Raw genomic sequence first — 71,174 nt, forward strand, 5'->3', positions numbered from 1 at the left:
GAAAATCTTCTTCAGATATTTGCTGCAGAAACTTAGAATATTCTTTTAAGTTTTAAAAGCCCATGAGAATGAATATACAAATATGAACTTACCAGACATAATGTCTTAAGTGATGGACAATTAGATAATAGATGTAGAAGAGCTTCTTTAGAGATCGTTACGTGTGTCAGTGACAAGTTTGTAAGGCTACCAAATCCATTGAATATTGGTTTATGGTTGATATCACAATTTTCAAGACATAAGTCCGTTAAATGATGCAACGAGAAGAAAGATAAGGGCAAACCATAGAAACTGCCCTCGTAAAAGTCAAGTGTTAATTTCTTGACGGTGTGGTTCCTCAACAAATGAAGTATTATTTGATCAATTTCGAAACATGTATGAGGTGCATCCATTGTAAGGGCGAACTCATGTATTGGACCATGACGTAGTAACAGAACTTGATGTATATCGTAGAAAAGTTTACACCTCAAGTCCATGTTTCTCCTTGCAATACATAAGTCATCAAATGTTTCGCTGGAATCAAACACTTGCTTGTCTTCAGATTGAACAAACTCGAGTTTAGGAATGGTGGTCCACTTGTACCTCCAGTCCCGTGAGAGGATACTTGTCCTTGCTGCTTCTTCTACTGGTAAAAGACATAGTATGAATTCTATTATTGCTTGAGGAAGTGCGGAGATTATATCCAATCCTTGAGCTTTAGATAAACGTTTAGCTTTCATCTCAGGCTGTTTTAGTTGGAATATACTGCAAACTGTGAAAATGGATCTTTGATGAACTTCGTTTACTATTTACAAATAGAAAACTTACCAAATACAACATAATAAGTCCTAATTACATCTACACATGATTAGCCATTTGAACTTGTTTCTTTTTGCCTGTTCTTTATTTTATATCCTAGACCGGCTTGAAGGTGAGGTATTATGAACTCCCCGCCTTTGTCGTCTAAATATTCTACCATGCAATCACCTTTAGTAATGTAATGGCTAATGCAAGTTGTTTAACCATTCAAGATGCTACTTGAAATACTTTATTTGCTGCTATTGCTTTTGGACATGCAGGGCCAAAGTGCATGTTTTGAGTCTTGTTTTAGTTGGAGATCCAAAAAATATGTTTATTACATATCAGTGGCGAAGGATAATGGTGGCCCGGGGTATCCCCCGTTTATGACAATTTCTTTACGTATTGAGTCTGCGCGCACGTTTTCGTCCAAGCTTCGCCATCGATTACATTTACATTAACTTTCCCAAAAAGGTTATTGGAGCAAGTTGAGTTTTAAATCATTTAAACATATATATAGTAGGACTAGCAAAGCAAACAGGTCGGGTCGGGTCAGAATGGGTCAAATAAAAAAAAGGTTGATTTGGTTCGGGTCAAAACGGGTACGGGTCAAGACGGGTTGGATTTAAAAATATATATTTTTTAAATTGTATATCCACAATTTAATCAGGCAAATGGCCTGTTAACAAGTTATACAACTTAGCAAGCACTTTTATGAATTTTGAAAATGAAAACAACAGTAATCAACAATTCAAATAATTAAAATTCAAATTAACCTGAAGGAAGAATATGAAAGACTGAACGTTGTAAGTAAGCCCTAAATTCCCCAAATAAGCAGCGTAATCGTCGAACACGTAATTGGCAGCGGCGAATTTAGGTTGGAAAACAGGGGAAGAAATGCACACTGAAACCAGGGTAATTGGGTAATTTTCTTAAGAATTATATATATTAGGTTTATTTTATCTAAATTTCTTAAAAATACCCCTATTTTTTTTTCAAACTGTAAAATACCCCTATTAAACTTAGGAAAAGGTTAAAATAAAAGGAGATAAAAACGAGAAAGGTGAAAGGATTCGTGAGTTGTGACCACAAAGAAAATCCCTTAGAAAAATAATTTTAAAAAATCATAACTCAAAATATAAATAAAAAACAAAAAAAATAAAATGTTTTATTCGTCATTCCCGTTCCAAAAAAAACGTCAAAAAGACACAATGCCAAGAAAAAGACATTGTGACGGAAACAAACAAAAAACACAATGATAAATAAAAAAAGACACAATAGATCGTAAAATATAACAAATACTGAACAAAATATAATACGATATTGAGTAATAAAACACAATATTAAGGAAAAAAAGACACGGTATATAGGAAAAATATATAATCAATAACGAAAATAAACAAACACAATGATTAATAAACAAACACAATGATCTTTTTTCTTCAACATTGTGTGTGTTTTTTAGAACAACGAAGACGGTGAAAACATTTTTGTGTTTTTACATTTTTCGTTTTTTTATTAAATTTTTAGTTATAATTTTATTATTATTGTTATTATTATTATTAATATTATTATAAGGGGTTCTTTTAGTTACAAATTATTATTCCTACTTATTTTTGCTCCCCATTTAGAATAACATGACCTTTATAAAAAAAACATTTTGTTCTAATAACGTTTAGTTTGTAACAATTTTACACTTTTTTTGAAAGGCCGATTTAAATAAAAACAAAAGATAGACTATTTACAAGAGGCAAGTAACCCAAGCAAAAGAAGCTAAACAAAACAAAAAAAAACCAACCCCACCGAACTACTAATTATTTTGGAAAATTAACAAAGTTAAACTGACACCATTCATCCCACTCTAATTTTGCATTTTTGCTTCTTTGCTTCACCCATAAGAAATAGGTCGACTCAATGTCATTCACCATTTTAGAACACAAGAAAGGGACGTTCTATAAAATTAAGTCATTTCTTGATAACCAAATTATCCAACACGTAACCGCCAAGATTGATTGCACCGCGTGACAAGTCTCTTTACCCTTAATAATTTAAATTGGGAAGTCTAGAATTTCTTCCACCGAATTAAAATTCAGCCGTCTTGACAGCTTAACCCAATCAAGTATAAACAACCATATTACTTGAGTCACCTTGCACTGTACAAACATATGTTGTGTGGTTTCAACGTTGTCTCTGCAAAACACAAAACGAACATCATCCAAAATAATACCTTTTGTTGACTAAACACATTTAGTTGCTATGCGATCCAATAACAACCTCCAAATAAAACATTTAATCTTGATGGGGACCCATTTTAACCAATGAGACATTTTGCAAAAACATGGTGCAATGATAAAATGCATCATAACCTGCCTTCGATGATTATACAATTATTACTTTTAATCTAAATAAAACAATGAATGTGAAGTCAAAAATCTTGGTTGGCCAAACTCTCCCCCATCCAGCGTTTTGTAGGAAACTCTTCAAGCTAAAAGTTAGCCCAAAACACCCCGGGGACGATGTTCCAGGCGTTTGGTGGTTGGAAGGGGGGAGGGGAGGGTGGGAAACGCCCACTATACATTGTCTTATTTAGTTACAGTTGAAAATTATGAAAAATGCCTATCGAATTAAAAAGATATAAAAATATAGCTGTGTAATATGAAAAGATTACATAAATAACGAAAACAAAAGAAAAAGGTTTAAAGAAGTATCCGAATGGATTGATTTTTCTGTAATATGTAATCTCATGTCCTAAATATGGTAAGATTTCAGTAGCATGACTAGAGCACCACTTACATTTATTTTGTGTACTCGCAATACATGCATATCATAATCGAAAAGATATATGGAAAACAATAATGAGTTGATAAGATAAGATAGAAAATATATTTCAACATTTTTACTTTCCTTCATTTAATTAGTGCCGACTTGACAATGAGGCATAAACTGATAAAAGGAGAATAATAAATAAAAAAATAAAACATTTATAATAATCTCTTTGATTCAATGGTGATGTAGAAATCGGCACCAAACAAATCGTGGTGTCAAAATGATCCATCAGCTCACATCATCAAAAAATGAGTGGATATAATAGAAAAGTATTTTATGTTATTTAATTCATACATATAATCTAAGGAACACCCGATTGAAAATGTAAACAAAATTCAAACATAACATAATCCAGAGTATTATAAACGTTCCTTGTGATATAAGTAGTCAATAATATGTGTAATACAATGGATTAGATATTTACATATATGAAATCTTGCTAACTACAAATTTTAAAATTCAACTTTTTTTTTAAGTTTTGACAAAGAATAATAGTAATATATAAATTAATAAAAGTTGAAATTAATTTAAAAGTGATTCTCTCGATTTCTCGCAAGTAATAGAGTTCTTTACGAATCATTTCTTATAAAATTCTCCAGTTACAGCCGTGAACGTAATGTCAGATCAGAAGAAACCACGTTATCTAACATCCGAGAATTTGTAAATAATAATAAGGTTTATTGTTATTAAATGGACTAATTTTAAATAATAAATAATAATAAGTCGGGTTATAGGCTTAGACATAAAACATAGACTTAAGGGTGGTAATGGGCTTGAGGTCTATAGGTTTAGCATATATAAGCACCTTAAACCTCCCTAAAGCCCTAGATCTCATAATCCATATTTTTCCTACACACACTCCAACCCTCTCTAAAACAATATTCAAGAGGCATGAGCAAGAAACAAGAATCGATTTGTGTTTGTTACACCGTACGATTTGAAGAAAGATCAAGACCAAACACGTGTTAAACTAAATCTGAACCGATCTCGAAAGAGGTAAGTTTTAGTTAGAAAAGCTATGTAATTGAAGTCAGATTACCATAAAAATCGGTAGGGCGTTAAATCGGTTATGGTAAGTAGTACAGTTGCAAAATTCTGGATAAACAAGTGGTTTAGTCGGTCGGATTAAACAAGTGAAGCTTAAGTTGCAAGATGCGAGATAGACCTAGTTTGCAAGTTGCGATATAGGCCTAGGATGCAAGATGCGAGATAGGCCTAGGTTGCAAGATGCGACATAGGCCTAGGTTGCGAAATGCAAGTTATGCCAAGGTTACAAATTGCGAGAACTCAGACTTGCGAGCACTATAACTATGTGACTTGTGAGTGCGAGAACGAGCTTGAATTACGAGTACGAACACCCATAGACGTCAAACCAATTGGTTATAAATGGGTGTCTTAAAATTAAAACGAAACCAAAAGAATGCGATTATGAGAATAAGACACAACTTTTGACACGAGAAATTTTCTCAAATCATACTAGTTAAATATGAGAAAACTTATACTCAATCCCTTAGGGTGGATACAATAACCCCTTGACAATTAATCAGTGTTGCACTCTCAAAAGACTTAAGATACAACTTATGAATGTCGTCACCGCTTATTTTTATGGGACACTTGTAATTACATTCACATATAAATCCCTAAAGGATTAAAATGTCTGAAGCACTAAATCTGAAGAATCTAGTTGTATATGGAACAATCGACTCATTATATATTGTTAAAATAGAGGTATAAGTTTAGGCATGTTTATTTATATATCAAAACTATTACTCTAAAAGTTCACTATAATCGCAGTTTACAGTGGTGATTTAAATATCATCGAGAGGAACTGTCGAACTTCCAGCGATAGATTATAAAAGACATTGGCATAACAAAATTATACCTTGACCTGGAGTTCGAGTATATTTTCCCATCATTGAAACTATACATAAGATGTTAGCATATTTTAATATGTGTTAAGTTTATTCCTTAAGCACACACGTGATTATACAATTGCTAAACAATCACAATGTTCTTCGTTGTCCCATAGAAAGGATAAAAAGTACTTGGTCTAAAAGTACCATACTTAAACACGAACGGTGAACTAATATATCTAATTTGATATTGCATGCTTTGTATATGTGCAAGCAGAATGCGAATTCAAACCCAACACGTAGACACTGAAACGGAATAAAAACATATAATCTGATATATTTGCAAGACACGATACTTATATCTCCATTATAATTATAAGTCTCATCTAGTTAGGTATTCTTATCATGGGTGTGTGTGTGTGTGTGTGTGTCAACTTAAAGTATATGGTCACAGTTAGTTTACGTGTTCACATACAACGACACATCATAGTCTACCATCAAGATAGCCACAACATTATCAAATCACGATGAGCGTTCAACAACATATGATATCGATCAAGATTCAAGAATGGTTGCATCTAAGTTCAAATATCAAACAAATACAAGAATCATGCACCTCACAAATGTTGAAGAAGGATTAGGCAACTCCTTGAAGACAATGCAACTTACATAATTCGAATAAGAGAAGACCACATGAAAGATCAAGTCAAACACTCATAATAGAATATCAAGCTCTACATACAAAAATACGTGTATTGGTTTGAGGGATAACATTATACATAGTGCACTCGATCATTTCTCGTGACTAAGTTTTTTACCCCTGGGTTTTTCTTAGCAAGGTTTTTAATAAGGTAGTAAAGTTTATTTATATGTATCGGTTTATTTTCTAGGATCAGAAGTACCAATTTTGCATCATCTTGAAGTATGTTGTTAATAGTGTATAATGAACAGTAATATGTTTGAGGGTGAATGTTATAAATGAACCCTTATGACAGATATTTATTACGCGGTTACTCACCATTATGTTATTACCGGTTCCTTTTGACTAGTCTAGTATATATACATGCCCTTGTAATAAGAGTTGACACACATCAATGAATAAGAGTTTCTCTCTACTATTCTCTCTCGTGCATAGCAAATATATTTATATTATTTTTAGCAAGTGTTCGTTTTCAGAAAAATGGGCTGAAATCTGAATTAATTGTTTCTTTAGATTAAAGGGAAGCAGCCCACAAGAGGAGTTGAAGAGGTTATGTACTTATGTGGGCTTGGCCTGGTCAATATCCATTTTGTTACAGACCGACCGACTTGTTTTAACAAAATCTAGCCAACCTATATCAGATTTTGTTGGTTGTTGAACACGGATTATGTGATTTTCTTTTTTAACCAGAAAAATTGGGGTGAACAATATTATGTGATATCTTTCTTTTTCCTGTTTTGGCATTTGTAGGTGCAATGATAGACTCGCTAACGTTGGCGGTTAGGAGTTGCTGACTCGCTGGACAGTCATTGATCCCGTTATAGACTGGAAAGACGAACCTTGATATGGACATTCATTAGTTAACTATACCCAGATATGGGGTATGGTAAAGGATCGGTTCGTGTTGTTTTTTAAATCAATTTGAATTGGAATTTGAATAGAATTTAAAATTGTAAATGAAATGGAATGTTTGGAAAATCTAATGTGTTCTGTTGATAAACTTGTTAATGGGATTGAAATTCTCCTTCTCTCCTCTCAACTCATTGACCCACCCCACCACACCCATCCCATCCCAAAAAAAAATGCTTAAAACTAAATCACAACTCAATGAAATGGAATGTTTGGACGGGGTTGGTTTTGGCCATTTTGTCAGGGGTCGGTAATTTGGGTTGTATGATTGTCCTCATGGGAACATTTTGAAGATATTGCATAAGAGAATTTTTATAAAATGAGAGTAGAAAGTAAAATATATGTGTGCTATGATGAAGTATTGTGTTTAAATAGATGAAACTCAAAAAATTAATTCAATTAATTGAAACATTCAGAAAATTATTTAGAATGCTCAAAAGATTAGCTCTTCACCAACTTCCATTAATCGCAACTTTCTTCAATGTGGCGTTTTTATAAAAACACCAATCCGAAATGCCTATTTAACGCCTATGATAACGGTTTTTTAGGTATTTTCATCGTAAAGTATCTTCAATAATAGTATAATACCCACTATGTTGGGCCTTATGTGAGATACTTATAAGAAAAATTAATTAAGTATATAATAATCAAATTTACACGGTTACACCTAAACACCAAACTTGTGTACAAATTGATTTCGTAAATCAAATGAGGTGTGAACGTCATAGAAGACTTGTTAACTATTGGGCCAACAATATTTTTAAATTGTTGTGAAAAATAAATATCTGCGTACTTCAACCACATGAATAATAAATAAATACATTTAGTTGTTTGTGATAAGGTTGTTGGCCTCACATAACCACAATTTTCATCAAAGTGTTTGAAATAGTTTGAACATTTTGGAACAAACGTACTTTCCTTTTTGTCTAGCTTTATTTTTTTTAACGAAAATTTTATTCCACTTACTTTGACTTCACTAACATTATGCAATAATAGTTACGTCACGTCAAATACATATAAAATAAAAAATTCATTGTAAATTTGTAATATATATGTCTCTAGCTTTCTTAGATACTCAAAAAAAAATATTGTATGTAGTTAATATATGTTCTTACAATAAATTAGTAATCGTATTGAGTTTAATATATGTAGTTAATATATGTGTTTATTATAAATTAGTAATCGATTTGAGTTTAATAAGATATGAAGTATATTCAAAAAGAAAAAAAAAGTTTTGGATATTTAACAATTTTTATAGAGTTTTATCCTATATTGGTGTAGTTAGAAAAAATAATTACCAAATTTGTGTAGTTATAAAATTATTTATAACTACAAAATATACCCATTTTAAAGAAGATGAAGTGGGTTGGTGGTGGGCCCCATCAAAATAAACCCATTTTAATAAATAGTTTTATAACTACATCAATCTAGTAATTATTTTTCCTAACTACACCAATCTAATAAAAAACTCAATTTTAACACACCATGTATGTGTGGAAAGGTATTTTTACCACCACCCCATTGTTTGGAAACCACATTACGAAAAATATTTGGCAAAAAGATGTAAACGTCGTCGTTTCAAGTTCAGTTTATTCCACCGTCCAAAGTCAAAGTATTAGACTATTAGTGGGAGGCCGGTAGATCATTGAGTCAACTCCATTTGACTGCCTTGCTTCTTTCAATTTTCACACTTTTTTTGATATGGGCAACCACCGCCATGTGCATTCTTGTCACCAGATTTGACATTCTATTTTACTATTTAGCATAAATATTACACCTTATTTTAATAAATTTGTTACATAAATAAAGTTGAATACGTAAATAACAAGTTAACTAACCAAATTACTAAAGGGAACACTGTTTAAATTAAAATGGTCCACAAAGTTGACATTTTCCACCAACAAAACGTACTATATTTGTGCGAAATTGAGAAGTTTATTTTTAAGGAGGGCTTTTTGGATGTAAAACATATGTTCTTCCTCGTGTTTCATGACTGAATTACTCGATGTTACATACGTAAATTACATATTCTTGTCAGCGTGTATTTGTACCGCTATTAGAAAACCAACATTTTAAGCTAAAAATAATTTAATAAATATTCTTTTAGTACTTTGACTGTTACATATTTATTTTTGTAACTTTTGCTTAAATAAAACAATCTAATCAATGATAATTACTCCCTCTGTCCCATTATAAGTGTCATAGTTTGACTTTTTAAGTGTTATTTTGCAACATTGACCGTAAATATTTTTGTTCGTGTCATATAATACTTGTTGAAAATTATATCAACGTAAAATACATTTAAAACCCAATCCATTCATATATTTTACATCAAATATTATATAACACAAACAAAAATACTGTCGGTCAAAGTTAAACAAAAAAAACTTGAAAAATCAAACTAGGACACTTATAATGGGACGGAATAAATATTAAATACTATTAAATATTTATAGATAAATGTAAGTTTGAGATCTTCTCATGTTTTACCAATTTGGAAAATCGTATTCATTCAATTACACAATATGAATCTGTTTAATCTTTTTCTTAAGATACACATGAGACATTTATTCTTGCAAAATATATATATATATATATATATATATATATATATATATGTAATAATATGTTTATACAAGACTATGTTCATTGTATCTATGAAGATTCCCTCTTGAAAGCCTTTAGCATTGTAGTTTATCTAGGGTCGGCTCAACGAATGTGAGGGCCTAAATCAAAACAATATTTTGGGGCATTTTCATAGCAATTGTTAAGAAAAAAAAAATGATTATTACAAGTTTGAACTCATAACTTATATTTTAATAACAATTAAGCCTACCATCACACTGATACATTAATTTGCGTTATTATACTCATTATAATATATCTATATATAATGTTTTCTTTTAGATTTGAAGACCTTAACGGAGTGTGGGCCTAAAACCCTAATTTATTTTTACCGTCCCATGAGACACCCCTGAGCTTATCCGTCTTAGATGGCACAAGAGCATAAGTTTGCCTCGGTTTTATGCAATAAGGTAGACCCAAAGTATAAAAGAAAAAGATTTTATTTAAATATTGTTTATAATAGATAGGTGATGAGACGCAAATTAAGAAATATAAACATATATATAGAATTGTTACTGAAATTTAGGTTTTTATAAGAATTTAAAAGCATATTATGCATACAAATTTAATTTTCCTCACATTTCAATAAATAAGTATTAAAAAAATACAATCATTTGCCAACCTATCCGTACAAGTACCTGTCCAAAATAAGGGTCCAAATTTGAACAAGTCGCACATCCTTCCCTCCATTCACACTCACATATAATTATAAACACACCTATCATTCCCCAAAACCATAGCAACAACAATTCCAATGAAGACTATTTCAAGGCCACAACGGACCACCGCGGACCTCCACATGTCCAACAAATGGAAAGACCCAAGAACCGCCGAACACACCAAAGTCTGGACCGAACCACCTCCAAGCAGCAACAAACCGCGTAAAGTCGCCGTTGTTTACTATCTCTCTCGCAACGGTAACCTCGAGCATCCTCACTTCATCGAGGTTCCTCTCTCCTCATCCGACGGTCTTTATCTTCGAGGTAAGTTCAATATTGTAGGATCGGTTTTACCGCGGCTCAGCGTGTTGCCCGCTTACCTGTATCTTTATCGTAATTGAATCATTTTGTTTAGTATTAATAATATAAACAAATTGTTATTATGACCTAATATTTTGTTTAATTTGATGAAAATGTTATTCAAATAATGTGTAGATGTAATCGAACGCCTCAATTTTCTGCGTGGAAAAGGAATGGCGGCATCATACTCATGGTCTTCTAAACGGTTAGTTCAATTCAATTAATACTTAAAAACTTTTAACTTTTAATTTTCATCGACTCAGTTTCAAACAGACATAAGATACGGCTAATCCGTTCTTATAACTCCTGTGTCACATAAATAACATCTCTTATAACTAATAGTTTTTATACATAACCGTATCTTATGTCTATTAGTTTCTATATGACACAGGAGTTATAAGAACGTATTCGTATGGCAAGATTTGTCAGAGAACGATTACATTTACCCGGTGCACGGGCAAGAGTACGTGCTCAAAGGATCAGAGATCGTTGTAATCGGAGAAGCACAAAATTCACCGGCGCCGGAGTTTGAAAAATCCGGCGGCGACGGCTTTCCGGCGGTGAGACATAGAAGGAACCAGTCATGGAGCGCACACGAATATAAAGTCTACACGGGCGTGTCCTCCGCTGCGGACGCTTCTACGCAAACCGAGGACAAAAGGCATCGGTTTCGTAGAGAAATGATAAAAGAGGAAGAGGAAAATGAGAGTTCGGAGCTTAGTAGAGAGGAGATTTCACCACCGCCGTCGGATGATTCAAGTCCGGAGACACTGGAGTCGTTGATGAATGCTCACGGTAAGCTAATCCTACGGCCGGAAGCAGAGGATAATTGTAAGTCGAAAGTGAATCCGACGGATGGTAATAAAGGGAAGGCATCGTCCGTGCTGAAGCAGCTGATCACGTGCGGCTCGTTTCGTGAGAACCCGGGTTTTTCGCTGATTTCACATTACAAGTCAAGGTTGCTGCCACGTGGACCGGTGAAGAAGGGTGAAAACGGTATCGTTCTGAAGAAGGTGACTGAGGATAAAGAGTATTTTAGTGGGAGTTTAATTGAAACAAACAAGGATAAATTTCCGGTAATTAAGCGGTCTAATTCGTACTCAGGGAATCGGTAAATTTAAATGAATTTATTTTATAATATTTTTTTACTTGTTAGATTGAATTGGAGTTCGATTTTATAGATCATTGAAAATGTTAGGGATTGTTGTCAATGACATGGTTTTATGTGATTAGAGAGATAATTATATGCTATGTCTAGTTACGGATTGTTGAACAACTTTTATGTCTTATTTATACTATTTTTTACTATTGGTTATTCGAGTAAAAATTCTTCCATCTATCTTGTCAACAATTTGAGAGCTAAATAATGAAAATACGTTTTTTTTTCAAGTAATTATTAGCATCAAATTCGAAGATGATAAGGAGAAAAATAAGATAAAGATCAATAAAAAAATTCTAAACAATATAAGTTGGTGTTAGCCTTAATAATATATGCATTACCAACCTTATGTGTGTAAAAGGAGAGGATCACTACCTTAGTGAGAAGTTGAAGGTGTAATAACTAACTACTGCTCAATGTCTCAATTAGTGAATGATGTAACGATGATCACTACCCTAATGTTGAGAAGGTGTATGGATAAATGCTAGTTGAAAGAATGAGGTTTGAAGAGGTGTTGTCTTCTTCTTGGTTAGAGTTAGGTGATATCTGCTGGTTTATCGAAGAAAATTTTTTTAGTGAAGATAAACTCTTGATTGAAGATCGAGAAGTGAGCGTAGAGTGTATTTTTAAAATCTAAACAATATATATTCGGTGGCATTTCTTCCCTTATATTATTATTATTATTATTATTATTATTATCTTCACAAATCACGTAATGTTTCTCAGATTTGTTTAAAGCCAAAATGAATTTTAAAAATAACACATTCACCCTTTATAAGTTCTTAATATTATCCTTTTAGCTGTTTTGAAAACATGAACAATCACGGACATATACATACTTCTACATACTTTTTCTCAAATTTTATCCCAATGCAACTCTAATTGATGTTACTATATAATTGCCAAATCTCCAAATTGTTTAGTCAACCAAAGATTGACGAAAGCTTCAAATTGTTATGTCGTTATTTTTAATTGCATATCAACTAGATAAATTACGGGTTAACTAGGGTAAACGTATCTCATCTCTTACTTGTCATGCTCCTTCCCATATACTTTTAATTTATTTAATAATTTTATTTAACATATTACCCCTCTCTAACATTTTTTTCATCTTATGATTTCTCTTTAAAATATTAAAACAAAAACTATAAAGTTTGATTTTTATTTATTTTTTGTTTCTCTCTCTCTCTCTTTTTTTGTGTGTTTATGATTCTTGAACATAACAATAATATTTGAAATTATTAGTGTTGATGCATTATTATATTGTGTGTGTGACTAATACTAATTATTGATACTATTAACAACAAAAAAACCTAATAATATTTTCAATATTAATAAAAAAAAGAGAAAAAAAATAAAAATAAATTAACAATAACAACTCAATAGATTTAATTTTGATATATTGAGTGGAGTATATTAATTGGTAAAAGAAATATTTGAGAGGCTAATATGTATTTCAATAATATTAAAGAGAAAATAGTAATCAATTGAATAAGTTTAAAGAGTGAGTATATTTAATAAAAATAATATGAATGAGATACATTTAACAAAACCTTAAATTACATAGGGCCTTCATAGGAAAGTTGGACCAAATTCACTCTACATCTATAAGAAGTAATTATATTCTATGCACTGCCATCCTACTAGAAACATTTTATGTATTTATGGTATGATGATTGAGTATGAACCAAACATCCCACGTTCCATGTGGCTGGTTAAAGCATACAATAGTGGCCTATTTTATCATTTTTGAATCTCGTGTAATGAGTATTTTACCCCTTCTTAAAAAACATTATTGTATATTCAACGTACTGCAACAATTGTATTGTCTTTTTAAACGTGACTGATAGTTGTGTTTACCACCACTACACACCGTCATATCTTTATTAGTCCATATTTTAAATATCAATATATATTTTTTGAATTTTAAAAAAATTAGTTGTTAGGTTAATATAAGGGTATCAACTTATTTAAATGCCAATAACTTCAATAGAGGTGCTGCTCTACGTACTCCCTCCCCCTTTATTTTTACTAAATATTCCCACTCATTCAAGTTTCATGTTAATACGATTTAAATTCATTTTTTTTTTCACTTTGTTATATTTTACCATCATTAGTTTAATAAACGTTTTATCTCTACATTTTAAAGATTTTTTTATATATATTATAAAACGTTTTTTTATTATTTTAAAACAACTAAAATCATTTTTAATAAATAAAAAGGATTAAATAATATATGACTTGATCAACAAGTTTAGTTCTATTCTTAAGTGTCATTAATCTAATGTCACAAACCTAACGAAAAAAATTCAGATTGTTTTAATTTTTTTTTATGTGGGGAAAGACATTTGATAATAAAAAATATAAAAATATACAATACATTTTGTATCGTTTTTTTAAAGACATTATGCCATTGTACTTTAATTATATTTTATAAAAAATGAAAAAAACTAGCTAGAGAAATATAATTAAAATGATTTTTAATTTTTTTAAAGAACATTTTTCTTATACGTAATTTTTTTATTTAGTTTTAAGAACATTTTTATATTTTTACATAAAAATAAAAACTTTATATTTTTTATTTAATATTAAAAAATGTTAGAGGAATGCAATTTGTCAAATAAAATTGTTAAAGGAAGTGAAAGTGTAAGGGAGGGTGTATGACAAGTAGAAGGGGGGTACGTTTAGCTTGACCCCTTGAATATCTCACTTTAACAATCATATTATAAAGGAAAATTGGTTTTTATTGGTCCCAACTATTTTATTTTTGTCGGCGCTGGTCCCAACTATCATTTTGGCTGGCAACGGTCCCAACTTTAACAAACGTTGATTCCACCAGTCCGCGACTAACGGAGTACTAACTCCGTTAGATAAAATCTGATGTGTCGTCCTAGTTGTCAAAAGCCTGATGACATGGGCATCCTACGTGTACCGGCTGTGTATTATAACCAACGTTTTATACTTAAATATTATACAAACATAAATTCCCAAATTATACAACCCTAAATCCCCAAATTCTCTCTTCAAGAACTCTAATTCCCTCTTCAATCGATTGAAAGGCAAGCCATTACATCCTGTTAAAGCTTCAACAATGCTGTGATAATCCAATGGGTCTGTGTGAAACACTTGTAAATTCTTATTGTCACCAATCGTGTACTTCATCTCAGCTGCCAAGTAATTAAAACCCACAAATTAAACAACAACGAATTGGGAAAATGAAAAGTAAAGCAAAAACAAAAACAAACGAACGAACCATAAGGGTTGATTGCAGCATGAACAAAGAAGCCTCTTTGAAGAAGACGATGAACAAGTGCAGACCCAAAGCATTCGCTAGCATCCATTACACAAACCCTTTTGAAATCAGGCGAAGATCCATCGAATTCGAGTGAAACCGGAGTCGATTAAAGACGAACAAGCCCTAATCTTTAACAATGGATAGGGTTATTGAGTATAAAACGTTGGTTCTTGAGTTATAGAGAATTTGGGGATTTAGGTTGTATAATTTGAGAATTTGTGTTTGTATAATGTTTCAAGTATAAAACGTTGGTTATAATACACAGCCTGTCCACGTAGGATGCCCGTGTCATCAGGCTTTTGACAACTAGGACGACACATCAGATTTTACCTAACGGAGTTAGTACTCCGTTAGTCGCGGACTAGTGGATTCAACGTATGTGAAAGTTGGGACCGTTGCCAGCCAAAATGATAGTTGGGACCAGCGCCGGCAAAAATAAAATAGTTTGGACCAATAAAAACCAATTTTCCTATTATAAATAATCATTCTTTTATAGCACAACGTATACTTTTTTGAATTTTAAAAATTTAGTCGTTGCGTTAACTTAATAATATCAACTTATTTATACGTCATTAACTTAATCATCTAACTTTACCCATCTTATATTTATTAGTTCTTTTTTTAAAAATAACGTATATTTTTTTGAATTTGAAAATTTAGCCGTTAGGCTAACGTAATGATATCAACTTATTTAAATTTCATTAATTTCATTCTCTGACTTTACCAATTATATTTTAATGAGTATTCTTTGAAACAACAATGCATGTTTTTTTGAATTTTGAAAAATGGTCGTTGGCTAACGTCAATGATATCAACTTATATAAATACCATTAACTTCATCCTCCGGCTTTAACACAAGCATTTAATATTTTGCTATCTAGTTGTAATTCTACCATTGCAAAAGTTTATTTGCCTCATTTTCACTCTCTTTGAACAAAAGTTTCTTGATATTTTTTTGTTCATTTTCAACGTCTTTCATCTCTGTTTAATTTAAATATCCACTATGTTCAACCTCCATTTACAGCTCTAGAATCTAATCCATCATCCACATGCAAGTTGTATGACGAAACTTGTTGATAGAAATCAATCCCATGGCCAACAAAGTCTTTAAAGAAAACTCTTTTTTTATGTATTTTCATTCATCATCGTCTTTTGGGTTTTGCATGATAACCCGAATGCAAGTTCATACAACTATTGTCTTGCTAGAGTTGATGCTAGATGCATCCGAATATTAGCAGTGGGGTAATGCATATGGGTATATTAATGGGCAATCATTCGAATTGGAGTTTGGCTAAAGGCTTCAAATGCGCTCTGATTAACCTTCAGGATCTACTATTCGAGCCTGACCTTAGTGACACGCTGTAAGAAAATGCAATGAGTTGTCAACATCTATCTATCTCGCTTGTGATCATCTTCTATCTTTAGAGATTCTTCAAAGTTCATGAAACTTAGTCTACAGACGTTTCATATGATTCTTCAGACTTGTCTTTATATCAGTACTACAGTAGGTCGAAGTCATTCTTGTTCTAAATTTGTATTCGTTACTAGTTCAAATCTTGCCATATTGGTGAAGATTGGGTTTTAAGTATTAATTACAAACTCACCGTTGAATCTGTAAGTTGCTTACTTCTTGTCCGTGTATTTATTTTCATTTTATGTGTGCTTCGTAACATGATCAATCTATACGCACAAAATTGTGGATGAAGAACATACACATAAACCACTTTGGATCACTCTATACATGCTGGTCATTGCTATAAAGTTGAAGCAGTTACTCAAATAACTTGTTGGATCAAGTTTTGTCTTCTTAATGGTGAAGGTTCAAGAATGGGTGCTATATCTATATTAAGTTTCATAACACATCAATAGCTTATATCAATATGTATTGTTTTCAACTTCGGAAATCGTTTCACAAACTTTGTGCAAAGTTATTCAGATTGTATCACACTTGCTTTGTAAATCAACTGCTTGCATACATAATTGTATATAAAGAGCATCTGATGTAATTGTGCAAATTTTATACAATTCTATCATACTTGTGTGAAACTTAGATTTATCAATGTAGGTTTTATTTAACAGCTACTCCGTATTATTTTGCTTTAGAGATGTACCTCGAATTGCATACTTTTTTTCTAATTTCTAAGCTTAAACAAAATTAGCAACAACCAACAGGCCAAGATATTACAATTAAAAAAAAAATCTTATATACACCAGTCACCAGCCCATAGATTTTTATTTGTGAACCCTTACTATGTGGCCAGTGATCCGCCATTTAAAAAATAAAAAAAAAAATTATTTATTCCCTTTTTTTAGTTTTCCTTATAATAATTCATCAAATACTAAGTTTAATCTAATATAATATAGAACTTTAATCTTAGATTATATTTTTAATCATATTAGTGTGGTTTACGCTAGAGGTGCATAAATCGGTTAACCGATTAACCGTTTTTTGGCTAACCGGTTTTTTTTGGTGGGCAATAACCGGTTGTTCGGTTAGGGTAGTAACCGTTTTGACCGGCTGGAGGAGCGGTTTTGACCGGTTAATAACCGGTTTTTTATAAAAAAATAACTAAAAAAATCGGTTAACCGGTTCGGTTAACCGGTTTATAACCGGTTTTTGAAGTCAAATATACAAACCGCTTACTAACCAGCGGTTAGGATCAGTTAGTAACCGGTTAGGACTGGACCGGTTAACCAGTTATGATGTGCACCTCTAGTTTACGCAGCTCATGTTAGACATTTTAGTGTAATTAGATTAATAGATCGACAAACGCAATCATAATAAACATTAAGCAAGTTAGAGATGTGTGAAGTGCACGGTTGTTTTAGTTTGTTATGATGTTAGGGACAAAGCCTCTAACAAACTGTGGTCCCGGGTTGGGCCCCAATTAGCATAGCCCAAGGGGCGGCACCCCCAAGCAGGGTCCAAAGGGTAGATCCTCTGGCTGTGGTTTTTCGAAATATAACTGGAGGTAGTATTAATTTTTCGAAATATAACTGAATAAGGCAGCTCAAACCCTAACTACTCATCTGATGAACATTGCGTTCATTTCTTTTGGTCGTCTCTTCTGGTTCATATCTCTCACGAAATCATGCTGCGTTATTGATCTTATTTAGAGTTTTATCCTGTTAAAGTATTTTGGAAACCACTGAATAATTTTTAATCTGAAAGTTTGCATACGACTTTATAAAAATTCAAGTCAAAATATCCGAAATACCCAACTCTTTGTCTAGGGCTATGGATTTGTACAAGTATGTTAACATTTTTTTGTAATTATGACAGGTGTGGCCGATAAACTTATTGGACCCATCAATACCATATTAAACAGTGAAATGAGATAAAAATGTAACTTTTGCCAAGCATGTGGCCTTTAGAAAATTAAAGAGAGAGAATTAACGAAAGCTGAACTCAACCGAGAAACATCTGATTTAGGACCATTGTGCCACGCCCTCAAAAGGTTTCATCTAGTTAACTTTAAGATAACCAAATGGACCAAGATCATATGGGGTACAAATGGATTTTCCAAACATATAACAATCAAACACAACCAGAGGAAAAGTGTTATCACGGCCAGCCCCAATTGTCCAATATTTTGCACCGAGCAACGTATCAAAACTTACCGGGTGAGTCTGTTAATCGTAGTGATGAGCAGCATTTTGATGGCGGTGCGACCATGACCACAACCAGTCTTAACTCTACATTGTTTTCAAAGGGTGCATCACCCAACAAAACAACAATAGGACAATATTTCATCCATTTCCTGGACAAGATGAGTCACGTCAACCGTCCAATGCTGCCTCCCACCAAATAGCAGGCTAACCGTACCCGGATAAAACCAATACCGACCCTATCCCAATGTCTCTTCCGATCAGGTCACATGTTTTAGAGTAGTTTTTACCAGCAAACAGAAAGAAAATGCTTCTTAAGACGAATGATATCTTAAAATAAAAACACACCCAACTAACCGAACCAAATTGCTTTTAGCCGTTCCAGCCAATCAAACTAACCAAGCTGGTTTAGGTTTGTTTTCCAAACCATAGTTGTCGATTCAGTCTGTTCTAGGCTAGAGAAAATGTTTTCCTTCTTCACACTCTCTCCGACTTTTATGAGTAGGAGGATATCATTGGGTCTGTTTGCTTGTTACCAGTTCAATACATAATAAATTCAATCAAAACCAACCGAACCAGAAACACCCCCATGTTTACCCTTTCATGTTAACCATATGAATCTGAAAGAGTCAAAAAAAGCTAATGTCCAAAGAAATGAAATAATAAAATAGAAAGACTTCGCTCACTCATTAGTCATGATCCATAATTTATGCCCTTGGCATCTAAAACCCACTCCACAAACCAAACTGATACAAATAGAAATCATAATATTGCATACTTAATTAAACACTACACTACACTACACTACACTACTTATATCATCACTCAACAAAGTACATATTTATCATCGTCATCTCCATCTCCACCTAAACTCACAATAAGTGTGGCTGCAGATTCAAACCTAGTTCACAAATCAACACAAAATATTAACATCAATTGGGTGCTTCATTTGACCCAATTAAGAGCAGGTCATCATGGATTCATCACTTCACATAATGATTATACTTAATTCATCAGTAAAATCATATATTTATATGAATAGTTGCTTTATGACATTAAGATTTACAAACTTTATAATATTAAATATCAATCTATCGTTATGAAAAATTGATCTATGGATCTTGCAACTGCAAGCATCCAAATACAGTAATACGCATTCGGCAAATTCCAAACCCTTGACTGGTTCAATATGATTAACTTAATAGATAACTTGTTTCATTTTCCCCATAAGATTTTATAAATTTGACTGTTTTGACCCGTTCAATATGACTCACTTCTTGGTAAGTGAGTCAAACTTGCCACATCCAAAACATGTCATTCAAGTTCCGAAATAAGCACTATCTCATTAACAAGGGTGTGCATGAAACCGAAATAACCAATGTAACTGAACTAAATAAAAAAAACAGCTTATTTGGTTTTATGTTTTCTATGAAACCGATTTTTCATACAGTTTTGAATTTGCTATCAGCCAAAAAACCGGAAAAACCAAACTTAAGTCATTTGTAAGGAATTAATCAATAGTGTAGCCCAAAAATTTTAGATCCAAATGTTTTAGAATCAATTAATTACTAATTAACAAAAAGTTAGACCCAAATTCATTTAAGCCCAGATGACAAAACACAAAAACATAACCGAAGAGAACCCATTCTGAAAACCAAAAACCAAAAAAAAACGATTTTCAAACACCAAAAAACCGTGTTTTTGGTTTGGTTTGAGCTGAAACCGATTCTGCACAACCCTATACTCATAGTTAAAAGAAATCAAAGTAGTTCTTTTTCCTTCAAATTATATTATGTCATGATAATGAAACAAATAACGATAACGCCAAGGCAAAAATCACATTTGATCTCCACGGTAACCGACTAGAAAACATAACAGCATCATAATAATCCATTTGAAAAAGATCTTAAATAGTAGTCATTCAGCTTCAGAAGTAAAACCTGAAATACAAGAAAGAAATAATCAACATTTGAAAGACGGTCTTTCTATTAAATCATCTGAAATCACATTTGAATAAGTCAGTCTGGTCCGGTCATGTTGGGTTGGCCCGATACACCTTTATCCTCAAAAAAGTGTTAAAGAGTTGGTGTCATTATGATTACAAGCCTAGGGGTGTGCATGTAACCAAATTAACCAACCTGTAACCAAATTAACCAAGCCTAACCCAAAACCGACGGTTATTTTTCAGTATTTTCAAAACTGAAATTCCGCTTTGTTTTCGGTTTTGCATGTACGAAACCAACAAAAGGCGAACCGCATACATAAAAACCCAAAAAACCGACTTTTTGTTATTGAATTTATGAATTATAATTTTTATTTTTCCATGTTAAGCAATTTATAAAATAATTAAGAATGTACTTCAAAAGATAAATATGTAATAGTCAATTAATCATTATTATAAGAAAACACTTTGGGCCCAAAGTTTCATGCCCAAATTCATTATTTTAAGCCTTTATTTTCCACCAAAAATATTTAAAGCCTAAATGGGAAAAACTGAAAACCGAAATCAAACGGTTTTCAAAAACCCAAAAACAGAATCTTGGTTTTTAGTTCACTTTGAGCCCAAAACCAACATCGTACACCCCTAATTGCAATAAACTATATTACTTCTATAATAAAATTAACTATTTAAAGTTTTAAACGAAATGATTTGGTTAACAAATACAAATTCATATGTAAACAGGTCAAAATTAACATGTGTACAGACAATATTTTTATACCTATGTTACCCAGAACCTGCAGCATTGTTGATAGACATAAAAAACATATTTCCCCATTGTTGTTTCACAGAATCCGGAACCAATGTTTGGTCCAGGTAAGCATTCCATGCATCATCCTCGCCAATAACCCAATTGACTTTACTTGGAAGACAAGTCTTCTCTTTTTTTGGCATTGTACTTTTTTTCCATGTATTATACGAACCACAACTCTAACAAGAAAAAAAAACCCAGACAGTAAGCGATCATAAGTTCAGGCAAACATAAGTTGACCAGTCAAAAAGTCAAACCTTAATAGGACTGCTTAATTTGAAGGCCTTTGAAAGAGGCAAATTCTTTTCCCTAATTTCTTCTAGAACAGCTGATAAGGGTAAGTTTTCTTCCATTTGTGTTACATATCTCTCGACCGCTAACAAAGATCTAAACTTTTGTCCCGTTCCTTGCTCGTAATAATACTGCATAATTGTGGTCAAAATTTCAGAGATTTGAATTTTGAAATTAGTAAACTAAACTCAGCTGTAAACGCGTTAACGAGCAAAGCTGCTCGTGAGCTACTCGAGGTTGGCTCAGATCGAGCCGAGCTTATATGAGCTTGAACCTAATAATAAGCTTGTTTAATAAACAAGCCCAAGTCTAAACTAGCCTAATATTAATATAACTTTCAATTAATATTTGATACATATAATTATGAATTTATAATAATATTTATTATATATAAACTATGATAAATGTAACTAAATGGTATATACCATAATATATAAAAGGGTTATAGTTAAATTATATATATAAACTAATTAAAAAATAATAAAAGAGCAAAGCTCGACTTTAGAAATAGATCCCGAAATAAGCCGAGCTCGAGCACGTGTTCTCATAAGTTAAACAAGTCGGGCTAAAGGTCACGTAAGTTTAACAAGTCTGACTTCAGCTCTTGTAAATTAAACAAGACGGGCTCAATCTCTCGTAAGTTAAACGTGCGGGGCTCAAGCTCCCATAAGTTAAACAAAGCAAGCTCTCGCTCTCGTAAGTTAAATGAGCCAGGATTGAACTTCTACTACTCACGACCCAAGCTCGTCTTTAGAAAATAGATCTTGAAATCAGTCGAGTTCGAGATCTTGTAAGTTAAACGAGCCAGGCTCGAGTTCTCGTGAGCTAAAAGAGCCGAGCTTGAGCTGTAATAAGTTAAATGAGCTCGAGCTCTTGTAAGTTAAAAGAAAAAAGCTCAATCCTACACAGGCTCGGCTCGTTTACACCCCTACTCAAAATACATATGTAAGTTTATAAAGAAAATGCATGCACATAAAGAATAATAAGATTTATATCCAACTTGTTATGCATAAGCAAATTTATTTAAGTACATTAACTATATTGAACAAAAAGCATAACAAAACAAAACACCATAATTTTAAACAACCAAAAAAGAAAAAGGAAAAAGAATGGTACCTTGTCGGCAGAGCCACCGTTTCTGCGTGGCACTTCCTCCACAATCCAACCATCCGGGAGTTTGAAGGGGGATGAGGGTAGGGGTAGGGGTAGGGGTGAGGGTGGGGTTGACACAATAGCCAACTCATATTGGTCATCTTTATTATCTTCCAATTGTAACACCTGCATCAATATAATAATAAACGAACAAGCGTGAACAAAAAATTGTTGTTCATTTAGTTTTAACAAAAGAACATGAACACATGTCTTGTTCGTTTACTTTTGCTCGTTTATATTCATTCGTTTACATTCATTTATGTTTGTTAGTTTATGTTCATTTATGTTTGTTAGTTAACGTTTGTTGATATATTCATTTAAAATTATTTGGCCCACGACAACTTAGTCTAGTTTTAATAGCTTTTTAGGCCCAACACATTGTGCTTCACATTACTTTAAACTGGTTTTAGCTCAACTAGGTTTGTTCGTTTAAGTTCATGAACCGTTGTTAATATTGATAAACGACCGAACATGTATGTATGAACACAAACATGTTCATTTGCTTAACGAACAAACACGAACAAAAAAACCTCGTTAGTTTAGTTGTTCCTTTTGAGTTCGTTTAGAAGCCTATCGGTTGGTCAAAGGGGTTTGTGTTAAAACGGGTCGTAACGGGTAGAGTCAGATTGGGTTGACTTAAAGCAATTATTGACCAAAAAGTCAACTTTTTGAATAATTAGCGTTAAAACATGGTTACAAGAATTATACTTAATAACAATCAATTTTCTTAAATAACAACTGTACACAAGTTTTGAGAATCTGTGGTGTACCTTTCCATCGCGATGGTATTTTACCCTTTTGCCCCTGGTTCTAGTTTGTATAACCGCTTCAGCATTGTGATTCTCAACTTTTTCATCATCATAATATTTTAACCTCTTGACCCGCGTTGTTGGAGGTGTAACTCCATCGATAACATATCTCTCAACCTCTTTAAGAGATCTGAACTGTTGTCCAGTTTCTGGTTCTATGTAATACTGCAAAAGTGCATAATAATAATGTTAGTGTCAACAAACCGAACGTTCAAGGAACCGTCCGTGAACTGTTCGATGGCAAGTTCATTTATTTGATAAGCGAACGAACATGAACAAATGTTTTTGTACATTTAGTTAAACGAAAGAACATGAACGCATGCCTCATTCTATCATTTATGCCCGTCCGTTTACGTTCATATATGTTAGTTTAAGTTTGTCCGTTTATATATTCATTCAAAACGTTTAGATCCGTTGCCATTTTTAGTTCACGTTTACTTGTAATTTGTGTTCGCTCGGTTATGTTCGGTTACAGTCAAACGAACGAGCACAAACAAGCCCCGTTCGTGTTCGTTCAACTATGTTTGTTTGTGAAAGGTTCGTTTATACTACTAACAAATGAACATAAATTACCTTGTCAATAGAGCGACTAAACTTCCGAGGTACCTTTTTCACTTTCCAACCATTAGGCAGTGTAAACTTATTGTTTGGAGACACCTTCAATAAATAATGACATTAGCATAAATAATAATTACTCTGTTAACCATAATTATAAACAATAATGTAGATCAAATTAACATGCACCAGTAGAATATCAAATTAGGTATTGATAATAAACATAATATTTATAGAATTAGCTAAAGTAGTGGCATGCATTGAACAATTAGGGCGTGTATAGATAGATATAGATATACCGGATTAGAGTGATCGGTGGCTAAGGGAGTGATTGAATAGGTATCATCAATAGGGGTTACGGCTTCGACGAGAGCAAGCTGGCGGTTGCCGGCGTAATCGTCAATCGGCTCCTCCATGTGGCAGGTGTACACCGTGGTGACTCATTGGATTTATGAAACCGATTGGGGTTTTGTTTCAACCATTTTTTCCTTATTTAGTATTTAGGGTTTATTTTGGGGATTATTTATTCTAATCCATTTTAGATTACATTTTATCATATATCAAAGACAAGGTGATTACATTATTGCATCAAAGACATTTTAGTGACTTGTTGTTAGTAACTATTGCTCGAGTTTGAAGTTAAACGAGCTGATGAAAAGTTGAGTTGAGCTTGAGCTCGACTCATAAAAGACTCAAATAAGCATGCAGCTCTCAGACCCAACTTCTTAGTTTGTTTTTTAAGTTTTTTTTTCTTTTACTTTATTTTATTTCCACATGTCATGTAAGAACAAATATTTACCTAGACATAACATAAAATCTATAAACCAGAGAGTTTATAGTCTTATATTATTATTATTATTATTATTTTAGGTTTTTACGTTATATAATGATTGGTATGAATAGTATCATCATCAGACTATATATATAATTTTTTTATTAACACAAACATTGTCTTGCTTTGATGGCTAAAGTATTATGGGGATTGAATTTTGATATTATGATGCATTCCATGTTATATGTATAGCCATTTTTTCATTATTCTTATCTTCCTTAAAATTAGAATATTATCTTATGAAGTTTGACGCTCTTAATTTGATCAGTGCAACAACACATAGAATAACATGCTCTCATGAGGGGTTTAAAGATTGACTTTAACTGATTAATAAATAATTCAACTAAATCGTTACTGCATCAGCGGGGGGCTATTTGGATGTTCAACGTTTATCACGATGGACAGAAAAGTAGTCACTAATGACAAATCCTATCTCGATTACATGCCTCTCTCAATATACCACAGTGTGCCTAACAATGGTCCTTGTATTAATTAATTAATGAAGAACATATCAACGGGCAAATGCTACATTTGGATCACATAAAAACTCACCATACGCCACTAGCAAAGACCATCACAGAAGCAACATCCAGACCCATGGCTATTGCAAAAGAAAGCCACTTTGATTATGACGAGTGACGACAATAGCATTTACGAATTATTTACAACAGCATTCCTCAAACCAGGTTCACAGAGAACTTAGACAATAGCATTTACAAATTATTTACAACAGCATTCCTCAAACCAGGTTCACACAGACCTTATCAAGGATGAATGCCTAGAGTATCGAAAGGTGTTGCTGTAAAATGTTTATTGGCCGACTGACAAGCTTAACAAGAACAATCGAAAAACATCTTAACGCATAAAACTGAAATTACTAAAACATTAAAAGGTGACAAATACTCAGCCCAAAATATTAATCCAAAATGATAAAATCTATGATATGACAAATATCTTTCAACATGACAACTTCAAATATAAATCAAACCATAAACATGATCTCAATCTTAACAAAACAAAAATCAAAACTCAAAAACATAACATTAATCCTTTCAAATCCTATCCTAAAACAGCATTATTAAATCATCAAAATCTGAAGATTTAGTAAAAGAAACCAAGAACTTTACCACCAACATTCTTCCTCCTAGCTTCTTCATGGTCCATGATCCCAGCTGATGTTGTCAACACAATGTACCCGAACTGCAAGTTTTATCAAATCATATTTACATAAGTAAAACAAGGATAATCATTGTTCAATAAAAATTTACTGACATTAGTTTGACTTTACTACGACAAACAAGCTAAACCAAAAATATGCCAAAACAGATCAAATGGAGATAAAAGCTGCCAAAAATGATAATTTACAGCACAAAAACTTTTATGTACTTACAAAACTGAAAATTCAGTTTCTGAGTTTTTAAAAGCTGTTTGGTTTTGTTCTTTTAGGTTTTACTGTATAAACTTAAAATTTTTGGACTGAAAAAGACCATAAATTTGTTTCAAAAACATAAAACCAAACCATCGGTTTTTATTTCGGTTCTTTTTACGGTTTGATGCACAGCCCTAAAAACACTTGTTAACTTTCACATGATATGTTTATAAATCACAAAAACTCAAAACTTTAGAATACCTGTCTCTTGGATCAACTAAATTAACCCAAAAACGCAACAGATCGATGAAACCAATTTATTCAGTTTGGTTATCCAGTTAAAAACTGAACCAAAAATCAACTTCATAATTTGGTTCATTGTTTTCCAGTTACATATACAATTCGGATTTCAGATTTTAAAGTCTAACCTGTCTTGAAGGAAGAAGTCTTGCAGTCCAAGGCTCAATTTCCTTAACACCAACATCAAACCGAGGACTAATGACTCCACATTTGTTCAAACGCCCGTTCAGTTCAACAACAATCTTGCCTGATCTATGGTCATCAACAAACTCGAACTCACCAATATAACCTGCATAATCGAGAATAAGTAACACGATTTGTAAATTTTATTAAATAATAAACAAAAAGTTGACAAAAAGCGAACCGTGTTTTTGCATGACCATAAGAAACTTGATGATGACTTTTGATGAAGGCTTAATCATGACCTGTCTTTTCCCCCTCTTTTCAGCATTGTACATGCTCTTAAGTGCATCGTTCAAAACGCTCACTCTCACCATCCTCACTAAATCAAAATGCTACAAAAATAAACCAAAAAAGTTAATAATGCCATGATATTAATAAAAGTGCAAGCTCTTCAAAACATTGTTTCTATTAGTTGTTATTAGATCAATATAAACAATGTAGACAGAGCAACATGGCTCGCAAACAGCTTGTTTGTAAATGAAACACTAAATTATAATAAAAATCATAAACAAAAACCCAAATTTTATAAAACACTAAATTACAAAAAAAAATTAAAGTTTTTAACATACATGTAACTAACAAACTATGCATTGTAAGTTAAATTATTTTTTGCTTTTATTAAGAATTAATTAGTATAGAAAATACAAAATACTAGAAAATTAGAGCTGGTTCAGCTAAAACTGTAAACAAGCCGAGCCGTGTTGACATACTAGACCTCATTGCTATGTCTATCTATTATTAATTCCATAAAACATTAATCGCAAATATATATAACCTCAACAAAGCAATTATAAAGCAAATTAATTTGTTTCAAAAATCATAAACCCTAAGCAGTTAAAGATGAATACAAGAGATATGATCTGTTAACTGGTGCTGTTTGTACTAATGATTACAAGAAAAAAGAGGAAATTAGGTTTAACCTGGAAGCAAACGGCTGCGGCGACTACTGAGTGAGGAAGGGATGCAGAGGCTTAAAATGAAGTTAGGGTTTCGGATTTTATAGAATGTTCACAACTTACTAAACGACTCCCTTATCTATTCTTGGTGTTAAAAACTCACCCTACAATGTTATTATTTTAAAAATCTAATAATAGTTTATAATATTATTCAAATGTACATAGTTTTATTTCGCAGTTTTATAAACAGAGGATGGTTTGTAGTTAAAGATTTTGTCATTTCGGAAAAAAAAAATTATGTTACACGGAAATCCACAAAATGACTTGGATAACAATCTTTTTCGCCTTCGAGGCATATACATCCAAAAGCAGCTCCAAAACTAATTTAACAGACAACACTTAAGAGGGATGGAAAATTGCACCGCACTGAAAGTTTAGTCTAAACAATGGTCGGCGGTCTCTAGCTCAATGCCACATAAAGCAAAAAGAGAGAGTGAGAGAGAGAGAGAGAGGGCACAACATCTGCAATGCCTCTTAAGGTGATGGTTTTCCTAGTAGCAATACTATTGCAAATAGCCCTCTAAACAAAGCAATTAGCCATTATTGGAATCCAATTATTCCCACGGATTGTATGAGAATCAATCGCCAACATTTCTTTCCAATTCTTTTCTAAAGTTATACAATGTAAATTACTCGCCCAAACTTATCGCCCACCAATACCCAAAATCCTTATATTTCAATACAACACATCCAGTTCCAATAAATCGTGTTATCAGACTTCACATACCGTTATACAATTTTAGACATTTGCAAACTGAAAAAACCTTGAAATGAATCACGGAGTGGTCGTCAACCCAAGTGTTTAACCAAAATAAAATATACAAGTCACGACCCACATTCCCTTAAATCTTCCTATTGAATGCATCAAAACATCATTAATCTCCACTTCAAGGTTAACCATATTCCCCAAGGACTTGTTAAACTAGCCTTTATATAGGCTTGCTTTTCGCATTATGATGCCTTAAATTAACCAAATCGATGACTTTAACCGATAAATGATTTGCATTGTATTTTAAACGCCATCTAAATTTAGTTGTAAGAGTGATATTTAACGATCTAAAGCAAACAACCCCGAGGCATCCCTAATCTTTAAGAACCACATTTTTCTCCCAAGCGAGTTTTATCAAAAGCACTGATGATTCATTCTACTTTGGTTTTGGCTTAACTCTTTTAATATGTTTGATGTGTAATGGTAAAACATTCTGAAGACATAGTTCATATCGTAAGTTCCACATACCATTGACTTGAATTTCAACACTATTTTAAAAACATTTTATACATGTTTTGATTATATAACAAGATTTTGATTAAAACACTGATCTTGAATCTTGATTTAAGCTTTATAACCAATTACACGAAGTAAAAGTGAATAGTTTAATTGTGATATACGTCTCTGTATCTTTGTGAAGGTGAGTGTTAGTCTTGGCTAAAGACTTAAGTGAAAGCCAAACAACTCTTTGTAAGCATTTTGCTTATAATGTCAACACATATATGGTTGGATAATGTACTTAGGAGTGAGCAAATTTTGGGTCGGCAGAATGTCCTCGGTTCCTATTTTAGGCATTTTTTGGGTTCGGGTCGGCCCGCAGTCTAGGACCAAAGGTAACTGGCTTCTTCAGAAAAAGGGCTGAAAGTTTGGCCCAAGTACACCATTTGCTGCGACAGTGTGAGTGTGTGACCAATATATTGTCCTAATATAACACCGATGAGTGCATCGACCAATACAACTACACTCAGGTTAAAAAAATGTTATCGATGATCCAATATGATGAATTCATTGGCTTAATTTTATCAAATTTAATGTACAATTGGAAAATATGTAGTACCAGCAAGGCTGCAAGTCTGACATGGTGAAGATGGTCATTCAACAGAAAATTGCAAACATCAGATTCATTGGGAAGGGATTATAACAACGAATTCATTAATAACTGCTGGTTTTTAAAAAACCTGCAGGATTGGGACTCCGAATCCAGTCGTCAGTCCTATAGATTTCACCTACTAAGGTTGCAGTCTAGTTTAGGTTGGGTTATATCAAATGAATTGAACCTTAACCAAGTAATACGTCTGTAGAATCATACAGATAACCAAAACTGAAAATTTTCTCAGTTTAGAGAGAGGTAGAAAAACTAGAAATATTCACAAAAAATGAATTGGTATCACAAATTTTCTCACGAAGTTTAGAAAGGTATGTAAATCAAACGATTTAACCTATAAAAGTATTATAAACGTTTAACAAGTAACCTGAACACATCAAATAAAAACAGATTGAAATTTAACAACCATATTTCATTAAGTTTCATAGCACTAAACAAACTGCATCAACAAAATCCAGATTTACAAAACCTGAATCAGCCCAAAAACCAACATATTCCTTCAAGACATTCTAAGAACTGGTGAACTTGGTAACAGCCTTGGTGCCTTCAGACACGGCGTGCTTGGCCAGCTCACCGGGCAGCACAAGCCTGACCGCAGTCTGGATCTCCCTGGAGGTAATGGTGGGCTTCTTGTTATACCTGGCGAGCCTTGAACTCTCCTGGGCAAGCTTCTCAAAGATATCATTGATGAAGCTGTTCATGATCCCCATGGCCTTGCTGGATATTCCAATGTCCGGATGCACCTGTTTCAAGACCTTGAAGATATAGATCTTGTACGTCTCCACGCTCTTCTTCGATCTCTTCTTCTTCTTATCAACGGCTCCAGCACCGGATTCCTTCGGCAGTTTCTTTCCGGCCTTTGGCTTCTTCTCCGCCGGCTTCTTCTCGGCCGCAGGCTTCTTCTCGGCCTTCGGTGCCATTGTTTTCAGAGAATTGGTAATTCTAGGGTTTGGGATTTGGGGGAAATTAATGAATTGGATTTGGTTGTGTGTGGAGAGACTGTGTGGTTACGGAAGTGGTTATATGTGGGATTGTGGTGTTTTTTGATTGGTGTTTTGGTTGATATGCGGATTGGTGACGTGTCGTGATAATGGACGGCTGTGATGAATTTGGTCATCTCTTTGTTTGAACATTGATGACGAAGGCGCTTGAAGTTTTTTCATTTTTTGGTTTTCCCACCAATACATAAATCTCAATTTGGGGACTTTTTTATTTCTTTTTGAGGTGTTATGTAAAAATTATTTATGACTGATTGAGAAGTATGTATAAGTAGATTTTTTTTATTTATTATTTTTAACTAATCTGTTATAGCTTTTAAAATCATTTTTCGGTTAACCTTTTATTCATTTTACTTCTTTCTATGAACTCGTTATAGGGTTTTTTTAGTTTTTAACTAGTTAAAAAAGATATTTTTTTTTATTATTTTCTACTTGCAATTAGAGGTGTTATTCAATATTGAGGTTGTACATTTAGGTTTCAGCTTCTCAAGTTGGGTTCCTTGGCTTTGAGAGATATTTCTACTACCGAGTCTAATCTCCTGCAAGTTTTTCAGGTTCAAGTTTTATGAGTATGAAATAAGCGGGTTTCAAGTATTTAATCTAAAAAACTAAAGAAATACATGTATACTAAAATTCAAGAAAAATGTATCATCTTCAAATGTTTATACTCATAATCAAATAACAAGCCACATAATCCAAGATACATAATCGATTTGATGGTAGTTGGTATGTTGGAATCGGAGTAGAATACTAATCGATGATATAATAGCATATGTTACGGTCAACTGGGTCAAATGGGGTTATTCGGGTTTACACGAAACTTATTAAAAGTACTTGATGGTCGACTCGAATTAGAATGGGTTGGGTTCAGGTTTATTACATTTGATCTCGGATTTCATAACTATGGATACTTTCGGGTTCGAGTTAATAGTTATTCGGGTGGTGAATATTTTGTTAGTGCCAATACTTCCGGTCCAAAATGAGTTTTTTTTAATAATAAAATTTAATTTGCTTAATACTATAGTAGTAACATATCACAAAATTTAGAAATAATAAATTACATGATAAGAGTGAAGATGATAAAAGATCTTTTATCATTTAGACCAAAGGGACATTGACCTACCACTGGTCCACTGTTAATATTTGTATAAAATTTTGTTTTTTTAATGGTTGTGGATTTAAGTCTCGTGATTACAAATAAATATGTAATTAAGAGTACATTAGAGATGCTTATCATAATGTTGTTTGTCATCATTGAAGTAAATTGAAGGATAAGTAACGAACTTTTGTGTGAGTTGTAAAAAAAAGCAAATTGAAGGAAAAGTAACTATTAGTTCGTCATAATGTTGTTTGAAAATAGTGAAAATATACAGGTGCTTATCAAGTTGTAAACGAGTCGGCTCATCCAAACTAGGCACGAGCTCAGCTCGTTTACAAACCTAGAGATCACTTTTTTCACAGCACACCAACAAACGATGAACCTCTCACTAACTAATCACTAGAACAACACTCGTGATGAACTCACAATATTACAAGAATGAATAAAAGAACTCGTTAAGCTTGTTCTTTTTTTTATTTTTGATGTCTCTTCTAAATGATGCATGATACATGAAGTAATCAAGAAAGATATGTTATGTATATGTATGTGTATTTGTTAGAACAAAAAAGGGTAACTACTGTTGAACAAGACATCCTTTTATAGGCCAAAACTGAAAACACAAACCAAGAGGAGTGCAAAATGCCATCCCGACAGTTGATACCCAACGAATGTGAACACCCAATTCACATTTCCTTGTGTTTTGAACGTTACGTGAGTCTTGTTAATTTTTGAAGCTCTGTTTCCAAATATGTTGAACCATGTTTGGATCTACATGGCAATATGCAAACTTTGAAACACACAAATCTCTTGTTGTGGAGTGAATTAAGGTTTTGGGTGGAAAGTCCTTCGTGCAAACTTTCAAAGAACTTGTGATGTAACACTGCCTCTCACATGCACACACATATATACTATATATATACATATTTATTATTTTTTAATGAGGTTTGTCGAGGTTTGTTTTTAACAATGTAAGATTGTGTGAAATACTTTATCAAAGAGGTGTTGGGGTTTTTAACATTCCTTTGACAATCATTTTAAGCAACATAAGCAATTTATAGCATGTTTGGCTTATAGGTTTAAATTTTTAAAACAAAAAACCAAGGCGAAGGATCCAAATGCATACATTTCTTGAAATTAAACAATTCATAGTTTAGTTTAGAATAATAACCTTTAAAAATTAGAGGATGAAGAAGGATGATCAAAGCTTCAACGAGTTCCTTTCACCAACATGATGCACATAGCATTTGATTATAAGATACTAGTCTATAGACATAATTGTGTGAAGAAAATAAAAACTTCACTATTCCTCATTTGATAATGCTTATTAATAGGCCTGTAGAACCGAACGTTCGGTGAACTGTTCGTGAAATGTTCGGTGGGAAGTTCATTTATGTTCGTTTATTTAATAAACGAACGAACATGAACAAAAAGTTCGTGTTCGTTTAATTAAGCGAACGAACATGAACACGTGTTCCGTTCGTTCATTTATGTTCATGAACGTTCGTTTATTTATGTTCGTTTGTGTATGTTTATTTATGTTTGTTTATGTATTAATAAAAAATAATTAAATATTACTTGGATGAGTCATTTTACTTAAAGTTTTATATTTGTTAATCTGTATTCATTTAAGTGTTTTCATTTATGTTCATTTATGTTTGTTTGTGTTTATATATGTTCTTTATCTTTGTTTAGTTATATTCTTTTATGTTTGTTTGTGTTCATATATGTTCTTTATCTTTGTTCAGTTATATTGTAGATTTTAAACAAACAAACCTAAACAAACACAAATGTTCATTTTTTTAAATAAACGAACATGAACATAAATAGTTGTTCGATTAAATGTTTGTGTTTGTTTAAAGTTAGATGAACGAACATGAACATGCCCTTATTCGTGTTCGTTCAATTCGTTTACATGATTTCATTATTCACATTAATGAATACATCGGTCTTAATCTCTGGGCTTTGTCGATTTTATTTGTGTTCGTTTGTGTTCGTGAACCGTTCGTGAACATGTTATTTTCCTTAACAAACGAACACGAACATAAAATCTCGTTCGGTAAGTGTTCGTGAACCGTTCGTGAACACATTATTTCCTTAACGAACGAACACGAACAAGGCCTTGTTCGTGTTCGTTCGATTCATTTACAGCCCTACTTATTAATGTAGGATAAAGATCAAATACAAATAAAAAAATATGTGCTAAATATAAGAACTGAACAGTCTCCCCTTCTTATCCAATAACACTAATCACCAGCCGCAGACCCCATCTCCATATTCTTCATCATCCACCACCGGACTCCAATCACTCCATCGCCAACCTCCGCCACCTCTCCTTCAACCAAGGCTCCATTGATTCGCAGCTAGCACCAAGTGCAACTTCCGTATCTACAACAACGATAAATATTCCGGTGAGACTTTAACTCCGGTAGCGGCATCACCGTCATTTCCCGCTGCAACATACTCGCTCTAGTCGGCGGCAGCGAACGACCACTAAAGCCGATGTATCGTTCCGATCGGAAGTTATATCTGTATGTCTCTGGCGAGACCGGATTATTATGATAATATTAGAGAATATATATGTTTACAATTTCTCTTATTTAAAGCTTTTTACGGCATATTGAAACAAGAAAGAGTGTGATTTGCCAATCAATTTGTAGTTACATGGGTGTTTTTGAACCATGCTATTTGAGGAAGAAGAAGAATCAGATTCAATAATTACTCTACTAACAAAATAATTACTCTAGTTAAAACAATTACACTATATATTTTACAAACAGAGTTACTTTGTTTATATAAGGGCTCTGAGTGGAACCATTCAGATGTAAACATCTGATTCATTCATACTTCAGACTGTTTGGTTCCAAACATAAAAACATCTGAATGGTTAAATTTATGTCTGAATTATTCAGACTTACTGTTGTTGTTAAATGGAACAGATGCTCATTCAGATCTGACTCATTTAGATCTGAATGAACCAAACAGCCCCTAAATAATATAATTAAATTGCACCACAAACATTATTTCCACTTATTTACAAAAATGCCACCGCTTTGTTTTAGTTTGCATGCTGCACATTTTTTTTATTTGTATGTTAACTCTACTCTATTAATGTATATAAGTTAGGATTATAACTACTTGCAGGATAGACTCAAATTACCGATAGTTAGTAATTTTGTGAATGTTCTTCCTTTTCAAACGCACGGCTTATAAAGTCCTCTTAAAACCAGTGTCGGATCTAGGAAATTTTCTTATAGGGGTCAGAAATTTTTTTATCTCTACATAATTAACCATCGCTATATAAAATTTTTTTTGGTCCGGTTTGACCATCGGGTCGGGCTGAATTGCGTCGGTCATATATATAGAAAAAAATGATAATCAAATAAAGAATTATATAACAAAAGAAAAGTACGAGAAACTTTATTATAAATGATAATTATTGAACAATATATATAGCTTTGTTATACGCGGGCTTTCATTTTATGAAATATTATCAAAACATCATCTAGTTTGACATTTATAAGCAGATTGTTTTTTAATGAACTAAATAAAATAATCGTTTAAACTCTCATCACCCATATGATTACCAAATTGGACTTCACGTACTCCATCGCCGAAAAGCAAATTTCAACGCATACGGTTGCAATGAGTAATAATGATATGAGAGGTAACTTCAATTAACGAATAAACAATACACCAATGCAAATAAAGTAGGTGAGCAAAATAATGTATAGCTGAAACATTTTTTTAGATTAAAACACTTAATCCATTAAATTTACATGATCTATTACTTCCGCCATCATACTCCTTTTTTTAATTAGCTTAATTACAGATTAAGTTGGGAGTTTTAGACTTGTGCTTATAAATTGAGCATGGATTAATTGCGCATTTGAGCTTAAACTTGTATTTTAATTATTTCCTACTAAACTCAAATTTAGTTGGTATATTATTTATATACATTTATATAATTAAACTTGCAAATGTCAATAAAAATTATTGGGGTTGGTCTCAAATTTCATAAGGTTGTTCTCGAAATCCCAACGGGGTCATTGTGCCATCCTCGAAATCACACAGGGGTCGGGGTCAAAATTATACAGAGGTCGGTCGGGATTTTAACACATATATACTAGTAAAAAAAAAATTTCACAGGGGACAGAGGACCCCCCACCTCAAAGTGTGGCTACGCCACTGCTCAAAACCTGACTGTGAACTTCAAGTTCACGGATTCAAGTGTATGAGCATGTAGGAATTAAAATGGCTTCAAGAACAACTTGCTCTTCCTTTTGTGATCCAAGATTTCAAGTGTTTTTCAAGTAATAAAAGTCTATATTCCTTTATACAACAATAGCTAGGATATAGACATTTTCATGCATTTGGTAACAATTCCATGTCAAAAATAAGAAATGTAATCCACTTTATTCTACTTTTGTAAATCGGGGTTTACCAATGCATAGAAACCGATTGCTTTTCTTGTTTGAGATCACATGGGTGTTTATGGAAACATGAACGAATGAACCATTAGACAATATATGTAAATGGCAATCTTCATAAAATAACCATGAAAGCATTCAAGAATCCTCTATTTGTTTTTATATCTTGGAACCTCTATGGTAAAATTAATAGAGATGTGTGTGTGCGCGCGCGCACCAAGAAGCTTTAAGGATCCAAACCATCCTATCTAAGTCTGTAAGCATGATGAAGCTCTTTATGGATTGCACCAAGAGCCTTGTATGACACTCTCAACATATCTATTGGAATACAACTTCAAGAGAAAAGATATTGTTAAGATCGACCTTATTCGCCAAGAGGATAAAAGAAGATATCTTGTTAAAAAAATTACGTGGATGACATCATCTTTGGATGCACTCGGGAAAATTTTTACAATGACTATGAGAAGTTAATGCATCAAAAGTATGAATTGAGCTCTTTGAGAGGGATTAACTTATTTGTCATTTTCAAAGGTCGAATATCTCTATACGAGTGTTACCATCAAGCTCGGTGCCCTATAAGGTCGTATGGTGTACCATACAATGCAATGATGCATACATATACATAACATATATACAACACGTTATAAGTGTGTTTACTGTAACACACAATAACGTTCGTGGTGTGCGTATAGCTTTGATCGTTTCCCTTTGGCATTAGAATCATGATAAAACTAGAATCGTGACAAAATTTAGATATTCGTTGGAAATTGTTTATTTATTTACTTATTTTTTTATGCAATATAAGGCTAAAACTTTTGTTAATGTTGATATAAAACCCAATTTTGTTTAACAAATAAGTTCACAACACATGATTGTTGTGCCATTGGCAGTTGTCGTTGACCAAAGCAATTGACTTTTTGTGATGAGATGATAATAAGAGGATTGAAGCCAAATAATACATTACTACTCTCGGTAAAAGAATTTGCCAAATAATACTTTTCAGCTGCCGTGATTCAATATGGTCACATGTTTTTGTGAAACAACCGATGTAAGTAGGGATGCAAATTTTTTTAACGAAAGGATTTGGGATTCCGGCTTAGGATAACAAAAGTTAAAATTGGTTAAAGGTGGAACCAATTTGGGTTGAAACCAGTTTGAAGGTTGGCAAAACCCAATCATATTGGTCTATTTACCATTGGTGTTCATAAGTGTTTTTTTAACATGTTATATGCATATATAGTTTAGTTACACACCTGACACCTGTTATACTTGAACGACAATGCTTTGATTACTTTTGTGTTTGTACTAGGCATGTGTGGAGCATACAAAGTGAAAGATAATGCAAGCATACAAGAAACTAATGAAGAAATTGTTATATTACAGATGATGAAATCATGAAGATAACAAAGAAAAGGGGAAAGTCAAGAAAGAATGAAAGATGTCTTTCTAATGTCACTATGAATAATAGTCTTAATTAAAAAACTTCGCGAAGTAAACAAAACGGTTTCGTGGTGTAGTTGGTTATCACGTCAGTCTAACACACTGAAGGTCTCCGGTTCGAACCCGGGCGAAGCCAAAGCATTTTTTATTACTCCGGTGTTTTGATTTCCTAATACTCGAGAATAGGGCCTTTATCTTCATGCTCTGGTGATCAAAATGGTTCAGCAAGCTGTATTGCAATCCATGTGAAACTATATGAACCAAGGAAAATAATGCTTAGATTTGGATTATTATTATTTTTTTCATTTGAATAGTAGTTACATAGTTTGCTTGTGGACCCGAACAAAATCTATCAAAGTGTTGTAATTTTTATTAATGAGCAAGCAGATGAATGTAGATTAGGGATTCCCTTTTTTTTAGAGCACATGTAAGTTATAAAATATTCAGTAACATTTATGTGTGCATGACTTGAAATCTTGAATTGATATTCATACATGTGTTTTATATGTTTTGCTACCTTTTGGCTTATTTTATATTTTACATGAAAATGTGTATGTGTAGTTTATTATTTGTAAACACTTAAAAGAGTTTTTGGCAATTGGCATAAGCAATTTGTATTGGTAGTTTTCCTCCCCTCACATATATACCGTTATTATTATTATTATTATTATTATTATTATATTTTTTTATTCTTTTTTTGCCTCCACTGACAAAACATGCTAGACCGACCATTTATGACATTATCGAAGACTTGTTCAAACTCAAACTTATGTGGAACGACTCTTTTTATACATGTACATAGAGTTTACTTTATTTTGAAAAACAGCCAACAGATTGTTTGTTATGGTTACCTAGTCTTTAAGGTTTAAGTTTCTAGTTTGATGTAATCGTATTCATTCAACATCCAATAGTAATAAATAAAAAAACAGCTAAGAGCCTTCCTTGATCAATTGTCCATTTGTTTGCATGATTGTTTGATGTTTAAGTTCTTATACCAACATACCGGTATCAGCTGAGTATCAACTATCCCTACTTCTATTTTGCCATAATATCCTAATTGTCATATACCTTCAAACAAAAAAAAATGGTTGAATCTTCCGCCATTGCAAACACTACCGGTCAGATCATTCCCGGTGTTCGAAGGTGACGGATACGAACATTCGAGTCTTCGGGTGAAAACATTGTCGTGATCATGTTAAATGTGGAATACCGTGTATTTGGGGTAACCGGTAAAGGAGATGGACCACAGAACAACCGAGAAACTACAAGCAAAAATGCTAAGGCCACCCTTATCCAATAAGGTGTTCACAACATTCTCTTATATCTAGTTGTTGCTGCATACGGCCAAAAACACTTGGGATATTCTACGTGTGGAATTCCAAGGTGATTCACATGTACAGTTAGTTAAACTACGATGCCTTCAAAGGGCCTTTGAAAACATGTCGATAAAGGATGATGAGTTGGCTAGGGATTACTTATATCGCATTATGAATAATGTGGGGCAACAAAGATCCTACGGTGAAGAATTTACAGACCAAAAGGTGGCGCATAAGGTACTTGGGAGTTTATCTCCTAAGATCAACTATGTCATTCCATTGATTGAAGTTGTATTTGATTTATGTGATGTATCATCTATGAAGCTTTGTGGGGACTCCTCATACTCGAGAAGAAAGAATGAACAACATAGCTTCACTTGATAGAGAAATTGGTGACCATAATGCTAACACTTCAAGTATACTAAGAACAAAACAACTTGCCCCTTGGCGAGGATGTAGTGGTCAGACTTCCTTTAAGGGGAGAGGAATGGTTGAGGATATGAAACCTTTGATAAAAGTAAAGTACATAACTGCTTTACATGCAAAAAATATCGACACCTTTAAAAAAAATGTTGATATAATGATGAAGTGCATATTAATTCGACAATAACGTAGAAAATGGTTGATTTCATGACTCCAACTTTATACTACACTGTCGATCCAAGTACATTGAGCCAAAGTAACATTTCATTATTGAGATGGTTAATCAATGGCAAGTCAGTCTTGAGTTTTGCAATACCTACAACCAGCCAGCTGATGTTTTGGTACACTTTCAAGAGAAAATTTGGTTATTTCAAGCAAAAGTTTGGAGTCATGAAATTCGAATCAAGGCAGAATATTGAAGACCGGTTCAAACTTATATGTAACAACTCTTTCTATGCATGCACTAGTTTTTTTTTTGAATAATAGTCAACGGATTGTTTGTTATGACTACATAATCTTTACGATTGTTCTATTCAAGTCCTTAGCTTGATTCAATAGTATGCATTCAACCTTCAATGATATCATTAAAAACCTAAGAACTTTCCTTGATCAATTGCCAGTTTGTTTACGTTGACCGTTTGATGTTTAAGTTCTCACACCGACATATACTATGCTTGTTCATTTAAACGTGTTTGAACTTTTAAGCCAGTAGATGCTCACAACATACCGACTCACGACATGATTTGGCCCAATTAAATTAACACAACATATATTTTCAGTTGACAAATCATTACTCAAAAAGAATTATTCACCCAAATCAGCTATTTTTTCCTAATAAAATAAAATTATAAAAAATAATACTAAAATAATCGACAGTGGGAAAACCAAAAAATGAAAAAACTTCAAGCGCCTTCGTCATCAATCTTCAAACAAAGAGATGACCAAATTCATCACAGCCGTCCATTATCACGACACGTCACCAATCCGCATATCAACCAAAACACCAATCAAAAAACACCACAATCCCACATATAACCACTTCCGTAACCACACAGTCTCTCCACACACAACCAAATCCAATTCATTAATTTCCCCCAAATCCCAAACCCTAGAATTACCAATTCTCTGAAAACAATGGCACCGAAGGCCGAGAAGAAGCCTGCGGCCGAGAAGTCACCGGCGGAGAAGAAGCCAAAGGCCGGAAAGAAACTGCCGAAGGAATCCGGTGCTGGAGCCGTTGATAAGAAGAAGAAGAGATCGAAGAAGAGCGTGGAGACGTACAAGATCTATATCTTCAAGGTCTTGAAACAGGTGCATCCGGACATTGGAATATCCAGCAAGGCCATGGGGATCATGAACAGCTTCATCAATGATATCTTTGAGAAGCTTGCCCAGGAGAGTTCAAGGCTCGCCAGGTATAACAAGAAGCCCACCATTACCTCCAGGGAGATCCAGACTGCGGTCAGGCTTGTGCTGCCCGGTGAGCTGGCCAAGCACGCCGTGTCTGAAGGCACCAAGGCTGTTACCAAGTTCACCAGTTCTTAGAATGTCTTTAAGGAATATGTTGGTTTTTGGGTTGTTACTTGTTAGGTTTGATGATGTTATGATACTGTAAATTTGGATGTTGTTGATCCAATTTGTTCAATGGAAGCTTTATGAAATATGATTGTTATGTTTTTGTTTTTTATCAGTTTTTTTAACTGGTGTAATTTGCTGTGGTTTGGAGTTCATGATGTTAGATTGTTAAAATTGAAAGCTAGGTTTTCCATTATCTGAAACCTATCTAAAAACTTGTTAAAACTGACTTAGAATATCATATGGTAAAACGTAATGATGTGAATAAGTTGTGAACAAGTCTGAGTGCGTAAAAATCATTTGTAATTTTTGGTGGTGGTTTTTTCTTCATGTAACCTGACCCAGCTTCGTGTTCACAGTAGAGTTCTCAGCTATATGCAAATCTCGAGAAGGCCACAGTGTGTCAGTGCCTGTTTGATGTTCTTCGAATACGAAGTTATATAAAGGGAACAGTCGGGTATGAGATAGAGTTCTAAGTGGGGAGCGCGAAGTTGAGCCAAAACGTTTTTGTGATGCTGACTGCACAAGAGACCCGAGTACACGAAGATCAACTACGGGGTATGTGTTTATGATTGAAAGTGGTGCAGTGTTATGGTGTAGCAAGAGGCAACCAATTGTGTCATCAACACTTGAGGCTGTTCAACTCAAGAACCTGTGGCTGGTGAGGTTGATGGAAAGATTTAATTCAAGTTATTAGGTACAAGGTAAAATTGTTATGAGATAACTAACTGGTTGGCATATTTTCAACTTGCTTAACCTTTCACGCTTGAATGAAACACGAGGAGGCTCATTATCATTATCATTTCGATCGTGAGAAGGTGCTAAAAGGAGAGGTTGATCTGGTGTATGTTGATACTGAGTCACAAATTGCTGATGTACGGGGCTGTTGAGAATCAAGTTGTACGAGCTGTGTTCGAGGATGGGAATGAGAGCTGTCGGTATTGGGAGGGAATGATAACAATACCCGAGTTCGGTTTGAAGGCAGAAGTGACTTGAGTCCTACAAGTTAGGAATAAATATTTAATTGGTATTTACTAAATTTTTTTATAAGTTTGAATTTTGCTGTTTAACTTTTGTTTAAAGTTTGTTTGATTTTGAGTTTACAGGAGAAGTAGCAGTAGTATAAATCGTATAGTTATTTTATTGTATTCCTTTCAGTTTAATAGAGAGAAACAAAAGTTTTTGTTCAAACCGTGTCTGCAAATTTAATTAAGAGGCGAAAAGTGGTGTTTTTGATTCTTCCAGTTTAACATGTAACCCATATATTAAAGGTTTCGTGTTTGGATTGATCTGTTTTATAAACATGGTTGTGTTAACTAACTAAAAACCTACATTCTTTCGTGTTGTGTTCAGTTCATATCTGAAATTGCCGCTCTTAAACTCATACCTCGTGAAATTTTTAAGAAGTGTTTAGATTTTTTTTACCATGTCTATCATTATTAAAAGTTATAACTAGCACTGATAATTATGTTGAAAGAAAATTATGTTGATGCCAAAAAGTTGTAATGCTATGTGGTTTCAAACCAACTCTAGTTTAAACATGTATGTTTGAAACGATAAGCAAAATGTAATTTACAAAGAGTTGCTTTACATGATACATTACACAAAACAACCCAAATACAAGATTATTTTCTTACTCAGTGTATGTTTTTATGCAGTTTCTAAAGCGTGCTTCGCTAAAAGTAAGCATACCCACTAAAGTGGCAGGTAAATAAATATACCCAAAGAAACAAAAATCAAAATAACTAAACAGAGCTTGACATAAGAAACTACACCATTGAAAGTTACAAAAAAACACAAAATTGGGTTCTAATATGCATTTATTTCTTGCGTGCATACTCGATCCGTATATTTCTACCATCAAGTACCTAAAAAGAAGACATAACAACATAATTATTATAACTAATCATTTGGTTACAAATAATAGCAATAAAATGTATTTATGTAATAATGTAAATGATAAATCGAATTTTACCTGATCATCCATTTCTGCTAAGGCTTTGCTGGCTGAATCCTCAGAAACAAAATGCACAAACCCATACCCTTTTGATTTGCCACTCTTGTGATCACATATAACATTTACTGCAAACACGCTCACATTATTACGCAACTCGTTTATTTAAAATTGAGCGAGTTGGGTGGCAGGCCAAAACACTTTCTCCAAACCAATTTTTGTTAAACAATTAGCATGAAACTAATACGACTTTAATTAAAGTTCTAATTTTTTGAATAAAAAGATTGATCTGGATTGAAAACACACTGTTGGAAACTTTAAACACTTTGACCCGTTCCCTTTTTAATTACTTTTTTTGAAGTGTTTAACACGTTAAAAATATAACATACCTTCAATAATTTCTCCATGCTTCTCAAACGCCTCTTTCAACACGGGTTCATTTGTATCATAAGAAAGCCCTGTGCCCATAGATACACTATCATGAATACAAGAAATGACAAGCAGCTAGATGATGTTCTAGAATAAATCTAACAATCCCGAGCAGGCTTGTAAGCTGAAAATCAATCTACTGAGCCTAAAAAATAATAACACTTGACTAAACTATAATGGGCAATATATTAATTTCATAACGCAGACGAAATTATAATGGGTCTAAAAATTAAGTGAATATACAAACGCACGTAAATGAACAAACGCAAACGAACGTCCACGAACATAAATGAACGAGCAAGGCGTGTGCTCGTGTTTATTTGTTTAACTAAATGAACAAAATAGATTGTCCATGTTCGTTAATTTATTAAATAAGCGAACATAAACCAACTTCCCACCGCACGGTTTACTAATCGTTTTTATCAAGCAAACCGTTTATAACTTCTTCATTTGTTTGGTTATTTTTATAAATCAGCTTCCCACAAACTTAACTTTAACCAAATTTTGACCCAAATGTGCATGAGGTGCGAGGCGTGCTTTTTTAATACCGAGATAATAACAAAATCAGAGAGAAAACGAGTTACCTCCGACAAACAGTTTGCTGGAAGAGTGGCGCCATGTCATCCACCTGAATAAAGGCGGCGAATAAAACCGATAAACACCATTTACCGCCAACATTATTCGCCTGTTTGTTTTCAATTCTAAACAAGGAGCAAAGAAAACTAATAAACTCAAATTAGTATTAGTCAAGTTGATATTTGTTTTTGCAGTTACAAATCCAACTTCTTTTTTATCACAAAGAAGTTTGAATCAACAAATTTATATATAAAATAATAATAACATTGTGAAGTAAATTGTTCAGTATGATGGTACAACCTGTTTGATAATGAATACAATCTATCTAGTTTGATAATCTTATACTCCATTTTGAATTTAGATGAATTAAATTAAGGGAAGTAGTTTTGAATAAACAAAGTGTAATGTTAATATTATTGGTGAAGGAGTGATCTTACCATCGATGCAATTCTCTGTTGCTCCAATTTACAAGCCCTAACTAAATCCCCTTTCTTCTTCTTCTTCTTTACAGTCTCCGACTCGACCCGACACTTTGTTCACCATTAACATGAGGTTTGGGCCTGGCTAACGACAGGCCTTGACCACTTTACCCAACACGGCCCACTTTCTTCTCTCTTTATTCTCAATTAAATTAAATATAATTACTCTATTTATCTATATGTTCTTAGGGTGTCAATTCCTAACACGACCCGAAACTCAACACGAACCCGACACAAAAAAATATAGGTTTTGGATCGGTTGACGGGACCCGTTTTCTTAAACAGGTCAACCCGAACCCGACCCGTTAAAAAGTGGGTTGACCTGTTAACCCACTTAACAATTTTAGAGAAGTTAATAGTTTTATCTTACGCCCTGTTCTTGAGTTTTTTTAAATGAGAGAAAAGAAAGGAAAACTAAGGATAATTAAAAAATGAGTGTTCTTAAGTTTTTTTTAGAATGAAAAAGAAATGAGTATGAGGAGTTAGGAGATATTAAATTGATGTTTTTTTTTAATAAATTATCCTCTAAAAAATGGGCTGATTATAAGGATAACATAGTTATCATTTCATTTCCTCTAATTTCCTTCAAACTCAAGAACACACATAATTAAAAAAAAATTCATTCCCTTCCATTTCTTATCATTCCCTCTCATTTCCTTTTCTTTCATTGGTTAAAAAACTCAAGAACAAAACGTTAGCGATAAGATGCTTTAAATTTTAAAGTTGAATGTTTAGTTTATTAATTTTTCATATATCAATTAACTTTTAAAAGTAAAACTAAATTCTTTATACACTACTTTTTACTTCTAATAATTTCCTTTTATTAGTTATAACTGTATGTTCTCTGATTATCTCATTCGTTGTTCTTATCTAGAGCTCAATATGTGAGTCTAAGTTTGTTAATTGAGAATGAGAGATAAATACACATAAACAATTGGATTTATTACAAATTATTAACAAGTTTTATAAAAGTAATATATTGTTAAATTTATTACTAAGTCAATAGATATTACACATATGCATGTAAAATGGATTGACCTGAAACACAACCCGAACATGATACAAATTTAAATGGGTCGACACGACCCGACACGAATAAAAATATGGGTTGGGTTAGGGTTGAAGAATCTCAACACGCTAACCCGCCAACCCGAAACCTATCAACCCGTTAATCCGCTAGCCCGACACTATTGACACCCCCACGTTTTTTACATAAAAAAACTGTTTGTATTTGATCATAACACAATGTATATTTAAAAGAGAAACAAGTAAAAATCAGATAATATCAAATGAGATGAAGACATGACCACCTATATTCCGGTTTAGTAGAGTTAAGGTGAGAAAAAACCCCATTTGTTAACTTTTATCTACTTTCATTATTTTTTAAACAAAAATTAGTTTTTATACCTTTTAATACTTTTAAAATTTGCATAAAAATATTGAGATTCTTTTTTCCTTGGAATATTGGATATTAATAATCCCTATTAAATGGTATTGGTCGATAATAATCCCTATTCATTTAATCGCCAGTAACAGTCCCAAATTCAAAAAAGTTGGCCCCAAAATGGTCTCCCGTTAAAAATGACTTAACGATGTTATAGTTTTTTCTGAATTTCAAACCAATTTTTTAGGGGTTTTGATCGTTAGGAGGATACGAGTCGACTGGTGTAAAACTTAGTTTGAAATAGTTCTTCAAATGACGAAACAATGCTTCAATTCGGGTGTTTGAACTTACAATTAACCAAAATCAAGTATTTTGGATCATTGTTTCGAGCTAAGTTTTACACCAATCGACTTGTATCCTCCTAACGATCAAAAGCCTTAAAACATTGGTTTGAAATTCATAAAAAACTATAACGTCGTTAAGTCATTTTTAACGGGGTACCATTGGGGGCCAACTTTTTTGAATTTGGGACCGCTAGTGGTGATAAAACAAATAAGGATTATTATCGGCCAATACCATTTAATAGAGATTATTAAAATCCAATATTCATTTTTTCGTTTGATTGGAGTATATTATCGGTAGATTTGGTTTAAAGAAAACTTTTTTAAAGTGTTAGATTGGGTATGTACAATGGTTGGCCGAAGATTTTTAGTGGCGGATTTAGCTTTAACCAACACCCGGTGTACAATATGTTTTACTTCATATAATGATATGTTGGAATTAAGTGATTTCAAAGCAAATATTCTTATGTTTTCTTTGGACACATTTACATCCATTGATACACAGTGACGTTTTCTTGTTGTTTCTTTAGCATTTCAAGCTTTCAAAAGATGGCATAATAAAATAAAGAAACAATCCAAATCAAACAGCGGTTTTCTAAAAAAATTATGGCTTCGCCCGGGTTCGAACCGGAGACCTTCAGTGTGTTAGACTGACGTGATAACCAACTACACCACGAAACCATTTTGTTTATCGGTCAATATAAAATTATCTTATTCACATGAAGAATATCAAAAGCATTACTTGCATTATCTTCTCACTTTTAGTTATCAGTCTTTTTCAAATCCATACATGCCTGTTACAAACACAAAAGTAATCAACGTATTTAAATTTAAGTATAACAAGTTAACTAAACTATATGTGCATATAATATATACAAAAGTACACTTATAAGTCATCAATGGTAGATAACCAAAACAAGAAGGAAATAACACTAACAAATATGAATCAAACATTCTTACATATATAAACATAGGGCCAAATTGAACTTCAGCAGCCAGAGTATTATTTGGCTTCAATTCTCTTTTTTATCATGTCATCACAAAGTCAATTGCTTTGGCCAACCGTCTGACTACACAACAATCATGTGTTATGAACTTGCTTGTGGCATCATCTTTAAACATCAGTTGAACAATGTTACGAGGTCTATGATTATTTTTTCAGTTTCAAACCATGTTACGTTATATTATGGACATTGTTAAGATCAAAATCATTTTTAAGATCATTTTTATCGGTTTCCTTTTGTGTTAAAGATCATTAAAATAAGTCGTTAAAGATTTTGATTTCAAAGTGTTGATATGATTTCAAAGTGTTGATATCGACAACGCTTGAAATTTAGTCAATTAGCCCATTTGATCTTTCGTTTCAGGTTTCAAAAGGTCAACGCTTTGTTTGATTCACCAAGGTTAGCAGGATCTGATCATATCAAGATTTTATGTTTCTATAGTCAAGAATGAGATACTATGTAACATTCTATGCATGGATGGATGATCCTACATGTGATAAACGCCTATTCGCTGCACAAAATCGGATTTTATATTAACATTAACATAAGTTTTAACCTATATCGTATAAAAGAAAGACAAGTAATATATAATGTCCAATAGACCTCTAAATCTTGTCATGATTCTAGTGTTATCATAATTCTAATTACAAAAACAAGAGGCTATACGCACACCATCTGCATTACTAATCAACCCCGATTGATCTGAAGTTATACAACCATATAAGGGTGCACGATTTGTTGGTATAGACCCATAGGCATACAGGGCAATGTATGTTATGGTATACGCTCATACAACGCATTGTATGCTACACTATAGGCTCATAGAATGCCCTGTATGACACGTTACATGAAGTGACTACTTCTCAATGTATAGTGCAATTAACCAAATAATTCAATTGATAACACTCAAATCGATTAATCATTCAACTGCAAATAGAAAATTACAAGAAGCAAAGATCTAACAGAAAGAAGATGAGAAAACAGAGAGAAAGAGATGGGAGACTAGAACCAATTCACACCATAAGTTCATTCATAACCTCTAATCCTTTGTGACTTTGCATATAACCTGAAGCGTTTAACTTGTTTGGGCCATTTAATATGGGCTGCTTGTACGTGCTGATGGCTTGGGCCCATAAGATTCATAACATTACTCCCCCCTTTCAAATACACCTTGTCTTCAAGGTGTAACTTTGTAAGGTTGTAAGAAAGAAAGCGAGACGAGTGAGCCAAATAGCTATGTGAGAAAACAGAATAGTAGCCCGTCTCTAACAGTTGGTTTCCAAAAGTTCTAGTGGTTTATGTCCATAAAGGGATGCAAATGGTGCTATGCGCGGGTCAAGAAAAGAATCACATGCCGATGATGGCTTGTAATACCAACTTGTAAAATTCGAGCGGGAAAATTAGTTGGCGGATCGGGTGCCGTCACGGTGGTTGTACGAAGCTGAATGACCTGATGGAAATATTTTTGAGGACCCCACTTTATTGCTCCATACGCATCACGTAGAACATCATTATCATGAAAATGCATTCCCATGCCCATTAGCATGTGAATCCAAACAAAAATGTCACTAGGCTGCAAAAAGTTAAATATTTTGAAAGCATCTATAATAACACAACCTTTGACCTGCATATATAGTATAGCAGTAGCAATAATTGGCTGATGTCCGTTGCCCATTTTAATGCAACTGTAGGCATAATCTTCACCACTCTTACTTTAACCACAATAATCCCAAGGCTGCCACAAACCGTCAACAACATTCCCAAAATACTCAAATCTACGCTCCTTGGGAATTGATTGATAAATTTGGCAGATAGAGTAATTGTGGTAGAAGGGCTCAAACTGTTCTCTCCAGTAGAGAAACACCTTGTAGGTGTCATCCCAAATCCCGTCTGACCGTATACAAAAATGCACATGGTGTTGCCATCTAGAACCGATCGAATAAGTTTGCAATCGCCGGCCTGATAATAATTGACTTTTTTAATTTGGGATGATACTAATGATGATATAGTTGCAGAACATGTAATTGAGCCATTTGTAGCATCATTTGAAAGAGCCGGTAAACCGTCAACAACCGATGTTACTTCAGTTGCTAAATTAATGCCCGAAGTCGCCAAATGGCGAATTATTGCATATGTATTAAACACACCGTGTATGAAATTACCGCCTTGCCGTTTTGCAGATGAGGTAGCCATACGCTCAACAATTTCCACCTCTAATATTGCTTGCTTGCCACTCACAAACGAATTACGAGACTCTAACAAAGTCATGGTGACAAGGTTAAACATGTTGGTAATTCGATCAAAAGAAGGCGTGTTAACAAAAATCGGGTCTGGATCGAAAACAAAGCCGCTCCCTAACCATTTATCCCCTAAAATCAAATCACGGTCGGCAAAGAAATTAGTAAAACTACCAATATAAGGGCCAACTTGTTTTAAACCAGAAGAAATACCATCTGAATTCCTACTAGAACTGACGCAAGATAAATTTACAGTAGTACCCGGTAAAATATCAACTGTTGCCATGTAAGAGCCATAGGAATTCAGATGTAGGTATGAAGATGCATAAGAGTCTGAGATAGATTCATGAGATACAATAGGCTGAGATGGTTGTTTGTTAACTCAAAAATTGAGCTGGGTTGTTGTACCGCCTTTCCAACGAACGTGTTTATCCCAAATGTTAAACTTAAGTAGCATATCAATAGCACCAGGTTGTGTGGCAGGGAAGAAGGGAAGAATATGGGGCTATTAGACTCAAGCCATGTTCGTTCAGGCAATTCATCAAACGGTTTCAGTAACCGAGTGACTCTAGTCAATACATTTGTTCTAAACCCAAAGGAAGAACCACCAGCAGATTCAATCTTCTGAACATCACTAGGAAAATAAGATGTGGCAACAAAAACTTGACCAAACCCATGATGAAGAACATGACTATGCAGCTCACTTATCCACACGAAGAGATCAATATATTGAGCAGGAGATGCAAAATACTGCATGATATGAACAGTAATAATAGGTGCACATTCCATAAGAGAAATGCGACATTCAAACAAAGTCGCACCAAGATGGCCAGCCATGCTAATAAAGTGATTAAAATAAGGCATGCAATTAATACTCGTACCAGGATCAAAACCAAATGTCCTATCGAACCAATCAGCCCCAAGATTCGAATTAGAGCTAAAAAGGAATATAACAAAACTACCAATAGTACCTAGCTTTGCACAATTAGATGTAATATCGGGTGGTGTAGGAACAAAACCTGAATCAGTTTCGTGCAATTTACTACCAAAATGTAAATGAGGACTAGTGATTACCATAGCTGAACTACCAAACAAGAAATCCAGTGTACTAAAAGAAGGGATTATGAATTCCAAAGGAGACACCCGAACATGATTTACAATCAAACCCGGCTTCCATGCAAATGAGTGAATAACCATTAAATCCACGGAAGAATCATTATCACAAGCGTTGGTTTCTACCATATCAATCTTTGAAGCATTTGCCAAAAGTATATTTATGAAAGGTTTCGCACTGTCAAGCAAAATATTATAGTATGATATATGTATTTGACCATCTTTTACTCCGAGTGACTCATGAACACCGATAATTGAGTCATCTTGAATTGCTAAAACCTCATCGCTAATGGGTGCATGAACGTCATTGGCAATTTCATTGTTAATACTCTTAGGCATTTCATCGAACACCTTGAGAGCGGTATGAGCGAAGGTCGGAAAATGAAATCTATCTACGAGTAAGGTCTTGAAATCAGACCAGTCCTTAAACTGGAAGTGACACTGTATCGAATGAAACCACTTGGCTGCCTCGCCAACAAAATAATCGGCCACATAAGGAAGTCGATCTAGACCATGAATAGCATAGTAATCAAAATGTCGTTCAGCGTAAATGAGCCATTTATCCGGATCCAAACTAGTGAAAAGAGGCAAGGGTGGTGCTGGATCGTACATACCTAATCCCGAAAGCAGTAACACATCATCTGGTAGATCGCTAAGCTCAATTGGAGGTGGAATCGAAAACTGCGCCAGTTGATAGTAGATCTCCTGAAGCATAGCGAGTTGTAGGTCACGATTTTGAATCTCAGAAGTGGGTAAATTGAATGAAGCATCCCCCAAAGCCATTGTGTATAGAGGACCAATGAAAGCACCAATGAAGTGACTACTTCTCAATGTATAGTGCAATTAACCAAATAATTCAACTGATAACACTCAAATCGATTAATCATTCAACTGCAAATAGAAAATTACAAGAAGCAAAGATCTAACAGAAAGAAGATGAGAAAACAGAGAGAAAGAGATGGGAGACTAGAACCAATTCACACCATAAGTTCATTCATAACCTCTACTCCTTTGTGACTTTGCATATAACTTGAAGCGTTTAACTTGTTTGGGCCATTTAATATGGGCTGCTTGTACGTGCTGATGGCTTGGGCCCATAAGATTCATAACATTACAGTGACATATTGAGCCTTGTATGGTATGTTATACACCCATATAAGGTACCGGGCATGATGCTATACAATATACACACATATAGAGGTATACGCCTGTAAAAATTGTTATGACACGGACTTTCATATAACGAACATGACACAAAATATCATATAAAAAAAACATATAAGTATATATGATTCAACTTATACATTTTGACTTAGTTTGACCACATTGGTGCATTCTTAAAACCATGCAAACTTCTAGAACACACAAAACAAAACAGAACATAAGATTCAAATTTAAGCATGTACATAAACCCTTCTCAAAATACAACCACCCAACATCGGCTCACATGAACCAAAATACATGTTAGTCGGTTATATAGAGCCATGAAGAGTAATTTGCTATCAGCTTTACAGAGGGTGTAGAACCTGTTAACCACAGCTAAGACTGTTTCGGGTTCCTTGACATTCGGCTAGGAAAGATGCGACTCAAGATTGAAAACAGTATTGCTTGTATACATGACAACACAAAGTTCCAACATGAAGATGGCCAGTACCATGGATACATTAACCGGAAAAAGAGACTGATGATGTGTCGAGGGTATCGTCCCACCTGAGGAAAACGAATAATAATTATGTCGTTAGAAACCGTTTACGATTATTAAAAAGAAGTATAACAGATAATATTTATAATCATTTTTGTATACAATATATGTGTTCAATATGATCACATAACCTATATTATTACAAGGTAATGTTAAATGAGGAGAGAGAAGAAGAAGAAAGGGTTTTGATCAAAGGATTTTTTCTTTGAAATTTTTACTTTTTTTTTTAAATGAAAAGGGTACAAAAGGTATTTTTAATGATCTTAACAGAAATTTTTAACAAACATGAATCCAAGAGACCAAAATTAAGGGTGTGCATGGATAGGTTCGAACCAAATACCGAATATTTGGTTGTCGAGTTTTTGTAAACCGTTCGGTCCTTTTGGTTTTATCATTTGGGCTTGAAATTTTTGGACGAAAAAATAATTGGCCCAAAATAATGAATTTTAGCCTAAAATTTCGGGCGTAAATCTTTTTTGTTAACTAATAATTAATTTATTATTATACATTTAGATTACACTATTTGTTAAATTCTTATAAATTACTTAAATTTCAAAATAAAAAATGAAAATCCATAAATTCGGTCCTATTCAGTTTTGATTACACACAAAACCGGAACTGAACCAAAAGTTTTGGCTTTTATGAAAACATAAACCCAAACCGTCGCTTTTGTTTGGGCTCAGTTATTTCGGTTTGGTTTTTCTGGATACAGATCGGTTTTTACAGTTTCATGCACACCAAATGTAACTTGGTGCCTAACAACATTAATAATATTTTATAATAAATAAAAAGTTGAGATAAAATACTCACAGGGAAAAGAAAATCCAGAGCACTCCAGGCTGCATGACGAACAGCTCTCGTTGGATACATCGGACCACCAGGAGAAGTGAAGCTGTACAAGCATGTTTTAAGTCTAGTGCTTGTAGTCATCCTCAGTTCCAAACCTAAAAGTCAACCATCATCATCTTTCTTTATCTCATAAGCGGTTAAAAAGAGTTGACCAGGATTGACTCGTAAACACTTATTGCCATTTTCCCAACTTTTATATAAAAGTAATACATTACTCATGATCACCAAAATAGCAAATTTTTGTTTGACCCATATGAGATAAAACACAACCCGAATGAACCCATTTGAAATGAGGCGGTTTGAAGTTGCTACCTACATACACAAAGCTACGGAAACACCAGAAATCAAAGATTACTTACCTTGGAGAACTTTAATGTGGGAGAGATAATGTAACAGCACTGGTTCCACTTTCAGTTTTTGTAGCTGGCCAATGAGCAATATTTAATACATATTAACTTTTTCACCGCATTCAGCAACATAAGTTTATAAAAAAAAGGCAGTTTCTTGGATTTTACCTGATCAGTTAGTTCGATAACAAACATATCTGCGGGACCACCGACTAAGAAAGCATTTGGGAACTCCGGAAAGTTCTTTAAGAAGCTTTCAATCTTGTCAACTGTAAAAGGACAGACGAATAAACAATACAATTTGATGCATAATTTAATTGCACAATGTATTGAAATAAACTAGTACCTTGACTATAAAGGAATATGAATCTTGAAAGAAGAAGAAATAAATCTCTTTGTGTCTGTGAATCACAACAATAAACTCATATTTGTCAATTGTCATTATTAAAAGATGTAGGCTCAGTTATTTACCTGCAATGGGATTTTCTTCAACCTATTAGGCGCCAATGCCACATCATCAAGAAGATACTACAAATAATCATAAGAATGTGTCACTCAAGAGATCTTGTTAAGCCATGAAATATCAATAGACGGGGTGCGCATAAAACCGAAAAAACCAAACACAAACCAACGATGTGTTTTCGTTTTTCTTAAAAACCAAACTTTTGGTTCGGTTTCAATTTTGCATGCAACTAAAACTAAAAAAAAATTGAACCGAACCGAATTTATGTATTTTCAATTTTTACTTTGAATTTTAATTAAATTTATAAGAATTTAATATATTTTGGCCCAAAAAGTTTAAGCCCAAACAGTAAAACCGAAACCAAGCCCATATCGAAAAACCAAAAACCTGAAACCGAACTGTTATCAGAAGCTAAAACCAAATTTTGGTTTGAGCGCAACACTGACCCAAACCGACACCTATGACAATAGTACAAACTAGAGGTCCTCTCACCAAAAAAAGACTCTGGAAGTGTGTTGTGTTTGTCTGAATATCAATCCTACAAATAAAATTTAAAATGTATAAAAATTAAACATAGGCAGATGTAATTAACAAGATGCAATAAGTAAACCAAACAGGATTTGACGCGAAGCGTATACCAGAAGACGTTTGTAGCACCTTGCACAAGAGCTGATGAGTAACGAAGGAGGACGTCTGCATTATCAAGTTCCACTTCAAATAACTGCAAGACAGAGGTACTCAAGATCAATCAACGAATTGTTGAATAAATCAAGAAAACACATACAAGGTCATTTAGCAAAGATCACATACCCATTTGTGAAAAAGAAGCGCAAAAATATGAGAAGCAAACGGTTGACTCCAGAGTTGAACAATCAAAACAAGAATCGGTTTCCCGTGTTCGGGTTCCAAGGAAAAATGATCAGCAAGAACATCGTAAAAGCATATGGGAATCTTTACTTCTACTATTGAGCCAGCAGCTGCATCTTCTCTCCCAAGAATTATGTCTGTCCCGAAACCATTGCAGGGATCTTGGTCAAGAATTCAATAGGATAATAATACAACTGATACTATTTACCACTTTTGGATGATCGATAACAAGCATTTAACAAATAAATATATAATTTAAAGTTATTTGATAAATAAGGCTGTTAAAAGTGATCACATATAGGAATTTCACAAGGTAGCGGTTATTGTAAAGCCACATTCACATCGATTAATATTTGAAATAAATTTGGTACGGATATGCTATAGATTCTAATCTTGCATTCCATGTAAGGCCACTATTCGATACCATGAGGGTATATTAGTCATTTTTAAAAATTTAACAGAAAAAAATAACAGCCATCTGACCCATGGAACATCGGTGTTACACATGTGAAACCTATTGACTAAACATGTAATTCCAAAAAACAATGTAAGGCAGTGAAGCCACATGGATCAACCATGTGACTAATTCTAATCATAAGATTAGGAGCTGTCCAAACATCATATATCTGTTTTTATTTTAGATCCACATTCACATCAATTTATGTCTGGCATGTATTCGATATGAATACGTTACAAATTATAATAAAGCTTTCCATGTAAGGCCACTGTTCTACACAGAATGTTAACCACCATATCATTTAATCTTATCCAATAAAAATATGATTATAGCAGTAATACACGTGTCGTTCAAGTATATAACCGGACCGCACGCTTAAAAGCTTATCTATTTATAACACTAATGATGCCATAACCTGCAACTGATTCAAAATTTTACCATTCTTGTCAATTTCCAACACCATAGAGCCTGGAAGATTCCGACGAGTTCATAAAGCTTCTTTTTTGTAGTTTGTATATGATGTTTCAATAATCAATACCCAGTTTTCTTAAAACTTTTCATGCAGTGTTCTTCTATAAGTTATACAATTATTATTACCTCTAGCTCGATCATCAACTTCCAAAGCAATATCAGCAAACAACGCCTGCAACAAATCGCGTCTCTGATTCGGTGAAGCAATCGCCTGAAACAAAAACACCCAATTCACAAATTCAAATTCACACAAACCCATCAACCAATACCCAATTACACAACGAAATGATCATAAAAAATTCAAATTAAAACGGAAATCAACATGAAATTCTAGAATTACAGAAACCCATCAAGGTATACACCATCACTTAACGAAATCATCATAAAAAATTCAAATTAAAACGGAAATTAGAGAAACCTTTTGAAGCTTTTTGTCGATCTCTTGCGTGAGAGCAGAGAAATAAGCAGAGCTTCTGGGAGTTACGGCAAACGACGGCATTCTTCCGATCGATCATTTGATTCCAAAACCTATATAAAATCAATATCAAATGTTATCCCTTTGTAGGTTCAATTATTAATTGAGTAATTAATAATTGCTTATATGTATATATATACCTGACCCAGATGGAAAATTTGGTTGGTTTTTAACACCGACACCCACGGTCGACGACGACGGTGGTGGTGGTTGTGGTGGTGGCGTCGTGGGGATGTGGTGTGGCGGAAAAGCGACACCGTTGTCGATTAATATATAGGATTTGGTGGGTTGATAATAATAATATTATTATTTGGGGGTTGTGGAGTTTAAATGGTGTACATCGATTGATTTTTATTATAACCTTTTGTGTTTTAATTTTTTAATTGTATGAATGAATTTGGAATTTAACTTGGTTTATGTGGTTTATAAATAGAAAGTGTTTTGAGGTAGACTAGTGTGCATAGTCTTTAATATAGATATAATAACATGTATTCAACCTAATTTTATTGTGCATCTTCGTATACATCATGACTATTGTAATTAATGTGACAAAAATCGTAAATTTGTGATACCATGTATATACAAGATATATTGTACCTTATGATGATCTTATGATGATATGGATGATGAAGACATGTTTGGATGATATGAATGTTGATTTGGATGTTTACGTTGATTGAATGATTAATGTTGAAAATGGATGTTTGGTTAATCAAGATGAAGTGAATGTTCGAGATGTGATACTTTTAACTAAGATTAAAAGATTTGGATGAAAAAAGTAGAAGATTTGGACAAAGAACATACAGAGATACGAAGATTTAAATATTATATATGAAGAATAGAAGGTATAGATGAAACAGCCGACTGTTAATTTTTATGCTTGCTTAGTGTATTTTAGGTGTATTGATAGGGTTTATAAATAGTATTTTGTATAATTGTTTTCACGTTTCTTTCAATGTATTGATTTCTTTGCATGAACAATTCTTGCAATCAATACATTAGAAATTAGTATTTACATTGTGTTTTCTTTTGTTGAATTCTTGTATCGACTACATGACAAATTAACAAGTTATTCATTGAATTGAATACTTGACAAATTGGTTTCTCTTTAATTGAATACTTGACAAATTTTCAAGTTTAAGTAGTTGTTTGTTATGATCAGATGATTCGTTTATGATTATAGAAGAGTAACAGTCTTGATGTTATAGTAATACTGATGCAGGAGCCTTGATGTTATCCATGATGTGAGTTTGAAAGCCTTGTATTTATTTATTCTTTCTTTTTAATTTCTTTTTCTTGTTTCTCTCTTGTTTTTGAATTATATTTTCTATTTAGGTTTCTCTCTAAATTTTAACTATTTACAGACATGACAATTATCATGAATACATGTTTTAATTATTGAAAAATTATTTGTGTTCTTCGTGTTTGTGACTATCGATTTTGTTTCTTGGCTCACCCACACCAAATATTCTTTTACTTATTTAAATAAAACTTTTTAAATTATATCGAGTGAGATAGGTGATAAATCAAATAAATGATAACAACCAACTTACAGCTTAGAAGTTTTACTATAACTTGAAGTTCCTTTATCATAACTTTTTTATACCATAATCAAAGACATTTCAATTCTCGAACACAAAAGCTTTTATGTATGAGACGTTCTATTATGGCTTAAATCCCCATGTCTAATACTTAATTTCCTTTATTAGTTTTTTAAGTCATGTATGACACATAAATCCTGATGTCTAATACTTAATTTCCTTTAATAGCATGAAGTCATTAAAGATTTTTCTCTTTAGTCACGCATCTACGTAATCTTCACATCTTTGCCTAATAGCCATTAAATTAAGAAAACAAGACACATTTACATACAACTCATTTAATGTTTAGCAAAACTTATAAACCTATCTAAATTAAGCTCAAGTGCTAATCCAACGGCCACATCTTATAAACCTAAATTCACCCCCACCTCAAATTTTAAAACTTGTTCGGTTTTAACACTGACATCCTCGATCACAATGGTAGATGACAATGATGGCGGTGATGGCCGTGGCCTCGCGTGGCAGAAAATCTATAATTTAGTGGACGTAGATATTGAATGGTATACATAGATTCATAACTTTTTGAGTTAATTTTACGAATTTAACATGCTTTTTACCATTTATAAAATGAAAGTTATTTTTTTTAACGAATTCTAATATTCTTTTATAAACCACCTGCACCTGCTGCACTTTGTATGGTTTGATTTTTTAGCCTCAAATACAAAGGAGGACACCTTATCATAGGGATGTCTTTTGGAATAGACTTCTAACTGTATTTTGTTTTGTTTTGGTTTGCGACGAGTATTGTTTTATTTTATAGAAATACATGTGCTCGTTATTGCTAAATCATAGCTTAGTTTTCTCTAGAAGAACATAATTATTATATTTGATTTTGTAAACATTAATATTAGTAATATTCTATTATTATTTAGACAAAGTTGGACTATTAATTTGATTATTACTATTGATAATATTTTATAATTTTCTAGGCAAAGATTTAACTATCTTAGATCGGTTGAGATCGATTTTTTGATTGTTTTCATTAACTGAAGAGTTGCTAAATCAAATACATGATAATTAGCATGTTGTAGCTTATAAGCTTTTCTACAAGAATATGAAATCATAATTCTTTTTTGCAAAAATATAAATCCTTATTTCAAATACTTAATTCATTTAATAGTATGCATCGTTTAAGATTTTTGGTCTCATCTTTACCTATAACCTATTAGCCATTAAATCAATAAAAACCAACTTGATAATGGAACACATTTACATCCAACTCATTTAATAGTTTGGTATATATATATAAAGCACTTAGGGTTAGGTGAGAATGATACAACCAATGCTAATGAAATTTTTGTTCATATGCTATAGTAATCAACATTTTTGTTCATATGCTATTGTAATCAACATGCTAAATGTGAAAGATTATACAAAAAAAACATGAAGATTGCATCCATGTGAATGCTCGATAAAAAGAACTTAAGAACAATATTTTTGTAACGATGATTAACATGACCCGCTGTAACACCTTAAGCAAATTCTAAATCGGCTATAGACATGGGATTTTCATGGCTTATAAAAATGGCATACCTCTTAAATCATCAACGTATTTTGGGTTTAGTTGGTTGTAGAGCACATGAAAACTTCATTGCTAAGTGTGCTTATATGGGAGTCGTACCGTGATGGTGGCCTCTTAGGAAGTCTCCACATGTATAACAAAAAATAAAGTTGTGAGTTCCTAGCTGGGAAATCCATCGGGGAGTAATATTGGGGGTACAAGGGGCCGAATGTTATAACTGATATCAGAGCTACTCTTCATCCATACGGGATGGTGAGACAAACCTTATCGAGGACAATGAGTCCCCCGGGGGGGGGGGGGGGGGTGATTGTAACGATACAAAGAAGATTAACATGACCTATTGTAACATTCGAGGCAAATCTCACACCGGCCATTGACATGAGATGAATGCCATACCTCTTAAATTATCAACACGTTTTGGGCTTAATTGGTTGTAGAGCATATGAAACTTCATAGTTAAGCGTGCCCATGTGAGAGTAGTAATAGGATGAGTGACCTCCTGAGAAGTCTTGATGGGTGTCGAATCCAACAAATAAAATAAACCTACTTGACACACTAAGGATAGTGTGAATGTAACAATGTTTATGTCCTCAGGGATACATATTATTAACTTTATTATACAAAAACTGCAGATACGTTTGTTTTAAAAGGAGGGTTTTGATTTAATCTTAAAATTAACGAAAGCAGATTTATTATAAAAACGTGAGTTCAGATACTTGAAAACTAATTTAAACACTAAGGTAATTTCTTGATTAAATTCTAGCTTATGATCATTAACACTTATGGTACTGATTTTTTTTATCTAAACGGTTTGTATCAATACTAGACGTCAGGCCATTCGGACATCCACTCTATCTAATGTCTAACTACACATCGTTCGGTGATTAGATCCAACCCGCTACTCCAAGCTCAAGCCGTTCAGATCTTAGTGTGCGGGTTGCTTGATAGAAGTATCAATTATATTTAAACACTCACACTGTTCGGAATGATTAATTATATTGTATAATTTATATAAATATAATTTCGGGAGAGTTTGGCATTTAGGTATTGTACATTGTGCTATTCATGTTGTATTTATAATCAGACTTTACAGTGTTATAACATTAGCTTTGTTTATTGTATTGTTTCCGTCAGCTTGGTTGTGATACACGTGTTTAGGTCGATGACACGTGTTTTATGTATCTTTACAGGCGGTTCGCTTGTTTGTGATTCAAACTTACGTGAAACACTTATATGATTCGCTTGTTTAATGTATTTGTTTCTTTTATCAAAAATTAAAATCTGATTAAGGTTCTAAATATTGATGAACTTTAATAGAAAAATTAATAAGGTGGTCAAGTTTATTATGACCATCTAATATATATAACGGAGTAAAATCGAGTTTAAGCACAAGAATCAAACAAACAAGCGATTCAAACAAGCGAATCATATAACTGTTTCACATAAGTTTTGAATCACAAATAAGCGATTAAAACAAGTGAACCGCCTGTAAAGATACATAAAACACGCATCATTCCACCCAAACACGTGTATCACAACCAAGCTGACGGAAACAATACAACAAACAAAGCTAACGTTACAACACTGTAAAGTCTGATTATAAATACAACATGAAGAGCACAATGTACAATACCTAAATGCCAAATTCTCCCGAAATTCTGATTATAAATACAACATAAAGAACATAATGCACAATACCTAAATGCCAAACTCTCTTGAAATTGTATGTATATAAATAAATAGATTATAATAGCTATTTTTTGTTGCTTTATTAATTGTTCGAGTATATTACTATTTGATTTTGCCTAAAAAGAAAAGAGACACCACCCACTGACCCAGCGCAGCTGTGAAGCCGAAACAGCAAACAAGCACAAGTGCACAACAGCCCAAAAAATAGTTTTTGGTTTGACCATGCCCATCATGCTAACCCAACCCAACCCAACCCAACCCAACCCAACCCAACCTAGTAGTTATCTTTTTTTTCTTTTTCATCACTAATTTTTTGTTTAATTAAACTTTTATATTGTAACTCGATTAACTGTATCTTTATCCCATGTTGGTTTAACCAGCTGTTGGACAATAATATTTTAGATTTAGTCTTCCTATTGTTGTTATGAACTTATGACAACTAATTTTCTTATTCTACGTAAAAGTATATTCTTTAATAATTGATGGTAAATTCTGATTACTCGAAACACACACACAAAAACAATTAGGTCTTAAGTTGTCAATAAATGAGCCATGTTCAAGTTCACGCATTTAACATGTTTAATTAAATATATCGATCCGCTAACCTCTTTGTTAACCATTTATCCCATATATATATTTTTACAACACGCTGTCAACTTGATTAGTATCCGTCAACTCGTTTGTCACGCTGAGATGAATTGTTAAAAGAGCCATTCTCTGATCACAAGATTTCAAGTGTGTGCGCACAACAAAATATGAGACGTGTTCAGGTCGAATAATTCAACACGTAAACTCGCAACACGTCCATATATCCATCACTATTGTCATCCAAGTTTTTCCTACAATTTACAACTTAAATGAAAATACTTTAACTAATTTGTATGGTCATAATCGATAGAAGCTGCTACATGATATAGGTGTAGGGTTTCAAAGAATCTTGTAGAGACCAACTTCGAGTGATCAATATCAATGGTTCTCTTCTCCTTCTGCATTTAACCCAACGTTTTCAAGATATTGATTCCTCAATATCTCTTCAATTATTCTTCCAATCCCTACAAATCACCACAACCAGTCAACACTCTCTCAGTCCATCATTACATAATTAATTGCAATATCAAACTCATTTGCATGATGCCCAAAATTCCGCGAACAAAGCTTCGGAGGCTACCACATGTTTTTGGCCAAGTTCTCGAGCTTCCTCTTCGATCACATGCGGATGTTATTATTGAAGATAGGTTTGACTGTTTTAGATTCACTGCTAATATTGCGAATAATGGGTTTACGGGCGTGGTAAGGGCTCATGCGGTGAAGATTTATCCCGGTGTGACGAAAGTTGTTGTTAGGGAGGGAAATGGTAATGGTAATGGTAATGGAGAGGTGGAATTGTGGTTGGATAAGTTGGAGGTTGATGTGTGGAGATTTAGGTTTCCGGATGCAACGCGGCCGGATTTGGCGACGGCGGTTGTCATGGGGACGAAGCTTATTGTTATGGTGCCTAAAGGAGGGGGGAGCTGCCGTGGCAGGAAGGTTGGGGTGGTAGGAGGGGGTGGCTTGTATTTGTAAAGAATGAATATTAGTAACATGAGAGATTAATGTTGTTTAAATTGATAATTTAGAATTCATGTTAACAAAAACATAAAGTTATATTGATTTTGAAGATGAAATTAGTTGAAGTTAAAATATATCACACACAACATACATTCAACTTCACTTCAAAGCAAATAATATGTTAAGAAAACTGGAATAACCACTTTAACCATTTTACTAACGTTACGTAAATGGATTATAACTAGGTAACAACTTGTCATGTTACGGCAAATAATAAGTGACGCGCATTCTGTTATCGGTTAGGTTCGTTACAAATTTGGTTGGTGTCAATTAGATTCATTACGGACTCAAAACAAAACAAATAATTAGGCTTCCAGGTCCCAGTCGTGGAAATTGCAGGACCACATCCGGCGAAACGCTGGTGTCATGGGGGTAGATCCTGACTACTCTTTTGCGCTTGGTAATATTGGAACAACTCTTCCGGACCTTGATATAGGCGGTTTTACTGATAAGGAGACCACCCCCAAGAAATCTCAACAAACCTTGGCGAGTGCTCTTTAAAACACGTATATGATCTGGAGGAGCGATTCGATATGACCTCGAGACAAAAGACAGTTTTAGCTTGTCTCAAGGGGGCTCATGCCCAAGATTTTTTGACTGTTGTGCCCATTGAAAGTCTTGGGAAACGGATGTCGGCAGTTGAATACAGAGTCATCCTTAAATACCGGCTTATGATTCCTCTTTTCTCTCCAGATGAATCATGCCCCATTTGTAAAAAAACTTGTTTGGATAGATTTGGTGAGCATGCCCTCCACTGTAAGGAATTGTCGGGATTCAAGTATCGTCATGACTGGGTTAGAGATGTCTTATGGGATGTGCTTAGACGTGCCGGGGTCTCAGTCAAGAAAGAGGCACCTGTTAACTTTTTGATTGATCCGCAAGAGGGTAGATCTACACTGCGTCCTGCGGATGTTCTTGTGTTTGGCTGGGCAGGGGGTAAGCATGCGTGTGTTGACCTCACTGGGGTGTCCCCGTTGGTGGGGCTGAGAGACAGTGGCTTCGTACCGGGACAGGCGGTTTTGGGAGCGGAATCTAGGAAGGTTGCTAAGTATGAGACAACGTGTTTGGAGAATCAGCACGTGTTCATTCCATTTGCCTTCGACACTTTTGGATCCCTAGCTCCTGAGGCGGTTCGCTTCTTGGAGCGGGTGCAGAAGGTGGTCCACAGTGACTCGCAGAGCCCGAGGAACCAAGGATTTATATTTAGTAGAATAGGCTTTGCGATTCAAAAGGGGATAGCGGCGCAACTTGTTGCTCACTTACCCATTATCCAGATGTAGCTTGGTTTGTGTTATATATAAAAATTTCCTTTTATTAAAAAAAATAATAAAAAAATAATTAGTTAACACCCAACATATCTGAAACAATGCCTCTTCGGTTGGTAAAACAAGCTATCTGAAACAATGCCTCTTAGGTGGTCCATAGTGACTCGCAGTATATATAGTATTAACACAATTAAGTACAAAAATTAGTATGTACAAATGTACAATCGACCCAGCATATACTATGGAGTTTTATCTATAATATAGTCGATTTAGCATTTGATGCACCCTTTAGGATCTATCTTTAAATCACAATTAGTAGTTTTTTTAGATTGTTTATAAAATAACTTGCATCGACTTCTCAATCATATTAACTCAATAACATTTAACAATAAGCCCTAGACTATCAATGTACATAGTACAATTACTAATTAACATGACTTGAAACACAAAATGTATATATTCACACTTTTGGTTATCTTCTCTTCACTAACCTATTTAATTAAACAGGTATTATTCGGGTTGTATTAAAACAAAACATGTTGATCAAGCCGCTTAAAATTAGAACAACAAATGAAAAATAAATATTTTATGAGTTCAACCAACAACATGTTTAAAACACGTCTAACTCATTTGCAAATTGTTAACCCTTAACGAAGTAAACTTGATTACAACCGTCAACCAGTTTATAACTTATAAACTGAACAATCTATTTATCTTGTTTAGCTAAGTGTTCGTTTAGCTAAATGTTCTACATAAGTCGTGTTTGGACTGCTCGATTTGAATTTGTTGTGTTAGAGTTGATGTATTTGATAAGAATAAATATACGAGCCAATATAGATTTATTAACTTTAAGCTGACAATCTAACACAACTGCCACCACATGTTATGTTCTCAGGCAAGTTTTAATTATGTCAGATTTCGTCCGACTTTCGTTGTGTTTATGTTTAATTCGAAGTTTAAGAACTAAATGCATGTGTAAACCAAACTTTCGAGACTCATCGGGTTCAGGGAGATTAATTATGATTAGTAATCATATAATATGGTAATTATATTTAATAATAAGTATATAGACATGTAATATAATTTTTACGACTATGCACGCCAAGAAGAGTAGGAATATGAAATCAATCAATCAATCAATCATGCCCAGTAAATCCCACCGACAGCAAAGCTATAAGTAGGGTCTGGGGAGGGTGGGATGTAGGCACACCGTACCTCTATCCAAAGGAATAAAGAGGTGGCTTCCAGAGAGACCCTCGGCTCTAAGTACATGTGTATGAAGCAAAATAAAGGAAAATAAAGCAAAATAAAGGAAATCAAAGTTTAACAGTTATATAAAAACTACTACTAATTATAATAATATTAATAATAAGATCACAGTTTAACAGCTATATAAAGCTAATAATAATTATAATAATAATAATAATATATGTAAGGGAAATACCATTATGGTATGTGGCCTAAATAAGTTAAGTCTAAGCCATAAGGTATTCAATTCTCTCTAAAAATCCTTAACTTTAATTCTACTTCTCCACAAATTCCTATCCTCAACCATGTCCTCGGAGAGGTTTAGGTCTATCAAATCATGCCTAATCCTCTCATCCCAAGTCAACGTATATATAGAAAACAACGTATATATAGAAAACGTATGAAATGAACAACGTATGAAATCAGCACGTGTGAAATCATGCGTAATCCTCTCATCCCAAGTCAACGTATGAAATGAACAACGTATATATAGAAAACGTATGAAATGAACAACGTATGAAATGAACAACGTATATATAGAAAACAACGTATATATAGAAAACGTATGAAATGAAATGAACAACGTATATATAGAAAACAACGTATATATAGAAAACGTATGAAATGAACAACGTATGAAATGAACAACGTATATATAGAAAACAACGTATATATAGAAAACGTATGAAATGAACAACGTATGAAATCATGCCTAATCCTCTCATCCCAAGTCAACGTATGAAATGAACAACGTATATATAGAAAACAATTAGCCATTCTTTTCATTTATTTTCCGAAGTCCAAACAATTTCAAATCAAATATTGCATAAAGCATCTATCTTACAAGAAATTTCATACAAATTTACATGACTTAAAGGATTCTCCCATTGCAAAAGTTCCATAACCCCCTTCTCAATCTCCCTAGTTTCCCTTACTAAATTTCTCAAGCAAAAGGCAAAGGCACTTGAACTCAATACCACCTCATGGCCGTTCTCCTTCTCACACCCTTCACCAAAAACAAGTTCATATGATGTTTTTAGATATGAATCTATTATATTGTCTGTCTTGTCTTCACCATTTGGTCCATGCATATTTAACTTATATTGGCTAATTGGCAACTTCCCCAACTCAAGATCACTAGATGTGTCACAAACATTACTCTTTTGAAGTTCCTTCTCAAGTTTGTTTAGTGATTTGACCAAAACAACCCTTTCAAAACACTTGATTGAAGGTTGAATCATTTCTTTAAAAAGCTCAACCTCACCTTCAAGTTTATCCAAACTCAAGTTTTCAAGTTGTAAAGAGGCATTTGCATGGTTCAAAAAGACTAAAAGACCCTCCATGTTTGACAAAGTCTTTAATAACTTATTGTAACAAACACCATTAAAGGGCAAAAACCAAAAGTTGGGTTCCATTTCAGCCTCCTCAATGAACTTTCTTAATTCATTCACATTAGCTTTAAGCTTCTTTAGACCACCTCCAAGACACTCTTTTTGACTGCAATGGCTCACCATCCATATGCACTCATGCAAAACTTGGAGGCTCTTGGAAAGTTGGATCTTGGCTAGAGTAGAAGCCCTTGTGGGTCGAAACATGAGCTCAACAATGATTGAGCACGATAATCCAATGAACGCTTCGACAATTCTGATGATAGCGAATTCTGTTGGTGACCCAAAATGCTCCCTACCAAGAATTAGCACAGCCCCAATTACGGCTGACACCCCGTCAGCTGGACCATACATACGGCTTCGCCTGATTAGGCTGCAGAGTATGAACCATGGAAGAAGAATCAAGAACCTTACTTTAACATATTTTTCTAAAACAAAGCAGCCCAATACTCCATATACAGTTCCTAACACAGTTCCTTGAGCTTTGAGATTTGATACCCTAAATGTAGCTTCTCTTGAGGCTGCAAAACTTATTGCTACAGGCAGTCCAGACCATATCCCATTTTGTTTACTGTATATTAGTCCAAACAGAACAGCAAAACCTACTGATAATGAACATTTCAATGCTAGCGTGAACCTTCTGTGCATCACAAAGGCGCTAATCCATTCGAAAAGACCCTCTTTTTGATTCTTTTTATTTGGTTGAATATCGCTTGTTGAGGGTGGATTTGCTACTGAATTGTTTGACATTTTTTTGTGAAGTAATTTGGAACAAAATAAGAAGAAAAAGGAGGGCAAATCTTTGTGGGTTTGAGGGAAAGAATGAAGGGAAAGCATTAGATTTTCAAGATTTGATTCAGGAAAAGTTGCTAAATCAAAAGGCATGCAAGACTTTAACTGATCAAAGGTTTGGGTTATACTTTCTTGAAGCCTATTTAAATGATCTTTTAGATCTTGATCAAGAATTTGTGGTGGAAATGATTTAATATTATGCAAAGCTGTTAGCATTCCTTGTATTGGCATCTCTGTTTCTTGCAACTTTTCGGCTGTGTTCATGCAGTAAGGCTTCAAGAAATTTATTGGAATTGTCTCCCATTTCATGCTTTCCTGCACATGAGATTAAATATTTTCATAAGAACTAGTTTTTTTTTCTTTTAATAACTTTTCGCTGCTGCACAAATGAGTATCACCGACAACTGAATTCATTGGCATTTACTAGCGGAATCCAGTTAATAGAAAAGACATTTGACATAATTCCTACTTGGTTTTAAATATATATATATATATTCATATATGGAAAATGGAGCTTACTTTCTTAGACTTGATGGCGTTTAGGAGCTTGCGTCCTTTAGTGGTTAGTGACTGGGCTTGTGAAACAAATGCTTGTGCACTTGTGTCATCTTTCTCACAAAATGCCTTTACACACAGTTTAACCATCTCTGAAGCATTATCTGCATAAAGCTTGCACTTCTTTTTCACCTATATAAATTAAAATAACATGATGTGATTAATTAAATATTAAACTATAAAACTGCATGCATACACGCATGTATATGCTATATGGTGCATATACATGTATATATGGTACGGATACACGTATATGGTATATGATATATGGATGTATATGGTGTATGACTGTTTATGTTATTTTATACTGTTATCAAGCAACATTCTTAAGTCGTTGGATAATAATATTTCCCTTCGGGGTATTTTCGTAAATATAAATAATTTTACAATTATTCAAACTCTACGTGACACCACTATATTTTGTTGGAAGTGGAAATCAAGAAATGAGTCTAGCTTGAAAATAAGCAAAGTACACATGCACCCACATTTGTACGGTTGTACCGATATAAATCATAAACCCTTTAAACTTAAATCAATATTGATGAGTCATGAGAGTATTAATTGTGTTTAATATATACATATATTCCAAATAACTGCACTAGAATACTTAAATGAAAATCACTTTTAAACATTAAGTTAATAGAAATTTATTTTTTCATTCATTTTATATATTATATAATAACTTTTTTACTAAAAATAAAAAGAAATAAAAATATGAGTAGTTGACGAAATTACATATATATAGCTCGTAATCTACATATATGTACGTTCACAATCTACATATATACTTCTTTTTATTTATTTTTTTGTAAAGATTAAATGATTAATATAAAAAAGTAAAGAAAACCGGTGTTTAGAAATGATTTTCACACATTTTCAAATTAAAAGAGAGTAAAAATTATTATAAAAACACGTGAAACTAAACAAATGTTGAGGTTGTTAGTTTAATTTGAAAAAAATTCTTCTAATTCAACATATGTATAAATAAATTATTCTGATTTGTCCTTAGTATAAGATGGTATGATTATATTACCAACACATGTGTAAGTTATTGAAAATATATGAAAAATATTTAGCTTGAAGGTGTTTTATATTCATAATTTATGTATGTTTACACACAAATAAATACTTGTATTATTGAAAATGATTAGAGAGGGTAAAAATAGTAGCCTCCATTTTAGTTTAAAGGTCGTTATATATATATATATATATATATATATATGATGGGTATCATTACATAAGTATATATATATACACGTATCGTTCAGCCGTTACCTGACATGTAGCGAGACCAGGATATGGAAGCAACAAGGCGATGACACAAGCCAAAACCCCAACGAAGGTGCTCGCCGCCACGTGCACCGGATGCATGACCGGATCAGTTTCACCACCCATATCATACGCCACCACGTAGATAATCACAATCTGCCCCAACGCTATTCTCTTTGACACCAAATGAGTCTTATGGTCCGGCAACATCACCACAAATGCCGCAATACCCACCACAACTGACGTTAGCGCGGTCGTCAGCTGCCCCGTCCCTATAGCCCAAAGCCCGAGTATCGCGGGTATAACTGTTAACACGGTGGCACACATCGCGTCCCAGCACCCGCGAAGTGTGTCACCCAGTGACGCCCCGGTTATTATTAAAATGACGCACCGGTTGTTATTATTAAAATAACCGTGACGTAAGAGAAGGCGGGGAAGGCGACTTGGCGGCGGAGGGACAAGGGACCGAAGAGGGTGGCGGCCGCCACGATGGCGCATGCGGTGGCGGTCCGAAAGGAGGCGGCTGGGCATGAGAGCCATAAGGACCGGGATTGGGGATTAAGTTTAAGCATAGAGGTTAGCATTGTGATTAGTGGGTTGAGTTAATGAGGATTAGTGTAAGAAATGAATGAGAAATGTGATTGCTAGAGATTGCATCCACGAATTTATACATGACGATTAATTAATGGTGGACCCTATCAAGTGGAAATAGTGGATTAGAATTTAATATGCAAGTATTGGATTGTTACACAATGCAACTTAAGTATTTGTTTAATATGTAAAACAATAAAAGAAAAATGTTAGTTTCGGTTCACCATATATATTACAATATTTACAATGATTTTGTAAATTGGTGGTGTTCAAATTGTGGTAATGTGGTTACTCGAAACTTGTTTAAGACATTTTTGAAAAAAGCTCATTTGAAATCAAACATGGCTTGGTTTGTAAATGATCCTAAGCTAGAGTTGGCTCGACTGTTCGGCTCTTAGCTCCCTTTTTTTGTTCACTTGCATAATCTGTGTAATTATGGTATTTACTTCTTATATCTAATGGTATATAATATCATCCCTGCTTAAAGAGAGTTGGTAATAAAACATTTACCATCTAAGTTACACATGTTTGTAACCTTAACATTGTCTGTGACACCCGGTAAATTCCCAATCCCTTAAACCAAGTAATCAACCTAAATATTAGGTAATTATGTTATATGCGCTTTGCGCGAGCGCGCCATATTAGAAACAGCGCGTGCATTTGTTATGTGCGCCCTGCGCAAGCGCGCCATGTTAGAATCAGCGCGTGCATTTGTTATGTGCGCCCTGCGCGAGCACGCCATGTTAAGAACCAGCGTGGGCATATGTTATATGCGCCATACGCGAATGTTTTGGCTTTATGTTTTCATGTACCTTAACGTTATGTTGTCTAATGGGTTGACCATCCCGCATGATGCTAAGGCGGGTGCATCCTAAATCGTTTGTGCGCGTGCGGAAGGGAACTAACCTCCCCGCATGGCGGGAACATTGAGAGCTAGTTTGTCTGAAGCTCCAAGATGGAATTGACTTCAACATAACTGATCACTATGTTGAAATACCAAGACCACCTGGAGAATCTACAAATGAAACTCAATGTCCCTAACTGCGAGAAGGTTACGTGCCTACCCGCAGCAAAGAAATGTCCTTCACGCAGAAAGCTATGCGCACAAAGCGATACGCACAGAACACTCAGTCTATTCTCCAGACGTAGGGAGATTACTCCCGCCCAAAAGGAAACAGTAGCGTGTTTCAGAGATTTTCCACTTCTTACTGTACACTGACAAAAGTACCTGAAAAAGCACACTGTAACATGAAAAGTCAACTGTCAGCCACCCTATTCTCACCAACCCCAGACCTGCATGTCCTGACCAAATCAAATCAAAATCTTTTATCCACTACTCCACTCTTAAATAAATAATAATAATTTCCATACTTTATC

At 33.8% G+C, this 71,174-nt stretch overlaps 9 protein-coding genes and 2 non-coding genes across 11 annotated transcripts in view; 3 read left to right on the forward strand and 8 right to left on the reverse strand.

The window, feature by feature from the left end:
• The window catches only part of LOC143553433 (F-box/FBD/LRR-repeat protein At1g13570-like), a 1,735-nt gene extending 853 nt beyond the window's left edge, over window positions 1–882 (reverse strand). The window contains exons 1-2 of the mRNA XM_077043434.1: window positions 93–882; window positions 1–22 (exon numbers count right to left, since the gene is read on the reverse strand). The exon at window positions 1–22 is cut by the window's left edge and continues 86 nt beyond it. Of these exons, the coding sequence (XP_076899549.1) occupies window positions 1–22; window positions 93–719 (649 nt within the window). The 5' untranslated portion in view covers window positions 720–882. The remainder of the gene's footprint in view (window positions 23–92) is intronic.
• A 9,409-nt stretch (window positions 883–10,291) lies between these two features.
• LOC143553479 (protein SOSEKI 5-like) lies at window positions 10,292–11,909 on the forward strand. Its single transcript, XM_077043478.1, has 3 exons — window positions 10,292–10,673; window positions 10,845–10,914; window positions 11,101–11,909. The coding sequence occupies exons 1-3, from the start codon at window positions 10,445–10,447 to the stop codon at window positions 11,822–11,824; spliced, it is 1,023 nt and encodes a 340-aa protein (XP_076899593.1). The 5' UTR covers window positions 10,292–10,444; the 3' UTR covers window positions 11,825–11,909.
• Window positions 11,910–20,647: 8,738 nt separating this feature from the next.
• On the reverse strand, window positions 20,648–24,836 carry LOC143553443 (uncharacterized). Its single transcript, XM_077043445.1, has 7 exons — window positions 24,629–24,836; window positions 24,348–24,431; window positions 23,736–23,939; window positions 22,930–23,091; window positions 21,780–21,944; window positions 21,493–21,701; window positions 20,648–20,712 (listed from the first exon to the last, which is right to left on the reverse strand). The coding sequence occupies exons 1-6, from the start codon at window positions 24,743–24,745 to the stop codon at window positions 21,498–21,500; spliced, it is 936 nt and encodes a 311-aa protein (XP_076899560.1). The 5' UTR covers window positions 24,746–24,836; the 3' UTR covers window positions 20,648–20,712; window positions 21,493–21,497.
• Window positions 24,837–26,077: 1,241 nt separating this feature from the next.
• LOC143555148 (small ribosomal subunit protein uS8-like) lies at window positions 26,078–28,048 on the reverse strand. The gene is made up of 4 exons (XM_077044765.1): window positions 27,934–28,048; window positions 27,195–27,345; window positions 26,959–27,119; window positions 26,078–26,361 (listed from the first exon to the last, which is right to left on the reverse strand). The coding sequence occupies exons 2-4, from the start codon at window positions 27,325–27,327 to the stop codon at window positions 26,263–26,265; spliced, it is 393 nt and encodes a 130-aa protein (XP_076900880.1). The 5' UTR covers window positions 27,328–27,345; window positions 27,934–28,048; the 3' UTR covers window positions 26,078–26,262.
• Window positions 28,049–30,240: 2,192 nt separating this feature from the next.
• On the reverse strand, window positions 30,241–30,839 carry LOC143553452 (histone H2B.3-like). Its single transcript, XM_077043457.1, has one exon. It carries the CDS (start codon window positions 30,761–30,763, stop codon window positions 30,353–30,355), a length of 411 nt encoding a protein of 136 aa, XP_076899572.1. The 5' UTR covers window positions 30,764–30,839; the 3' UTR covers window positions 30,241–30,352.
• Window positions 30,840–37,869: 7,030 nt separating this feature from the next.
• On the forward strand, window positions 37,870–37,943 carry TRNAV-AAC (transfer RNA valine (anticodon AAC)). Its single transcript has one exon. It is a non-coding gene; the product is annotated as a tRNA-Val (tRNA).
• A 2,661-nt stretch (window positions 37,944–40,604) lies between these two features.
• LOC143555159 (histone H2B.3-like) lies at window positions 40,605–41,229 on the forward strand. Its single transcript, XM_077044771.1, has one exon. The coding sequence runs from the start codon at window positions 40,681–40,683 to the stop codon at window positions 41,089–41,091; it is 411 nt and encodes a 136-aa protein (XP_076900886.1). The 5' UTR covers window positions 40,605–40,680; the 3' UTR covers window positions 41,092–41,229.
• Window positions 41,230–42,689: 1,460 nt separating this feature from the next.
• On the reverse strand, window positions 42,690–44,261 carry LOC143553460 (glycine-rich RNA-binding protein 4, mitochondrial-like). Its single transcript, XM_077043465.1, has 4 exons — window positions 44,089–44,261; window positions 43,465–43,533; window positions 43,097–43,203; window positions 42,690–42,989 (listed from the first exon to the last, which is right to left on the reverse strand). Exons 1-4 carry the CDS (start codon window positions 44,180–44,182, stop codon window positions 42,942–42,944), a joined length of 318 nt encoding a protein of 105 aa, XP_076899580.1. The 5' UTR covers window positions 44,183–44,261; the 3' UTR covers window positions 42,690–42,941.
• Window positions 44,262–46,891: 2,630 nt separating this feature from the next.
• On the reverse strand, window positions 46,892–46,965 carry TRNAV-AAC (transfer RNA valine (anticodon AAC)). The gene has a single exon. It is a non-coding gene; the product is annotated as a tRNA-Val (tRNA).
• Window positions 46,966–51,894: 4,929 nt separating this feature from the next.
• Window positions 51,895–56,606, reverse strand: LOC143553467 (uncharacterized). The gene is made up of 12 exons (XM_077043470.1): window positions 56,410–56,606; window positions 56,213–56,322; window positions 55,921–56,005; window positions 54,810–55,003; window positions 54,638–54,720; window positions 54,492–54,537; window positions 54,008–54,064; window positions 53,883–53,937; window positions 53,705–53,805; window positions 53,549–53,612; window positions 53,151–53,284; window positions 51,895–52,348 (listed from the first exon to the last, which is right to left on the reverse strand). The coding sequence occupies exons 2-12, from the start codon at window positions 56,291–56,293 to the stop codon at window positions 52,178–52,180; spliced, it is 1,071 nt and encodes a 356-aa protein (XP_076899585.1). The 5' UTR covers window positions 56,294–56,322; window positions 56,410–56,606; the 3' UTR covers window positions 51,895–52,177.
• A 9,411-nt stretch (window positions 56,607–66,017) lies between these two features.
• On the reverse strand, window positions 66,018–69,570 carry LOC143555785 (uncharacterized). The gene is made up of 3 exons (XM_077045285.1): window positions 69,213–69,570; window positions 67,902–68,069; window positions 66,018–67,697 (listed from the first exon to the last, which is right to left on the reverse strand). The coding sequence occupies exons 1-3, from the start codon at window positions 69,531–69,533 to the stop codon at window positions 66,018–66,020; spliced, it is 2,169 nt and encodes a 722-aa protein (XP_076901400.1). The 5' UTR covers window positions 69,534–69,570.
• Window positions 69,571–71,174: the final 1,604 nt, after the last annotated feature.

Source organism: Bidens hawaiensis, unplaced genomic scaffold, assembly GCF_021521415.1.
Source record: "Bidens hawaiensis isolate Kalapana, Puna unplaced genomic scaffold, B.hawaiensis_p1.1 tig00001032_1, whole genome shotgun sequence".
Lineage (NCBI taxonomy): Eukaryota > Viridiplantae > Streptophyta > Magnoliopsida > Asterales > Asteraceae > Bidens > Bidens hawaiensis.

Excerpts from the sequence above, each read along its gene's own strand:
- LOC143553479 (XM_077043478.1), top strand. The coding sequence starts at position 10,445 with ATGAAGACTATTTCAAGGCCACAACGGACCACCGCGGACCTCCACATG. Across the intron at positions 10,674-10,844 it reads CGACGGTCTTTATCTTCGAG|ATGTAATCGAACGCCTCAAT; the intron begins GTAAGTTCAATA and ends AATAATGTGTAG. Across the intron at positions 10,915-11,100 it reads TACTCATGGTCTTCTAAACG|GAGTTATAAGAACGTATTCG; the intron begins GTTAGTTCAATT and ends TATATGACACAG.
- LOC143553443 (XM_077043445.1), bottom strand. The coding sequence starts at position 24,745 with ATGGAGGAGCCGATTGACGATTACGCCGGCAACCGCCAGCTTGCTCTC. Across the intron at positions 23,940-24,347 it reads TTAGTCGCTCTATTGACAAG|TATTACATAGAACCAGAAAC; the intron begins GTAATTTATGTT and ends GCACTTTTGCAG. Across the intron at positions 21,945-22,929 it reads ACGGTGGCTCTGCCGACAAG|TATTATTACGAGCAAGGAAC; the intron begins GTACCATTCTTT and ends ACAATTATGCAG.
- LOC143555148 (XM_077044765.1), bottom strand. The coding sequence starts at position 27,327 with ATGGTGAGAGTGAGCGTTTTGAACGATGCACTTAAGAGCATGTACAAT. Across the intron at positions 27,120-27,194 it reads TATGGTCATGCAAAAACACG|GTTATATTGGTGAGTTCGAG; the intron begins GTTCGCTTTTTG and ends TCGATTATGCAG. Across the intron at positions 26,362-26,958 it reads GACTTCTTCCTTCAAGACAG|TTCGGGTACATTGTGTTGAC; the intron begins GTTAGACTTTAA and ends TAAAACTTGCAG.
- LOC143553452 (XM_077043457.1), bottom strand. The coding sequence starts at position 30,763 with ATGGCACCGAAGGCCGAGAAGAAGCCTGCGGCCGAGAAGAAGCCGGCG.
- LOC143555159 (XM_077044771.1), top strand. The coding sequence starts at position 40,681 with ATGGCACCGAAGGCCGAGAAGAAGCCTGCGGCCGAGAAGTCACCGGCG.
- LOC143553460 (XM_077043465.1), bottom strand. The coding sequence starts at position 44,182 with ATGTTGGCGGTAAATGGTGTTTATCGGTTTTATTCGCCGCCTTTATTC. Across the intron at positions 43,534-44,088 it reads CAGCAAACTGTTTGTCGGAG|GGCTTTCTTATGATACAAAT; the intron begins GTAACTCGTTTT and ends CTATGGGCACAG. Across the intron at positions 43,204-43,464 it reads GCATGGAGAAATTATTGAAG|TAAATGTTATATGTGATCAC; the intron begins GTATGTTATATT and ends GCGTGTTTGCAG.
- LOC143553467 (XM_077043470.1), bottom strand. The coding sequence starts at position 56,293 with ATGCCGTCGTTTGCCGTAACTCCCAGAAGCTCTGCTTATTTCTCTGCT. Across the intron at positions 53,938-54,007 it reads TGAAGAAAATCCCATTGCAG|ACACAAAGAGATTTATTTCT; the intron begins GTAAATAACTGA and ends TGTGATTCACAG. Across the intron at positions 53,613-53,704 it reads TTATCGAACTAACTGATCAG|CTACAAAAACTGAAAGTGGA; the intron begins GTAAAATCCAAG and ends CTCATTGGCCAG.
- LOC143555785 (XM_077045285.1), bottom strand. The coding sequence starts at position 69,533 with ATGTGTGCCACCGTGTTAACAGTTATACCCGCGATACTCGGGCTTTGG. Across the intron at positions 68,070-69,212 it reads CTGGTCTCGCTACATGTCAG|GTGAAAAAGAAGTGCAAGCT; the intron begins GTAACGGCTGAA and ends TAATTTATATAG. Across the intron at positions 67,698-67,901 it reads ACGCCATCAAGTCTAAGAAA|GAAAGCATGAAATGGGAGAC; the intron begins GTAAGCTCCATT and ends TCTCATGTGCAG.